The sequence below is a fragment of the Amia ocellicauda genome, chromosome 3, assembly GCF_036373705.1.
Source record: "Amia ocellicauda isolate fAmiCal2 chromosome 3, fAmiCal2.hap1, whole genome shotgun sequence".
In the NCBI taxonomy this organism is placed as follows: domain Eukaryota; kingdom Metazoa; phylum Chordata; class Actinopteri; order Amiiformes; family Amiidae; genus Amia; species Amia ocellicauda.
In genome coordinates, this window is record NC_089852.1 from 48,100,388 (window position 1) to 48,170,976 (window position 70,589).

At 39.2% G+C, this 70,589-nt stretch overlaps 1 protein-coding gene across 5 annotated transcripts; it reads right to left on the reverse strand.

The window, feature by feature from the left end:
* Window positions 1–34,912: 34,912 nt before the first annotated feature.
* Window positions 34,913–59,516, reverse strand: postnb (periostin, osteoblast specific factor b). Of its 5 annotated transcripts, XM_066699790.1 has the most exons (24): window positions 59,350–59,516; window positions 58,455–58,553; window positions 52,987–53,051; window positions 51,702–51,859; window positions 51,127–51,291; window positions 50,669–50,815; window positions 50,403–50,544; window positions 48,939–49,151; window positions 48,468–48,602; window positions 47,354–47,502; window positions 46,871–47,007; window positions 46,321–46,451; window positions 46,014–46,144; window positions 44,716–44,818; window positions 44,262–44,329; window positions 43,765–43,810; window positions 43,355–43,429; window positions 40,315–40,596; window positions 39,832–39,912; window positions 39,051–39,131; window positions 37,305–37,364; window positions 36,408–36,494; window positions 36,253–36,291; window positions 34,913–35,875 (listed from the first exon to the last, which is right to left on the reverse strand). In XM_066699790.1, the coding sequence occupies exons 1-24, from the start codon at window positions 59,466–59,468 to the stop codon at window positions 35,817–35,819; spliced, it is 2,772 nt and encodes a 923-aa protein (XP_066555887.1). In that variant the 5' UTR covers window positions 59,469–59,516; the 3' UTR covers window positions 34,913–35,816. The 5 variants fall into 5 exon arrangements, with proteins under 5 accessions (XP_066555887.1, XP_066555890.1, XP_066555889.1 ...); XM_066699793.1 differs by lacking the exon at window positions 39,832–39,912; XM_066699792.1 differs by lacking the exon at window positions 39,051–39,131.
* Window positions 59,517–70,589: the final 11,073 nt, after the last annotated feature.

Sequence of the window (70,589 nt, forward strand, 5' to 3'; positions counted from 1 at the left end):
TTAACAGAGGGCAAATGAAGAGTATTTTGGGAAGTGGAGAGAGACGTATGTGCTTGTATTAACAAGAATAGTGATTGTGTTGAAGAGGCAAATGTGTTGCAGGGACATGATTATACTGGAAAACTGGTGTAAATTAAAGATTTTTATTAAACAAAATATATATGTTTCTACACTGCTGGGTCTGACTCTACCACAATATACATCCATCTATCTATCTGTCTATCTATCTATCTATCTATTGACTATCGACTATTGCTGTCTGCCGCTGTGATTGTTGGGAGTGAGTGTGGAGGTGCAGGTATGCATGTTTGCTGCTGCCAGGTTTGTTTGTGGTTTTTCTCCTTTACTTTTTCCTTTCTTTCTTTCTGAATGTGTTTTTGACAATTTTGTAAAAGGTTTTTCTGAAGAGTTTCCCCATGCTGAGCTGACTCCTGCAGTCAGCGAAGCGATCGGGATGTCTGGGGCTGGGTCGGGGAGGGGGGGAATCTGAGTTTTTCATTCGAGACTTTAACACGTCGGCATGGCGTTAAAGTAACCTCCGATGAGTTTTTGCCACTGGAGGAGTGTGTTCTGGCGATCGGGCAAGTTGTCGGTTGTGAAAATATAAAGTCGGCAGCTCGTATGAGCGGGTCTGTTGTGCTGTTTCTGAGCAGCATTGAGTTAGTCTCGCGTATCATTGAGACCGGTATAGTGATCGGTGGTGTTTTGATCAATGTTACCCCCCTAGCAGCTCCGGCCAGGAGAGTTACTTTGTCTAATGTTCCTCCTTTTCTGTCAAACGACCTATTAGAGAGGGAACTGGCGAGACATGGGCAGATAATGTCGGCCTTGAGACGTATACCGCTTGGGTGTAAGTCACAGCAGTTGAAACATGTTGTTTCGTTCAGAAGGCAGGTATTTATGATTTTGAATGACATAAATGGGGATCTGAACATTGTGCTTAAGTTCAAGGTTGATGGCAATGATTATGTTGTCTTTGTCACATCTGATTCTATGAAGTGCTTCAACTGCGGTAATGAAGGCCACACTGTTAGGCATTGCCCTGAGAAGGATCAGGATGAGGGTGCTGGTCCCAGTCGACGGGGAAACTCGGGGGCGGGGAACCGGGGAGGTCAGCCCAAGCAGGCCAGGTCGGGGAGTGGTGAGCAGCCCGACCGCCCTACTAGCGGAACAGCCGAGGAGGCAGAGGTGGCGAGAAGAGGAGCTGCGGGGGGGACTGTTGAAGAGGGTGAGGGTCTGGAGGTCCAGGTACAGGAGAGTGTGGGCGGTGAGAGTACTTCTGACCGCGGCGGTACCGTGCCGACTGTGGAGGTCCCAGGTATTAGCGGTGTGTCAGCTAATGTTTGTGGAGCATCAGACAATACGGATGACAGCCGTTTAACTGGACTGGATGGCAGTATACAGCAGCAGGACGGGGCATCAGGTAGTGGAGTGGGGGTGAGCAGCGAGAGGGCTGGTGACCAGACCGATAAGATGGAGACTGTGAAGACAACACTGAGCAGTGTATGGGACACGGGCATGGAAGTGGGGACGGATCCTGGTCAGGACGGCAGGGTTTTTAAAGTGCCTGGGAAGAAACGCACTCGCAAATCTGTGGACGGTGCTTCTGCTTAAAAACGGAGTCAAGCTCCTGAGCCGGATGAGGCAGTGTGTTCCCAGCCGGGCTCAGATCCCCGTACGCCGTGGAGTGTGCAGGCTGTGGCGGCAGTGGGTGACGGCTCGGAGTCTGACAGTGAGGGGGAGGGCAGTCTCACCGACTCCTCCATCGCCTACGTACAGAGAGTCCGAGGCGGTTACAGCGCGCAGCTTATTAAGGAATTTCTTGATGAAACAAAGGGTAGGAGACGGATTAGTGTTGAAGGCTATTTCCCTGATGTAAGTCTGTTTCTGAGCTCGGTGCGGTCTCTGAAAAGCACTGCTGTTGGGCAAGAGCTGTTCTGTATGCAAGAGTTTGTTCGTTTAAAGAATATCTCCAGCAAACTGCGTAAAGGGTTGAAAACGAAAAAAGACTCCAATGTATAGTAACACTGGTGTTTGCTTTCTTATTGCGGTCACCTGTTTTTTTGCTTCTCTGTTTTTGTTTTCTTCTTCCTCTTTCTTATCAATGTATCATAATTTACATATTGGGAGCTTAAATATTAACGGTGGTAGGAATGCTGTAAAGAGAGCCACGGTTCTCTCTTATATCATTTAGAAAGGCCTGGGTGTTACTTTCTTACAGGAGACCCACATAGACAGTGTGAATCAAGTAGATTGGGAGAAGGAGTGGGCAGGAGACTTCATCTTTAGTAATGGGACTAATGTCAGTGCAGGGGTGGCGGTTTTGTTTAGTAGAGGGTTTTTGCCCTCTACTGTCATTCTGAACGAGGTGGTCAAAGGACGTTTGATGAGCGTTCGGGCAGTGGTGGAAAAACACGCTTTTCATTTTATAAACATTTATGCACCCACTGAGGGAAGAGAGAGAGTGTGTTTCCTCCAAGTGTTGGAAACACTGCTTTTGGAGTGCACACCTGAGGAGACGGTGGTTATAGGGGGGGATTTTAATTGTACAGTTGATCCTCTGAAGGATAGGAATCATTTAGAACCTCATCCTCAGTCCAGCAAAGAGCTTTAAAGGATTATTAAACGTTTTCAATTGGCTGATGTTTGGAAAGTTTTTAAAAACACCAGACAGTATACTTGGACGAAGATCACAGAGAAGGATGTCTCTCTGGCTAGATTGGATCGCTTTTATACCTTTCAGTACAATGTAAATATCTTAAAAGCTGGTTTTATCACCCCTAGTGGTTTTTCAGATCACAGTTTGGTAACAGCAACTGTGATGTTTCCATCAGTAAAGCCACGTAGCTCCCATTGTCATTTCAATGCAGTTCTGGGTGCTGACATGCACTTTAGGAGAGTATTTACCTTTTTTTGGGAGAGGTGGAGGGCACAGAAATCCGGTTTCTCTTCTGTATGGCAATGGTGGGATGTGGGGAAAGTACAGATTCAGGCTTTTTGTCAGCAGTACACCATGAATGTCACCAAAGGCTTAACTGAAGCCATGAAAGTTTTAGAGGTGGAGATTCTGGAGCTCCAGAGAGCCGTAGACTCCTGCCCAACGGCTGGACTGATTGAGAGTCTGCAGAAGAAAAGGAGGGGATTGTCAGATCTGTTGGGAATGAAAGTACAGGGAGCCCTGGTGAGGGCACGTTTTCAGAGTTGTGCGGAGATGGATGCTCCCACTCATTATTTTTTCTTGCTAGAGAAAAAGAGGGCACAGAGTAAGCTGATACACTGCTTGACGACCTCAGCAGGACAGGAGCTGTGCGAGCCTGGGGACATTCGCAGGCTGGCTGTGGAGTTCTACAAGGACTTGTTCATGGTGGAGGCCATGGAGGAGACGTCGGATTCCCAGCGCTTCCTTGAGGACCTCCCGCAGGTTTCAGAGGAGGGAGCCAGGCGACTTGAGCAGCATCTGAGTGAGGAGGAGCTCACTGACGCTTTGCAGGGCCTGAACACTGGCAAGGCTCCTGGGATTGATGGCTTGTCAGTGGAGTTCTACAAACTGTTCTGGTCCTTGTTGAAGGCAGATCTGTGTGAGGTGTTGGAGGAGAGTCTGCAAAGGAAAGAACTGCCTCTGAGTTGCCGAAGGGCTGTGATCTCGCTGCTCCCCAAGAAAGGGGACCTCTGCAGCATAAGGAACTGGAGACCTGTGTCGCTACTCTGTACCGATTATAAGATCATCTTGAAAGCCCTAGCCAATCGCTTAAAGACTGTCATGAGTGTGGTGGTGCATCCAGATCAGACGTACTGTATACCTAACAGGTCAATTTTTGACAATGTTTTTTTGATTCAGGACATTATGGCAGCCTCTAAACTTTTTGGTTTTAAAGCTGGTATCGTGTCGTTGGATCAAGAGAAAGCTTTTGATAGAGTAGATCACTTGTATTTGTGGAAGGTCCTGGATGCCTTTGGGTTTAGTGTCGGCTTTATTGAGAAAATCCAGCTGCTTTATGGTGATATTTTTGGTGTACTGAAGATAAATGGCATTTTAAGTGCCCCATTTTCGGTACGGCGGGACATTCGGCAAGGCTGCCCTCTCTCTGGCATGCTGTACTCCTTGGCTATAGAGCCCCTGGTGAATGAGTTACGGAGAGTACTGACAGGGGTGACTTTTCCTCAGTGTCCAGATATGTCCTTCAAAGTCACTGCATATGCTGATGACATAGCAGTGCTTGTGGTTGGAGACGGGGATGTGGAGCAGCTTGAGGCATGCCAGAGAAAGTATGAGAGGCTCTCCAGTGCAAAAATCAACTGGGCGAAAAGCAATGCAGTGCTAGTGGGTGACTGGAATGGCTGTGCTACGCCATACCTGCCAGCAGGACTGCGGTGGGACAGGGGGGGTTTCCAGTACTTGGGAGTGTTTTTGGGTGATGACGCCACCACTCAGAAGAATTGGGAAGGGCTGGTGGAGAAATTTAAAGCCAGGTTGCAGCGATGGCGGTGGTTACTTCCTCAACTGTCTTATAGGGGCAGGGCACTTGTAGTTAATAACCTGGTTGCCTCAAGTGTATGGCACAGGTTTATTGTTTTAGAACCTCCTGAGGTTTTGATTAAGCAGCTTCAGTCCATTTTGTTGGATTTTTTTTGGGATAGGCTGCACTGGATCAGACAATCTGTGCTGTATCTGCCTTTGGCAGAGGGGGGGCAGGGTCTGATCGATATTGCCAGTAGGACTGTGGCCTTTCGTCTGAAGGCACTTCAGAGGCTGCTGTACTCTTCAGAGGACCTGCCCTGGGCACAGCTTGCTCTGGGTTTCCTGCGACAGGTGGGGGAGTTAGGTTTTGGAAAGAGTTTTTTTCTCATAGAAATGCGTTGCCTTAAGGTGACCCAGTTGCCCCGGTACTACTGCAGTCTCCTGAAGACCTGGAGCTTGTTCAGAATTGTCGGCAGAGATACTGAGAGGTTCAGTTTCTATGGTGTACTGGAGGAGCCCCTGATTCTGAATCCCTTTTTCCAAACACAGCTAGTGGAGAGGTCGCATTTCACTAGTGTGTTAGTCAGGGCTGGAGTGGTGAAAGTCGGGCACTTGTTGGACTTGAGTCATTTTAGGTGGAAGGAGCCTGAGCTTTTGGCTGCAGAGCTGGGCGTTAACTCTGTGCGTGTAGTGGAGCGGTTTCTAAATCAGGTCCGTAATGCTCTGCCAACAGAGGGGCTGGTTTTGGTGGAGAGAATGCTTAGGCAAAGGAGGGCCCCACAGCCTGACTCTGAGTTCCCCTTGTTAACAGTGTCCCCAGCATTCAGTCAGCACACTGAGGTGCCGGGTCATTTACTGAAGGTTGAGAATGTTACTGAGCTTTCTCTATTTACTGTGGAGGGGAAGCAGGTGTACAAGGCCTGCATGAAGGTTCGTCACCAGCAGCAGCTCCAGCAGTTACCTGATACGCACTGGCGAGAGCAGTTAGGGGTGGGGGAGGAGTTTGAACCGGCTTGGCGTACTTTGTACAAACCTCCACTGCAAAAAAGGTCGGGGGATCTGCAGTGGAGGATCCTGCATTCCATCATTGCCATTAACTCTTTTCTGACCATCATTAAGCCTGGGGTTACGGACAATTGTCCTTTCTGTTCTCAGAGGGAGACTTTTCACTGCTTTTTTTTTCTGTGCCAGACTGAGGCCACTGTTTATGCTAATGAAGACACTGATTGAGGGTCTGGGTTTGCCGTTTACTGAAGCAAGTTTTATTTTTGGTTTTAAATACCGAAAGACGAGGCAAAGCATTTTTCAGCTGAGCAATTTTATTTTTGGACAGGACAAGTTTGCCATTTTAAAAAGCAGGAAGAACAAAGTCAATGGTTTTATCGCTCAGGATCCTGTGCATATTTTCAAACATCTAGTGGTGTCTAAAATCAGGGTAGATTTTCAGTTCTACAGCGCTATGCAGGATTTGGACAGCTTTGGGCTACTGTGGTGTGTAAACAAAGTGTTGTGTGAAGTGGAGGGGGGTGTTTTAGTGTTGTTTATATTATGATTTCATGGTTGGTTTGCTGTTTTATGTGCTTTTAAGGTATAAGACTGCTGTTTTTATACGTTTGCTTGTAGTAGTTGGTGGAATGTGGGTGGGGTGGGGTGGGGTGGGGGATGGGAGGGTTTGGGGTTGTTGCAGTGCTAATGATTTAGTGGATAGGTCTACAATGTTATTGTTATGCTGAAATTATGAATGAAGTTCTTATTTAACCAAAACCTATATCTCTATCAACCTGAGGGGGGGGGCATTATTATTCTTGAAAATGTTGTGTTGGTTGCTGTGATATGTGCTTTTATGTATAAGATTGCAGGTTTTATACTTTTGCTTGTAGAAGTTGGTGGAATGTGGGTGGGGTGGGGATGGGAGGGTTTGGGGTGGTTGCTGTGTTAATGATTTAGTGGATTGCTGTACAGTGTTTTTGTTTATTTCAACTTGTAAATAAAGTGCTTATTAAAACCTAAACCTATCTATCTGTCTATTTATCTATCTATTTATCTAAACCTATGTCTCTATAACTATCTCTAAATCTATATATCTAACTCGCTATCTGTACGTCTGTCTAAGTATCTCTCTCTCTCTCTGGCTTTCTCTCAATAAATGTATTCTGTAGTGTCCGCAAATCTGTCTCCTCTTTTTAACCCTCGGATTTGAGGTGGTTCACACCTCTTTTAAGCATTATGGGGCTTTGATACACCGACACGTATTCCAAACCAATTTGACACTGTCAGCTGCTGGTGTGACGTAATGAAGCTTTGTTTGCAGTGATCACGTGGTTTCTGGCAAGGTGTCGTGGGGCTTCAAACCATTGTATCGATACATTGTGCTTCGAAAGTGTCGATACTGCTTTGTGAAGCCTGCTTTGAGCGTAACATCACTAGTGATTAGGATACATCAGTTATTTTGTCCTATTTTTGGTTTCTGTATTTTTGTTTGTTTTTTCCTTCCACGGAGTGAACCTTTTGGCACGCCTCAGTAAAACTGCACCTGTGTTGCACTATATCTTGGTATTGGTCTGCCTCCTTATACAGCAAATAATAAAAACATATTTTAATTCTGGTCATATGTGTAAGGCGCCAAATACAAGCTAAAGAAAATAAACACATACACATTGTAAACGTGACAACATAACCAGGAACAGAACTGTGTGTGCCGACTCTTCAATAACCTGGACACCTCTAAGGTGGAATGAGGGGATTTTTTTTTTTTTTTGGGAAGGCATTTCATTTCAGTTTCTGAACGCTGAGGTACACAGCTGCTACATTAATCCTGAAAAGGCTTCAATGTGATGGTTTTAAATGAAGACAGTCATAGGACAGATTAAAAGAAGGCCTCTGGTCTGTGTTGATCACCTATAAGAATGCGTTTACTGAATTATGAACAACCCCTGGTAATGCCACTAGAGGACCATTCTGCTTGGAGAGGGATCTCAGACGCAGATTAATAATTGTGTTGAATGTCTCAGTACTGTGCACTGTCATGTGTTCATTGATCTGAAGTGTATTGTGCTAGGTGTGTCTCAGCACTGTGCTGTAATCCCTGGAGTGTCCAGACAGTCCTGGAGAGTTGATCAGCCTTTTATTGATGAGGCAATAAAAACAATCACAAGACAGGGTGAGGGGTAAAACTTTTTAATATGTGGTTTCCACCAGCTCTGGGTTTGCCTTTTCTGCAAAGTTTCACTGATGCAGGAAGACCTCATTCAGTGTCATCTCCCACAAGGCCAACGGTGGGCCAAAGAAATATAGGAAGGCCACCTCCAGCTCATCCTCCTCGTCAGATTCTTGCTGGTCCTCGTCATCCTCCTCCATTATAGTAGGGAGGAAAGGCTTGCACTGCTTCCGCCAAGCCTGGCTGTAGGCAGCAGGGGGATACTGGAGACCCTGGCAGTAACGGGTGAAGAGGTTGAGCAGGGGAGCCACAATGAGACAGTCGCTACCTTTTAGATGATGACGATCTATTTCATCTTTAAATGATACCTGGTTACATTGTACAGGAGAACCCTATGACATTGTCCTTATAATTATCCTAAGCAATGTAATGCGCTCAGTGACTCACGGTGCTGCTGTCATCCCCATGCTTCTCCAGGGCCCTGCAGCTCACGCTGTCCACCAAGGTCTTACGGGCCGGGCGACAGGTCTGAGGCTGGACGGGCTCCTGAATACTCTCCTCAACATTGCTGCTACTGCATCCTGGAATCACAGAGCATTTTCATTTACAAATCGTTATTGTTAGTGTCGTACATTACAATAAACAATACAATCTGATTGTGAAATGGCAGGTTATTATACCTCTTAAGAATTGTAATATATGTATGGACACATTCATAACTAGAGAAACTCACTCACCGGTGAAGGAAGGAGAATTTCTCTTACCTGGATTTCTGCCAGTGCAGCCAGAGAAGAGGTTTATGAAGGCCAGTAGGCCTGCTGCCCTGCTCTTCCTCTCCTTCTCTCCCATCATGACCGCATAATCACCAAAACCCAGCTGGGTGTTCTTTGCTGGCGGCGGCTTCTCATCCAGAGCTTTCTGGGTGTTTGATTTAAACTAGGCACTGGTTTTCTGACCCATTGCAGATGTCGATGAACAGAAATTGTTCAATAAAAGATTAATAGTAAGATAATTAGTAAGTAATAATTCAGTAAATAGTCAATTTAATCCGTAAATAATTAGTAAGTAAATAATTAGTAAGTAAATAATTCAGTAAGCAGGAAATTCAGTAAATAGTTAAGAAGTAAATGATTCAATAAGTAGTAAATTCTATCAGCAAATAATTAGGAATTAAATGATTCAATAAGTAGTAAATAATTAGGAAGTAAATGATTCAACAAGTTGTAAATTCTATGAGTAAATAATTAGGAAGTAAATGATTCAAGAAGTAGTAAATTCTATCAGTAAATAATTAGGAAGTAAATGATTCAAGAAGTAGTAAATTCTATCAGTAAATAATTAGGAAGTAAATTATTCAATAAGTAGTAAATAATTAAGAAGTAAATTATTCAATAAGTAGTAAATAATTAAGAAGTAAATTATTCAATAAGTAGTAAATTCTATCAGTAAATAATTAGGAAGTAAATTATTAACTAAGTAGTAAATAATTAGGAAGTAAATAATTATGTAAATAGTAAATAATTAGTTTGTAAATAATTCAGTAAGTAGTAAATTCTGTCTGTAAATTGCTGTAGTAGTAGTAAGTGCGTAAGTCGATAGCTGATGCCAGTGCAACTGTGGGCTTCTTACAGGCTGCACACAGTGACATCATAACACCTCAGTATTTTATTCTGACATCACAGCACATCATGTAATGTACATACACACATACATTTGAGTTTCATATGAGAAGTCAATTTAGTCAATATTATTATGTTCATTTGACCTTTCTCTGCAGGAATAGCAACAATATATGTGTAAAACTACAGCAATATCTGACATGAACATTTAAACAATTATTTTCGAAGCGATTGGGGGGAAAAATGCATTTTTAAATTGCACACATACTTTTTTTCCTGTTTCTCTGCCTGCCCTAGAGAATGGTAGTGGAAATTGCTGATTTGCGTTTTGCAAACATGGCAAAAATAATATGCTTGTGCACGTTATAGCATCAAATCTCGATTTTGCGATTCAGGCATTTTGCACATCGTGCAAGAACATACATTTGTATTAATCAAATCAATTAAATGAATCGCCCAGCCCTAGCACAAACCAACGAGTATTTTGATAATCAATGAATAGGATAAAAAAGGTTTATAAACAAAATCTAAAGTTTTGAGTTTTTCCTCATTTTGTATAATGCTCTCTTTAAAACAACTTGAGATGGCAGTTACTAAACCATTAGAGAACATATGTGCAAAAACTGAAGGGGTTTTATTGTATATCATGCATATAGCAGCAGGTGTTTTTACATTGTTCTCAAACCACAAAGCTTTTTACTCCAGTTTGAAAAGTGCTAAATAGTTTTGATAAATTAAAAATAATATTACATTCAGTTTTTCTAGGCATTTCTACATCAAATAGCTTCAATGGCTATGGAGGTAGATTATTTTTGCAACAACAAATAGTTTGATTTTAATATTACTGCAGCACACATAGGTCTCAGAGACTGAACACACACACACACACACACACAATATTAACCTACTACTCTGCTAAGAACTGCATAACAGACTCTGTATGATGTGAATGATTTAAACTGGAGACACACTCTAATAAGCGAGGTGAGCGTTGTGATTTGGAAATCCCAGCATAGGTATTTTGTGTCTGTAGATGGATATCTTATTTGCATTTTAAAATTAAGTATAGCAGGAGTAAATTGGCAGACAAATCAAAAGCAGTTATCTGAAACTGTCAATAGAACAGATGCAGAGGGAAATTACTACTCCCCAGAACACGTACACCTTCAATCAGAGGATCAAGTTTTCAAGTTGTGTCTGATGCATTTTTCTGCAGGGATTTCGATAATGACTGTTGTTTTATTGATGTCGGCTAGCAAATTCATTATGCACACCCAGCTCCATTTTGAAACAATATTTATATAGCAATGTACAGAATGGAGCTTCATTTTTTAGACACATCACACAACCCAAAGCAATGGATGTCTGCTGCAATCAAAATAGCACTATTAGTGAGCAAAGGCCAGGCAGGTTTAATTTCATGGGTGTTACTGCACGTTTCACAAAATGTATTTATTCAAATGTGTTTCATCAAAGCTCAACAGAAAGGACTCGACTCTGTTTAGCGATGATCGCTCTGTGCCAAAGCTAACTGGATGCTACCCTACACCACAGTTCGAGAATATCTAACCAGGCAGGAGTAACGTGCAGTACAATTTACAGGAGCTAAATGTATGTATTTGTAGGCAGAGCAATATTACACCCTGCTCCTCATACAAGCTTGGGACATAATTCAGGTAGAAGAGAAATAAGTAGAGGTTATGATTCAGTTGGAAGTCCCAGTAGATCTTCACATGGAAAGACTGCTATGCTTCAGGATAACAGGCAAGCAAAGCTGAGTAAGACATTTGTCAGAGAAAAAGAGGAGTCATTTTGACTTTGTGTTGTTGGGTGGTTTATTGCTATTTAGGTAAAGTGAATGGAATGCAGTTGATTTTTTTTTCCACCCAAACCTTAGATGAAGGAATGAAAATACGACAGGCATACCATCGCTATCAGTTCTGTACAACTTACTTTGATGTGAAACTCAAATGTAGGCATTTTTTCACTCTCTCTCTCTTCACTCACAGTCTGAAATGCCTATTAAATGACCATCAATTATATGTTAGCGTAGTATGGCAGAGAAAACATTTTTTGCTCCTTCCACAAGATATCGAAAAAAAGTTGAAGGTATTTTGGAGCCGAGATGCAATCACAAGATTGTAATCAAAAGGTAGAATTACTGGGGATGCTGCTTTTCAAAGCACAAGCTTTTACTTGAAGAGCTCAAGGACTTTGATGTCTGCATGAAAGAATGCATTACACAGTGTCTCAGGAGGGAGACACATATGGCTTGACAACTGTAGTGTTTAGTGCTTGTATGCCATCTGCCCACTAAAACATCCTCCAGGATTTCCTACCTCTGCAGTCTGTCCATGTCTAAACATAACCCTGGGTCTTATTTGATTGAATCCATAAGCCCATCTGGATCCCTAAACTGACCTAAATACAATTAGTGTGAACACAAATATTTGTATGTGCCTGAAGACATCTTAAGAGTGTGTATCAGTCACCTGCAGATTTGTTGTTCCATGGCCACTTAGTCTAATAATAATAATAATAATAATAATAATAATAATACTGTGTTTACATGGTAGAACTACTGAGCATAAACAGTACATAAACAAATACAACATTTTCACAAAATTAGCTTATCTCTTGTCTTCATGTCTCTGTTTTGAAGCCATGCAAAATGTGCACCCTTGGGATTTTAATGTCAGATTTTGGGCTAGACCAAACTTCGACCTACCTGTGAAACAGGCCTTATTGTTTTTTTATTTATAAGTAGTAGAGTGTAAGTGGCTTCTGACAATAAATTAAACCACAATTTTCATATTAATATATTTAGCAATTTGAGGGTTTATCCCTCTAACTTGAATAGTTTTCTTCAACTTTTTCTACATCTCTAAAACTGTTAAAAACGTTGATCCAGAAATGCCAATCACAACCAAGGCAATATTATGAGTCCATTATACAGTAAGCTTTTTTTCAAACCTTTTAATGTAATTCCTTCAATTCTTTAGAAAAGTAAAAACAGGAAAATCAATGTGTGAGTTAAACTTTCCATTAGATTTGTTTTTAAATCAGAGTGATTTGGTTTTCTTGATACAGTGCCAATTACAGCTGTAAAATTGATATTTTCCTAAACTACATTTTGCATCTAAGTGAAAAAAACACCAGTGTTATACAACAGCAATCAGTATATGTGTATGAGAAGTACAAATATATTAATTTTCATGGTTAAGCAGCAATGTTATAAGGGCTATTATGAGCTATTATGTAGCATCGATGGTAGTGGTAGCCTTCATAGGAATATTTGTGGTAGATGTACTATGTGTATTACAACTGTACCAGTTTGTATTCTTTAAACCGTCTATGAAATAGAAAGCAAGCATCCTTAATCATGCTGTCTGTCAGTGAAGTAATTTGGCTTTAATTGTAAAGCAAAAACAAATGAAGATCTCAGAAGATGGCAGTAATCAGGGAAAAGGTTTCAGGTTGTGCAACTTTATCCTTCCTTTGGCTCCAAGCATGTTAAAAAAGGAAGCTTGTATTTTTTAAAACCTAATCTCTTTTATTCAATAGGGAAACCTAATATGTGTGCAATAAGCGATGTTCCTTTTCGACTAAAAGCTGAAAACATAAAAGATCCTTTTCAAAGACAGGTGCTTTTTTTCTATATCATACCCATATTAGAGAAGGAAATGCATTAACTAGGTTATAAAAAAGCAAACAAAGCACTAAACCATGTACAGATGTTCCTTTCCTGGTTTCTTGTTCATTTGTCAGAAAGCATGTAAAGGAACCCTAAAACAACTTTTATAAAAGTACATATTTAAATAAACCATTGGAAATTGATTTAACTTGCACAGCTTTCATTTTAAATAAATCAATAAACATAAAGGAAGAATTCAAGTATTCAAAAGTTCATGATCGCAATCTGTTGCACAGGGAAGGCAAAAATACTAAGGTACAGCAACGACAGTAATAATGAAAATTGAAAATACATTTAACTTAAATGGGGAACATGTACTAAGACTAAGAAGTACATTAAAGTTGGTCTGATGGTAGCAGTTTAAAATCTGTCCAAGCTAAGAGATGGACCAGAACATTGGAAAAATTGAATACAAAAAATTAATAATACATTTTTAAATGAGAATTGTCCAATTTTCTAAACTGTCAGTAACTTTGCTTGACCCCTAAACAATAAGAGAAGGAGCAACTTATGCACACAAGTCAAGTTAGCACAAAAACAAGTCTTCTCATACATCTTCAGGTATATGTTCAGGCTGATACACAAGGCATGACTCTTCTATACTCTGCCAATTTATTTCTGATACTTTTTACTTGAGACACAATCTCTTTTTGCCATTCAAGTTTACCATTTTATCCACAAAGACAAATCTGGAGTTCACAACAAGCCCCAGTGGTTTCCCAACTTTTAGGGTTATTCCTTGCCATTCTGTTCTGAGGTAATAAAAGAAGACAAAACCAAACCAACCTCTGACACAAAGAATAAGCCATTCATATAGATAATGCTAGTGTGACACTTACATAAAAGGTTATTTTAATCTGCCCCCGAAAAATCCAACCCCACCATCCACTTTACTACTGAGAGAACTACTCTTCTTTAAAGAAAGACAAAAATTATGCGAATGCAACCCTGGTTATCTGAAAAAAGAAGCACTGCTCAAGGGGGAGGGGTTTCTGTGCACTTCCGTAGGAACCCGATCGAAAATGTCACTCTATCAAAGCTGCCATTGGCCCCTGCACACGTCACTCAGAACAGGTCCCTTCCCACTTCCTGTTCTATAAAACGTGATGTCTGCACAGTCTTTTCCCGGGAGCTAGGACTCCCACATGACCTTGTGACCCTTGGGCAGTGCTTCCTTTTTCAGATAGCCAGGGTTGCAATCGCAACCTATTGTTATCTTTCAAGTCGGAAGCACTGCCCAAGGGGGAGGGGTTACTGTATAACAAAACCGTCGCAAGGGCAGTGAGCTGATGAGGGGGCACTGTTCTGTCATAACAACTATACACATCGCAGGGTGCAGGAAGCAGATCATGCACCCACCACGTAACATGAGAGCAGTTGTCACCTATTAGCGCAGCTAATGCAGTACAACAGCAGGCTCCGTCATGACCATCAAACCATAAATGTTGCGGTGTGCAGGAAAACCATTCATGCACTCTTCACATAACATGGGAGCATCGGCCGCTTGCTCCACTAGCCCAGTTAGGAGCGAGGCCACACTAGCTCTACAATGTTGTACAAAATAACTATATAGACCACAGGGAGCAGGAACCAACTCATGCGCCACCCGCGGAACATAGGAGCAGTTGAAACCTGCTGATTAGACCAGCTAACGCAGGGCAATATTAGCTCTACTGTGCTGACAAATTAACTATATACACAGCGGAACACAAGAGCCTGCTCATGTGCTTACCGCTGAGGACAGCAGCAGCAGTCTCCTGCTCTATAGCACACAGCCAGAGAAGGCCACAGACCTGCTGACCAAGGAACTATATACACAGTGAGGCAGCGAGAACAACTCGAGTGCCATCAGCTGGGAACAGTGCCAGTGAGCTCCAGTCTATACAAGCTAGAACGGAGCCACAGTCCTGCTGTTTACACGTTATATATACATAGCGGGGTACAAGCCAGACACATGCACCACCGCAACAAAATGCAATAACGAATTAACTATATACACGATGGCCTCATAAGGCAACGTAGCTGTAGTCCGCATGACAGACCCTGGGAACACATTGACAGGCTGTCAGCAAAACCAGGAGCAGCTTGCGTGTATAACCGAATTTGTGTTTATTTACAGCTCCACATAAAATAGACACAAAAATGGCATTTATTATTTTAGTTATTTAGTATTACCTTGTTGATATGGTTCTAGTTTAATTAATAAAATAAGGGGGGAAAACAAAGATTTGAGGAGTTCAGACATACGTTTGATGTGTCTAACTGTGTGACAGGGTAAGGTGTGCGCCTACAAGGTGCCGTGGCACACACGCTGTGCTGAAAACGTTGTATAATGACATTTGAGAGAGAGAGAGAGAGAGAGAGAGGCACAATCGTTTAGAGTGAGCTTAGTGTTTTTTATTTATTTCATTTTGTTTCCATATTGATAATTTTTTCCATTTTTATGCCTATTAAATAATTTGGCTTCAAGCCCGGGTGCCCAAAAACCCAGGCCTGGAATTTTCTCCCGGTTTTGGAAACCCTACCTGGAACCATCTCCCAAAAAAAAGGACACACAATGGGTGCACGGACAGGGCATGTAACTCGCTCACACATTTTGCAGAGGTGATCACCTGCAAAAACGCAGTCTTAAGTGAAACGAGCTTCAGCTCAGCTGAGTTCAGTGGCTCAAATGGCACTTGAGAAAGTGCATCCAGTACTACATCAAGGCGCCATGCGGGCAGTGAAGGGGTGCGAGGAGGCCGTAGCCATCAAGCTCCCTTCAGAAACTGCTCAGCCAGGAAATGAGACCCAGGGGGCTCACCATCAATCCGGACATGACATGCAGAGATGGCCGCCAGACACACTTTGAGCATGGACGGGGACTTGACCTGGTCCAATAGCTCTTGTAAAAATTGTAATATGGGGTCTTGACTGCCGTCTTGGCACCAGGTGCTAAACGTCCACCAGCGTTAGGAATACTGCGATCTCAGAGAGGGAACTCTCGCCGACTGAATAGTGGCTACTACTGCGTCTGACAGACCCCAGGCAATCAATCACTCCCGCTCAGGGGCCAGGCCCAGAGCTGGAGGAGGCCCGGATTGGGGTGCCAAAGCATGCCCTGCACCTGGGACAACAAGTCCGCTCTCACTGGGAGCTGCCAAGGCTCTCCATGGAGGAGGGCCATCAGGTCTGCAAACCTGAATCTGCGAGGCCACCGTGGGGCTATCACCAGAACTGTCACTCATTCTCTCCTGACCTTCTCCAGGACCACCGGGACAAGGGGGAACAGTGGGAATTCGTATAGGAGACAGCTCGGCCACGCTTGGGCTAGTGCGTCGATCCCTAGGGTTCCTGAGAGGTCTAGGACAGAGAACCATAGTTGGCAGTGTGTGGACTCTGCCGAGGTAAGAGATCCACTTCTGCTCTGCCGAACCGGCTGAACAGTTCCAAAACTGGGGGAGCTCCCCAAGAGAGGACGTCCGCCGCCGTGTTGGATAGATTGGGGGGGTGAACTGCTCTGATGGAGCTGAGCCCTAGCTGCATCCACAGAAGCCGACAGCTTGCTAGATAGTACAGTCTGTGGGAGCAGAGACCTCCTTGCCTGTTAATATAAGCAACCACCGCTGTGTTGTCCGTCCGTTTTTTTCCCGTAGGACTGGCAGGAAATGACACAGTCTGAGGAGCACTGCTTTAACTCCAGGACATTGATATGGAGGGCCCATGCAGGCTCCATCCACCTGCCTCAGACACCCCGTCCATCGCAGACTGCTCCCCAACCTTGTTTGGAGGTGTCTGTCATCATCACCACTCGGTGGCAGTAAGGTGGTGTAAGGTCTCGTCCATCAACGGAGCACCTTCCAGCACGCCGGAGTGACTGTGACTCTGCGTGTTTGATCGTGGCGAGGATGCATCTGTAAAGACCCGAACCACCACTGCAGCATCCTCAATCTCATCGCTGAGCACACACGCGCTTGACCAGGGAAATGTGCACTGGGGCGCTGATCAGTGTTTGCACCAGGCGGCACACAACAACTGAAACACCACCGCAACAAGTGTAGCACGTAGCGGCAGTTGAGTGCATCTCCACTCAACGTTTATGGACACGGGGGCACTGCAACACCAACCAGACGCAACCTTGTTGTTGCTGGACAGAAAACTGTATATTCAAAACACTAGGTGTAGGATACAAGTGCCACATAGGCACTTAGGCTTAACCACACCGTGCGGGGTCCGGAGTCCGGGGGGGGTGAGGGTAGTAGGCCACCAGTCGAAGCGGGGCTTATATCTGAGTCCACAGCCATGGACGGTAGAGCGCAGCAGAGCTCGATCCCAACAAGCTGAGAGAACGAGATCTCCTACAGCCTCAGCCGCGGGCTGTAGTGTGGGCACAAGCTGGCAGAGGAGCACCTAGGAGATCTCTTATGACACACCGAGGCATAGGCTGGGTGGCTAGGCCTCGGATTTTACTTCTGCTGCTAGCGCTCCTGCTGTGGAGGAAAAAGCCCTGTGGACAAAAAACCAACACAGCAAGCATTTGGATAATATATGGCACTATAGTAACACTATTATTTTGAAATGCTGTATTTGTGAACCGAAACTGAAACCAAAAGCTCAGCCAGAGCTCCGGTACACAGACAGACAGGATCGAAATTAACTATAAATATAACTAATAAGACACGCAATAGAGACAGATGTAGCGAAACAGTGGTGAACAACACTATTAGTGAATGAAGACAGCCAAAATACACAGTTTTTAAGGTCTAATGCAAGACACAGATACAAGAAAGCTCATGTTCTCGGGTCCAGCAAAATGGCAAGAGAGGACGAACCTGTGCAGATGTCATGTTTTATAGAACAGGAAGTGGGAAGGGACCTGTTCTGAGTGACGTGCGCAGGGGCCAATGGCAGCTTTGATAGAGTGACGTTTTCGATCAGGTTCCTACAGAAGTGCGCAGAAACCGCTCCCCCTTGGGCAGTGCTTCAGACTTGAAAGATAAATCTTGGACGGCATTCTGCAATACTGCTACAGAAATACCAAACCAAAACAAGAGCAAAATGAAACACAGATATAAATCAGGAAAACAGTAAACCCTGGAGAGTCTTCACTGAGCTTTAGGGAACATTTGTCCTGATGAGTAGTACAAGACATGTTTTCATTTTTTATTTTCTTATGTTTCTTTGGATTAGGCGATGCTTTCAAATGAAATCTTCCATTTCAAATGTACTTTCCCATTAAATGAAGCAATAAAAACATTCTGTTTTATTGGGTCACGAGCCTACCCACAAAGTTTTATGCCAGTATTAAGGCAAGGAATCATTAACATCAAAACTAAGAGTCTGATTTATGGCAGCTCTGCAGATGTGCAAAATGTGTTTGATCATAGATTACGTCATCATTATGGTGGGAACAGAGGAGCAGTCCAACACGTGATACATATTGTATATATCTCAAGTAAGAAGATCTGCAAGCATGAGAGTTTTAAAATTGAAGTATGTGAATTGAATCTAGGGGGAAATTGTTTTATTTCACTGTCTTTTTATCTATTGCAATGGAAGACACCTGTTTGTTAATAAAAAACAGAAATAACAATAAGTGAAAATCATGTAGGCTAAGTAGTGATTCCACTTCTTTTTCATTTCAATTTATATTGTAAGTAAAATTAACATTTTAATAGCACTTCCAAAGTGTGCCATTATAAATCAAATTAAATTGTATATATACTCTGTGAAATCAAACCAAAAGATAAGTCTTCTAATTTTTTAATTGTAATTTTATTTTAGTTCAATCATTTTTAAACGGTTTGCATTAGTAATTTAAAGTGCCTTGATCTGAAAAGCTTGCAATGGGTTGAAATATCTATTCAGGAACTCTTTGTTTTTATATCCAATCAGATGTATTAAAAATTATACACTACAATTTCATGAGTAAGGGCCCTGGAGAAATATCCTGATTGACTTTTTGTCTCAAGTGAATAACTGCATTGTGATCTGAATGGCCTGTTCAAACAATCGCACAGTTCACAACAGCAGCTTCCTTGACATGTTTCTCCTGTCAAGTGTGATAAACAAAGCAGAAACCCCAAATTAATACATAAAGCTTCAGCCAAACCACACTGCACAAAGTCATTACTTTTTGCCTTTTCATCACAAATCCTGTATGGATTTCCAACAACCCTGAAACAACTTTTTTCCCTTTTCTTTTTCATAACTTTCTGCTCGTCAAAACCGCAGTCTAAACTGAGCCCTCCATAGAATGCGCTTCAATTACTCAATAGACCTACAACAAACAGTGAATATATTGGTTTTTAAATTAAAGTAGATCTCAAGATAATGAATCCACTTTCTCAAAGCCTTCTTTGCACAAATATGGATACATTCAATAAAAGTATATCTGATAAGTGTAGAAAGTAATAACAGAGAAAAGGCGAGTTAAAAGTGATAACCTGGCGTAAAATGTTAACACTTAAACATAACTTTGATATATGTGCCTTATAATTAGTTTCTAACATAATATGGCGGTCAGGAATTGAATTAAGTGGCCTTAACATGATTTGAAAACTCTTAATTGAAGCTGAAAATCAGATTTCCAATCAATGATGTGAACAGAAAGCTGGTTTGGCAACATAAAGGCTTAAATCTAATCAAACCTTTAATTCACTGTTGGCAAAGAACACATGTCTATTTTTCATCTCAATTAGCAGGCCTAAAAAGCTACACTGTGATGAGAGCAAAGGAACCCAGCCAATGCCTATTTTAAAATGTTCATCAGATTAAATCTCTTACTTGGTTGTTTTCTTTGTTGCATGTCTTCCATTTACTGCTTGTTATTTTATTCAATAGCTACCTTTGCTCTTAGAGTTGCCAACTGTGTCATTGCATTTTGACTCATCAAGGTAGCAAAAACCCATCAAAAGATTGACATGTAAAATTAACAAATTGACAAAAACCCTTAGGAACAGATGCCAAGCATATCAAATACCAGAGTGTAACATGGCGTTAATGTCTATGCAAGATTATATGGTAAAACGTGTTTGAATGTCAGCCAACACTCAGCAGGAACCAACAGTTGTGGTAAGAGCACCCTTACACTAATGACTGCATTCTCAAGTCTGCTACTAAACAATGCACTGTTGAAAAACATTAACGAGTCATTCATATGTTTTATGACTGGTTTGTTAGAGTACTGATAGATTATGGGGTCTGTACATGTTGGTACTTGGAAACTCCAGAAAGGTTAATTTTTTTGTTGATTACATTCCAAATCAAAAGTGATTTAAACAAATATAAATCCTACTTTCCAAATCTGGCACAGATCAGTTGTTACCACTGGGCTATTTTACTTCAGTTATTTACAAGATATAAACTTCATAAAAGCCCTTTTTCCAGCTGCGCATTTAATCCAATTGTTATTATAGAGACTTGTGAGTTCCAATCTTTTAAGCATTGAGAAACAAAATGTGTACCTGGTAACATTTCGCTTGCTTGTTTTGGAATATCTAGATTTAATGCAACTATTTGTATGTTTTCTGTTGTTTTCCATTGATGAAGTTTAAATAAAAAAATCTAAATAAAAGTGACTTTGCTTCTAAAACATGAAACATTAGTCTGTATTGAAGTTAATGACAGGATTTGGTCCACAGACAGACACTAATGTTGCAGGCTTAGCAGTATATCATTTTGATAATATTCCTCATTTAGAATGATCAAACATGTATTAATTACAGTGCAATCTTCATCTATCAACACAGCTTGTATCAGATATAGAAGTGGATAGCCAGGTCTATATGACTGTATACTCGTCAAGCATCTCATTTACTCTTGTGGGTTTCCCTAACAAAGAAACTCCCAAAAAGTTGAAGTTGTACTTTATCTCAACTGGCTTGACGTTTCAATGCATTTCTGTTTGATTCAGAGCTGATTACCAGGTATTTCAGCAATTCACATTCCAAACGGCCCCCACAGACACAGAACATGAGACTTCCACCCTGAATGACTGGGGAATCCACCAATTAGAAAAGGGGAACCATGAAATTGACCTCTGTAACCATATTCCATTAACATCCAGTTGCATTACATACATAGGAACATTGGCCTGCTTTAACTTAAACCTAGGATGTCAGTATGGCAATGCTCTTCAATTACTCAATTCAAACCATCTGTATAGGCTGGGAGAAGCTTTAAATTGATTTATTTGGGGGATTTCTGGAAGAAGCACATCATTCTGATGAAAAAGCACCTAGTTTCTTGCAACAAATGTCCTTGGATTGGAGTAATGGAGTACTTATCCAATCGGCAGTGAGATAAGGGTTTGTGTTGAATAATTTAAACTTGAGAGAGAGAGAGTGAGAGAGAGACAGAGTTCCACTTTATGGATGTTCTGTTTTTCATCCTTTTTGTATGGTCTTGAACGACGCACTGAAACCCTATCTGGAATTGATTTGTCAAGAGATTTGATGACTGTAACGTTTTTATAAATGTGGGCTCTAATGTTGTTATTGTCAGCACAGAAGTCAATATTTTGTATATTATAGTTAAGTGTAAAAATGTTTGGGTTAGGATTAGAAAACTACATGAAATGGGCCCATTTCAACTCCATGAGCTGTGCGATCAGTGCATTCAAAATGCATTATAAGTGATTGAACAATACATCTACTTAAGATCAAAAAGGAAAAGCACTGAATGGCATGTGTTGCTCTAGGAAGGGTTAGAGACACCCTTTAATTCACTTTGATCACTATAATTTTGCATTGGAGCATACAGTATGTTATTTTTCTAGACAAATTAAAAGACATGTTGACTTTATTATCCACAGAGAGATGTTGTGTAGGTAGGACCATCCCAGTTTGGGAATGTGGCAAACAACATTGACTTACGTAGTCATGCACTGAACAAAAATATAAACGCAACATCAGACTGAAATAAATTAATTATGCCCTGATCTATGGATTCCAGGTCTCGTGTTTTGAGGGAGCATGCGATTGGCCTGCTGACTGCAGGAATGTCCACCAGACCCTGGTGAGGATGATGAGCCGCAGATGAGATTCCCTGGTTTCAAAATTAATCTCTATAAAACTGTGAGCAAGAACATTCATCCTAAATCAATGGCTTTAGAAAGCATAAGTCCACTATCTGATTATGATACTGTGTAAAATAAACATCCAGAGAAACACACTCTTTACAAGCGCTCACATTATAGCTCAGCTTATGGTCCACATTGTTTTCTTGCTCAAATTCAATCATGTAGGAGGGAGCCATTCTCCTGCCAGAATTAAATGAGAAACTCCTGATCTCCCTGCCATTCCAACAATTTTTTTACTGGGATCAGCTGTTTGTGGTTAAATGTGGAAAACAACGACCATCCTTAACCCTGTGTAGTGCATTGCCTCTATATATTCTGCATCAATAAAAGCTCTGTTGGAGTGTCTTCACCTCCCAAGCAGATGCCACACAATGCAAGTTCTCCCACCTTTTTAATTTTTAAATGAAGCCTCACCTAACTTTAAGTATCATGTGTGCACAGGTATACAAAGCTAGTAAGCCATTTTAAACTAAAATCATGCAAGAAGAAAAAGCGGCTGAAGCAACTGGCACCGAGGAGGTTAAAATCACTTTCAAGGTTATGTATTGTTTGCAATTTAAATTTCCTTATTCATGATGCGTATTTTGACGTTCTTTATGCACCTTGTGATGAAAATAAAGGATGGTAAATTTACTTTATATAAAAAAATATATAATGATGGACCAAGTAGCATACAAATGTTATGAGAGCCTTTAAATTCATATGCTACAAAACAAAGGAATATCGTACGCAAAATTCAAAGCAAAACATTTGCCAACAAATTCAACAAAACGCTTCTTAAGCTGATACACAGCTAGGAATGCAACCACTTTAAAAACAAATCAACAACAAATATGGCTAACCATATGTTGATTCTCAGAGGAGACAGACACATGGTGCATTTGGGGGAAAAAGACCCGAGCATAACTAGCATAATGGTAGAAAACACAGAAAAACTCTTCAGATGTGTCAATATGGATCAATGTTGGCAGCGTTAGTTCTTTCTAAATAAAGGGCAGATGTCTTTGGATGTTTGCCCAGTGTTCCCATAAGAATTTATTCCTGGGCTCATTATTGACAGAACATCTTGTCTTTTCAATGCATTTCTCATCTTTCCACCTCGGATTTGCTGCTTGAGTAATGCAATTTGTATGGCCATAATATTTTTGTATGCAATCATTCCTCTGGTGAGAGAGTCTGCAACCCAACTTGGACAGAGGTCAACGACAATTCATCCCCAGCAATTCATGGCAACACATTATTTTCCCTGGCCATAAAAACTCCCCACAGACTTTTGTTTTGTATTATATGATGAACAACAAAAGAGATGATAAACATTTTGTGCAAATAATTGACTAAACTCTATATACTATATAATGTCATCTGTCTGAGGCAGAATGATAACAGGGATACTACAAGTTATTTTGCACTGAAAAGAAACAATCATTGCATAGAAGATATTTCTTTGCAGTTTAAGATTTTCATGATCATTACTTGATTTTGTTGGACATGTCTCTCTGGAGACCTAAAAGCTATGCGAGATTGAGGGGAGAGTGCATGCCTATGGGGTTAAGAAATAAAATTCTGACACGAAAGGGTCAGAGGTAGCGCAACTATAGTAAGGATGGTCAAAGTCATTTGTATGAAGTGGGAAGAGCTTCAGGATTTTTATACATAATTGTCATGCCCAGTCAAAGAGGGAAAGAATAATCAATTAATGATGATGTTGACACTGGGAACTGGTACTGTTTGAAAGACAAGCAGAACTTACATAATAGGAACAGAAGATTAATTCACAGTAAACTGATTAATGAGTCCTCAGCGGATACTGGTAAGAACGCGTGCTCTAAGGCAAATTCAACATTTGTGAGAAAATAAGGGGACATCTGTCTTCCTTCAGAGAGTAAAGTGTTTAAAATAATGTGCTCCTGGGAAGAGTAATGGGTTATGGCTGAGTGCAATGTGGTGCGTGGAGTTACTGGGATCCTGCAGGATGCCCATCTGCATTCGAACACCGGGGTCCTGTCAACACACCTGCAGAACATCCAGGCAGAATCAGACGCATTGTCTTGCCCAATGGGATGATCTCCATTTCCTTTCCTGTAAGCGCATGTTCCTTGCTTATCTGCCCAACTCCATATAATACACATGTTAGAGTTAATTAGAGGGGATGTTTCTAACCTCAGGCCTAGCTGTTCATCACCGCATCGCAGAAACATGGCATCCCCCAGTGCCCATGGCCTTCTTGCATGTATGTATCTGAAATGTAACAGGGAAATTTTAGTACAGGTCATAAACCAAGTTTAATGTATCTGACATAATTAAATATATGACTTCTGTCAGTCCTTAGCAGGTTGAAAATACCTGGCATATCTTTCCTGGTCTTAAAACTTGAGGCATTCAAATTAATTGGCACAGCAGGAACAATGAGCTGTGGGGTTCGCTTTGTTTTTACACATTACAAATGCTTTTAACTCCTTGGCTTTTTAAGTGAAGTAATTGAAGATGATGTAAGATTTTACCACACTAAAATTAGAAGTAGATTTTAAACTCTCAGCAGCTACTGTAACATATAGGGTCACGATTAGCCAGATTAATTCCATTCAATAATTCCATTCAATGATTAAAGAAAGATTCTAGGAGACCATTTGAAAGGTCCAAATAAATTGCACTAAGAATATAATGAAAATATAACCTTTCTTAATCAGTGCTAAATATATTTTAAAGTAAGGTGTGGGCAAAAATGACTAGAACAAGAGAAAAAGCTGAAAATGTGTCACAAGATATGCAACATTTAAGAAATGAAATTAGAGGGAACCAAGACAATCACGACTACTCATTTAGAAAGCCAAGTGTAGAGTACAGTTTAACCACTGAAAACTGAGAAATTAAAAGAGCCAAGAGTAAGAGAAAGCTTATTAGACACTTACAAAATAAAGATATGTATATAAGTTTTACACACACACACACACACACACACACACACACACACACATATATATATATATATATATATATGCATACCAAGAATGCTATAACCATACTAATAACACATTGCATCAGATTATTTCACATTGTGGTACATAGCTAATGCTTCAACAAATGTTGTTTGTCAAGAACACTTAAGAGGATATTCATTCCATATGTTCCACTGTATATCTAAAAAACTTTGGAGGAATTCCATTTTATTCTGCAAACAATAAAAAAGGCATATGAGACATATTATGGCAGTGAGAGACCTAATGTTGCATGCCTATGTTTTATCAAGAGAAATCTCCACTGTATTACAAGGAAATTAAAGTTAGGATCAGATATAAATATAGAGAAATAGATAAGAAATATACTTTAAATGGTTTTGCTTTAACTTGACTGCAGTCAAGAACAGTGGGTGGCATAAAACAATTATACTTCCATTGGAAAAAAAAAAGACATTATCTTAGACTTTAGAGAAAGAGAAGGAGACAGATTTTGGGGGAGAGTCAAGTAAATTCATTCTCCTGCAAGGCCAAGGTGCATTTTTATATCTGTGAATGCAATAATTTAACATGACTGTTGTCATCCCTAAGAACTCCTCTATTTAAGAATATCAATTAAAACGTAAACAAATATGCATTTCCCCTTCCACCTGTCTCATAGCTGCACAGTGTTATATACTGCAGTATGTGTACTGTGGTTTGTTTTTGTTATTTTAATGATTTGTAAACATTTTTGTTTGGCTTATATACTTATTTTACCAGAAAAACGGACACCAATAACAGTATAATTCTGCAGAAAGCCATTTGAGTTCAACAGTTCTAGGGAATACTATTAATATAACTGGAGTCCACTGGGTTTTATTAACACTGGAGGCGTCTGAGCACTGTTGAGTCTATCAAATCTATCTATCTATTTTTTGTTTTGCTATACTACATTAACTGTTTCCAATACTATTTAGTGCTACACATTTAAGGTATGCCAACAAAAATGCCTCCAGTAAATATTAGAATGGATGTTTTTGTGTTGTTTCTCATGGATATGGTCTACAGTAGAAAGTATCATGGCTAATTATTTTTGCCCAGCCACCCTCAAAAAACACATTGGAGAAGGTGTCTTGGGAAGAAATACTCTCTCTTTTAGATGTTACACCAATTTTTTCATCTGTCACTCCATTTCTAGACTTCTGAGCAGATATTTTTCAAGTTACTCAGGAAGAAAAAAAAAATTTGCTTCTTAATACTATTTGCACTAAGATAAGCTCTTTAATTGAACTGAATTTAAACTGCTCAGTGGTGTTGAACCTGGGTTTGAGCTGCCATCTCAGTGTGTGTGTGCATTTCAACAATGTTAATCTGTATTGTAGCTGTAAATTCCCATATTGGACTTGCAAATGTGCTCCATTGTTCCACTTAGTACGGTACTAAAATTAGTCCTTAGTCTATTGAAAGAGTTAGACTAAGGGACAGACCAAACCATTATTTTGACCTACCCACAAACCTGCATGAAGTACAAACCTACATCCTATTGTCAGAAGTTATTGCCAGAAGCCACTTTATGCTTCTTATAAATGAAAACAGGATACACGTTTACAATGTGTGATTCGCGTGTAGCCTCAAAGTTAGCCCTAAGTTAGTAACATGCTTTATTCTCTAGATGGCAGCAGCTGTTGCTTTGGGTTCAATTGAGGAATTTATTATGAAGCTGGGGTCCAAGTTCATTGCAACTGGTACATAGATAGTGTACTAGTTAACTATGGAGCTCCATACTTATTATGGACACAAGTGTGGAAACTGGTTTCTTAGGGAGCATGTCAATTTGTCATTGGGATGAATTGTCGCCGGGGCAAATTGTTCGGGGATGTCAGGGACCCGGTTTCTTATATTGTTCTTGTTTTATATGCTTCAATGTTTTTCATTATCCACTTGTGTTCCATAGCATGACTTTCAGACATAGTTCCGAAGAAGGCGATAGCCAAGCTATGAATCATGTGCAGTTATAGAAAATATTATGAAAGCAGATTACCTACAGAATGCTTTTGATTTTGCAATTAGGGCCTGAAATAAATGGCTTTGAAAATGGCTGAAAAAAAAAATGGAATTCAAATAATCACATTATACATTAAGATTACAACGAATGCCTTAACTCAATCAATTAATTGGATCACAACCATTTATTATTAGGCAGAACATTTAAAGGAAAATGTGCATGATAACCAATACATATACTTATTCTGGAAGAGTGATCTGGAAGAGTGCTATGCATATTACCTATACACTATAACAAAACATGAAAATGCATAAAACCATGTGTGGTGGGGTGGCCAGGAATGGAGGCTCAGAGAGTCTGCAGGTAACGAAAACAATAGGTTGCGTATGCAACCCTGGTTATCTGAAAAAGGAAGCACTGCCCAAGGGGGAGGGGTTTCTGCACACTGCTGTAGGAACATGATCGAAACGTCACTCTATCAAAGCTGCCATTGGCCCCTGCACACGTCACTCAGAACAGGTCCCTTCCCACATCCTGTTCCATAAAACGTGACATCAGCGCAGGTTCGTCCTCTTTTGCCGGGAGCCAGGACTCCCACGCGACCTTGCAGTGCTTCCTTTTTCAGATAACCGGGTTTGCATACGCAACCTATCGTTATCTTTCAAGTTGGAAGCACTGCCCAAGGGGGAGGGGTTACTGTATAACCAAGCCGTCGCAAGGGAGGAGGCAGTGAGCTGATAAGGGAGCCTGCCCCGAGGTATACCGCTAGGGGCCTCAGCAGCACAACTATAGACAGTAACCTCATAGGCCTTGTAGGGCCGCACCTGAGCCACCCAGGAGAGAGGACCGTAGTCACACTCTTACCGGGAACTGTCTAGAATCAGCATATAGATGGTGGGGCTACAGAGGTCAACTCTTATGCCGTCTGTTCACAATAGCAAGGCCGGCTGCTCTACTAGTGTGGCTAGTAGCGAGGCCGAATCTATATGCACAATATCTGGCGCGTGCAATCAAGCAACTTTTGCAGCCTCTGCGCATTATCATGGCAATGGGCCCCTGATCCAATAGGAGCGGGGCCACAGACCCAATGAAAAAACAGCAGAATACATAGCTGGTTAGTCAACAGAGTAGCCGAGCTGAACAAGAATATACAATATGTACATATCGCGTGACAGCAAGACCTTCATGCTGTCAGCATGCAACACCGGAGCATCCAACTCAACATGTGGATGGAGTGGAAGAGCTCTATTGTGCTGACAATTAGATTTCGTACAAACGAACTATATACACCACGGGGTGCAGGAGCCTGCTCATGTGCCACATGTGGGACACAGGAGCAGTTGACACCTGCCGAATAGTGCAGCTAGCGCAGGGCAACTACAGTTTTTAACGTATGAATTAATGAACTATGTACACAGAAACTCAAGTGCCCTCCACTGGAGGACAAAAGCAGTGGTCCCCTCACTCCATGGCATACATAGCCAGAGTGGGCCACAGACCTGCTGACCAAGGAACTATACACACAGCGAGGCAGTGAAACACGGGCGCCATCAGCTGGGAACAGCGGCAGTGAGCTCTGTGCTGCACAGGTCAGGCGAGCCCCGTAGGCTACTGGGGCTCAACTGCAGCCAACAGCAGGTTCCCAATGTAAGGGACCAGTCTCATCACGTCCAACCTGTAGAACCAGGCAAATGTAAGCGGCGAGGCCCAAGCTGCAGCCGCACAAATGTCTGCCAAGGGGGCGCCTTGAAAAAGGGCCCAAGATGTGGCAACCCTCGAGTTGAGTGGGCCACCAGGTGTTCAGGCACCGGGGTCCCGGTGGACTCGTAGGCCATGGTAATGGTGTCCACAATCCAATACGAGAGGCGGTGCTTTGAAAGCACCTGGCCCTGTGTCCGCACTCCATAAGACACAAACAGTTGGTCTGAGCGCCGAATGTCCTTAGTGCATTCCAAATAGCACCTGAGGGCCTGCACAGGGCAGAGCAGGTGAAGCCGACTCTCTTGCTCTGGAGCGAAGGGAGGAGGATGAAAAACCATCAACTCAAAAGGCCTGTTGACATGGAAGACAGGGAGTAAAGCAGGGTTAGGCCGTAGCATGACCCTGGAGCCATCTCCTACAAGACAGACACTCGAGGTGATTGCTAGCAAAAATGCAGTCTTAAGTGACACCAGCTTCAGCTCAGCTGAGTTCAGTGGCTCAAATGGGGCTTGGGAAAGTGCGTCCAGCACTACATCAAGGCGCCATGTGGGCAGTGAAGGGGTGTGAGGAGCTGCAGCCATTGAGCTCCCTTTAGAAACTGCACAGCCAGGAAATGAGACCCATGGGGCTCGCCATTAATCCGGACATGACATGCAGAGATGGCCGCCAGATACACTTTGAGCATGGACAGGGACATGCCCTGGTCCAACAGCTCCTGTAGAAATTGCAATATGACCCCGATAGGGCAATTAATTGGGTCTTGACCGCTGTCTTAGCACCATGTGCTAAACGTCCGCCAGTGGTAGGAATACTGCGACCTCGTAGAGGGAGCTCTCGCTAGCTGAATAGTGGCTACTACCGCATCTGACAGACCCCAGGCAATCAATCACTCCCGCTCAGGGGCCAGGCCCAGAGCTGGAGGAGGCCTGGATTGGGGTGCCAAAGCGTGCCCTGCACCGGGGACAACAAGTCCACTCTCACTGGGAGCTGCCAAGGCTCTCCGTGGAGGCGGGCAATCAGGTCTGCGAACCAGAATCTGTGAGGACACCGAGGGGCTATCAGCAGAACTGTTGCTTGTTCTCTCCTGACCTTCTCCAGGAACGATGGGAACGTATAAATGAGCAATCTTGGATGGTGAACCATAATGGACAGTGTGTGGACTCTGCCGAGGCAAAGAGATCCACATCCACCCTGCCGAACCGCCGTGTTGGCCAGGCCTGGGAGGTGAATTGCTCTGATAGAGTGGAACCGTGGCTGTGCCCACAGAAGCAGATGGCACGCTAGACAGACCTCCTTGCCTGTTGATATAGGTGACCACTGCTCGTCATAACTGCTCGGTGGTAGATTGGCCCCAGGGGCACACCGAGAGTCATATTGTGAGGGCTCCGCCACCAACGGAGCGCCTTCCAGCAGTAACTGTGACTCGGCGTGCACGATCGCGGTGAGGATGTATCCTCAGAGACCTGAACCACCACTGTAGCGGCCTCAGTTGGAGGAGGCCAAGGGGGAGGGTCTGTGATGCAGCCGCTAGGAGGCCCAGCAGCCTCTGGCAAAGGGACACCCTGACACGAGCTCTCAGTCGGAAGAGGGAGAGACACGTGCGTATGGAGGCAACTCTCTCTGACACCAGCGTGGCGAGCATGGCAACGGAGTTGAGGCGCAGTCTGAGGAACTGTGCCTGCTGAATTGGCATCAGGCGGCTCTTCTCTCGTTTGACCCGAAGGCCCAATTCAGAGATGCGGCCTAAAATCTGGTTTGTGTGTTCCTGAACCTGCTCCCTCGAGTGAGAACAAACCAGCCAGTCTAATAACTAAACATTACAAATAGACACAGAAGTAAACTGTGGTGACAGCATAGCCATGAACCCAACCGAACTGAATAAAGCTCACGTTCTCAGGTCCAGGTGAAGTGGCAAAGGAGGACGAACCTGCGCTGACGTCACATTTTATGGAACAGGATGTGGGAAGGGACCTGTTCTGAGTGACGAGAGCAGGGGCCAATGGCAGCTTTGATAGAGTGACGTTTCGATCATGTTCCTACAGCAGTGTGCAGAAACCCCCCTCCCCCTTGGGCAATGCTTCTGACTTGAAAGATAACAATACTTGTATTTAATAAATACACAAATTAAATGGGCACGAGGGCCAACCAAAAAGATACAAAAAAAAAAAAAAAAAAAGACTTCACTGTGTTCTAACTCTCTAACTCTCTCGGGAGGCTGAGGCCTCCTTATATAGCAGGTGGCTGGGGTTGATTGATCAATTGAAGTCAATCACCCCAACCGCCTGCAGTTCAGGGATAATTAACCCCCTCCCTGGCGCACCGTGATTTTAGCAACCGTATGTTTTGCACATTAATGGCAATATAAAAATTACTACATTTGATGTGGTGCAGCACAGTTGCATATTCAATGTCATAGTTTCCAGATTATCTGTTTTTTGCTTTTCCAAGTCACTGTAACAAACTGTCACTTCAGATGTATATGAAGTGGTTTAAAATAGTGGCTCATAGTACAAAACAATGCTGACTGATCAAATTCACTCTGGGTCTGGACACATAACAAGAAGATGGACAAGGAGAAGACCACCAAGAAGAATGCAAGAGGAAGTAGCCATGTTTATAGGAGCAAATTGGATGAGTACAACTATACATGTTAGAGAGTGCATTGAAAATCACTGAATATGGTGATGAGGATGTGCAACATGTATGTTTTTAATTGTACAAACTAAGCCTACAAATGCCCAGAAACCCCTAAATAGGTCACCTGTATTGTTAGATTGGAGCTTGGAGTGTTTCCGTATTCGTGTTTCTGAAGACAATAGTTGGACCCAAGAATAATAAAAACTTTTTAAAATCACTCTGCATTTATAAGCGTGCACATTTTTTTAATAATAAGTGCTCCAGCAAACAATAAATTAATCTTTATTACTCCAAATCTGAAGCAGCGGTCCTGTTGCAGAATTAATCTTTTGGAAACATTTTTGGAATATTATGTAATTAATTGTGAGCATATGGCTTGCAGGGTAAGGAGTACCTCTTTCACGTTCAGTTGGTGTGAACCTAAAATGAATATTTACACAGAGAGGTTGTACACAGATATGCAAATCACATGCATTCATAAACATATTATGCGTATTACACACAAACCTAAATTTCTGTTCTGCACAGTAACATCGTAAAGTAAATAATTGCTTGCAAAGTAAAGCAATTTCACTGGCATTGTAATAAAGACAGTGGCTGGGAACTGAGGCGATTTGGCAATAAATTGGACATGCCATTAATATATCCTATAATTTAGGGGTTATAAGGGGTTCCAAAAAAGTAAATGAAGCAGTATCACAGTCAGCACTATACATGTATATGTATCAAGTAAATGCTGGCTGGGTAAATATTAAATGGCTTTTCTTTAAATCAAGATCACTTTTGCCATGATATAACTAATAAGGGAAGACACTTGGAAAGACAAATGATAGGGTATTTGGGTTGGATAGGACTCGCGATTCCTGTTCTCTGATCTTTGTGGGAAGTTTCCACACTTCACATTGATAATGGCACATAAACATCACGCAGACAAAGAACAACCACTTAGATAAGTGCTAAGATATTCAGCTGCATACTTTTGAGGCAGTGGTCTTCTATTCCATTCCTTGAGGGCTGCAATCCAACAAGTTAAATAGGTCTCTATTAACCATCACCTGCATTCGACCCAAGAAAGATTGGTTCAATGAAGATTAAGTAACCAATTAAATGGAATGAAAATCAAAAATATTCCAGCTCTTAGGGCCCGGGTTTGAGAAACACTACAGTTGGGACATTATACACAGAAGTCTGTCCTGAAGATCCAGTTTTGTGGTTTTCCCTGCATCCATTCAAAACGGAATGGTCAGAGTTTTTTTGTAATTTGTTTTTTAAGGTTAAAAAAATAACAGGCCATTAAGGTGGTTTATAAGTAGAACTCATACTTCAAAAATTGAATTTCAACATCAACATTAAATCTACATAAATGTAATCCAACCGTGACACTTTCTGGAGAATGAAAAAAATCCCATAAAAATATATATAAACTAAAGTAATTTTGCTCACAAAATGTATTACAAAATGTGGAAACATGTATCACATGTTTAAAGGTTATAAGCTAAACAAGAGATATCCCTTGGTTGCATTAAACCTACATCTGTTTTAGCCTGGAGTTGCCTGTAAAATCTGCACCCACCAGAGATGATTTCTGTCATTTGTTCAAATAACATCCAGTGGTATCTTACCTCAGACTAATTAAATCAAGCCCTAAAATATATGATAATGTATTGGCTTCAAACTGGGTGGTTTGGGCTCTTCCTGTTGCAGGGAAAGCTTTCCACAAATAGAACAACTTAGTTTTCCAATGCCATGTGCTCCATCTCCTTCATTGTTATTGAAATCAAAAATAAATCTATTCCGGACTCCTCACTTGCCATATATGAGCACACATTTAGACATTAACTGGGACCTGCTGTGAACAATTTGGCCAATTACAACACTCACTTGTGCCAGCCATTCTAGGATACACACATTTGTTATCAAATTATTGAAACACTGAGGCAAACATTTGAATGGTGATTATTATATCTACATATAAAATGTACAACATATTATGTAAATTGCAGTGCCTTGAGGTCCCTTGCCTCTAGGATTGAATTCCATTAAAATCCTGGGGCTCACTATCAATCTCCCCATTCATAGACAAATGTGAGGTAGTCAGAACTAGAGACAGATTTTTTTTTTTTACAAAGCCACATTCCCACCTGGAGTCTTTCAGTCAACTGCTAATGCTCCTAATTATCTGAATGACCTTTAATAACAGATCAGTTTCTAATAATCCTTAACATTTGTGCCTGAATTCATCAAACATCTCATGACAAGATATTATAAGCATTTCCCCCTTATTCCTTCATTACTAGGACATTAGATACCTGGAATTAAAAGGCTAGATTAATTTCTCATTCATAATCACAATCATAAAATATACATACAACATCTTAAAATTGTACACTATTTATCCTTCTGTTGTACATAGGAAATTGTCCACAGGTGGAAACACTGGGGTATATTCATCAAGGGTTTTATTATTAATACAATTTGCTATTTCCAACACTATTAAATATTTCTGTATTGAATAAAATATAACAAACTAAGAACACCTGTTAGTTTATTTTGCTTCTTTTCCTTGTCATCTCACACTTGGGTACCAGAACATCTGTCAATTTGTTTTAATATCTTAAGCAGTCCCAGGTTGAATTTGACTAAATGTTACAAAATAGACTTACAAGTTTTTTCAGACATTTTGTATTTATTTAACAAAACATTATCAGCACCAACGGGTAAAGGATTGTATTAATGTATTCAATAATCTATTCAGGTTGCCTCTAATCCTAAATCACACTGGGATAAGATGCATTTCTAAAGTTGGCCCCTAACTCAAACATGAATGCTTAGAGTGAGTGTTCATAGTTGCTCATTACCACAATGCAGTGTACAGATATAATCTCATTATATTTATTAATAAGTTCCTTAACCACAGCTAATTCAAAAGATATGTTAAGACCTAGCCAAAAAAGGAGTTGGGATCTTAATCTTGTGGGAGAGAGATGGTCCAAAAAAACAACAAAACAAAAAACAGTGACTTATCAATTGAATTTTCCAAAAGATGATTACGTTATAATTCTGCCTCAGACTAAACAAGCAACAGTATCAGTTTTGAAATATGTTAATGCTTGGTCTTTACATTCATTTGTTTAAGTTTAGAGGCAGTTTTTACTGTCCTGTCTCTACTTGTCCTATGGGTGTGGGGCCACTCATAATAGAATAATGCAAGGACCTGCAGACTGTGGTCCTGGAGAGTCAGAGTCCTGCAATTGAGCACGTAATTGGTCAAAGAGCTAAATAACACCAGAAGAAGACACTACAGCTCTCCAGGAGAAGAGTTACAGAATGACAAAATATACTGGACAGTTCATTCACTTCAATTGTGGGTTCTGCTGTAATTAACTTCAATGCAACTACAGGAAGAATCCTGGAAGAATAAGATAAATTAATGTGTTGGTTAAGTTCCAGGTCATTTCCAACAGTAATTTTGGAAGCACTGATTTCCCATATTAGCTAATTTCCTTTCAGATAGTCCCTTCTATTCATTGCCTGTTGCTTCTCAGATAAAATATCCTTGTGCTCAATAGATCATTCTTCTATGAGACAAAAAGTGGTAGCCTTATTCATAAATCCACATTCACAACAAAATAGAAAGAAAGTGTTGACATTCAATAAAGTCCTTTATTGAATACTTTTTTCCTAAAACAGAAGTAAAAAAAAACAAAAGGCACAGGAAACATTTTAAGCTTTGTGTACATAAATGTTCATAACACAACTGAAAATAGTGTTCAGAAAATAAACATTTTTAAAAAGTTGTATTTAAGAAGATGTACTATGAAAAAAAAAAACATACAAAAACAAAAAATAAAAGAAAATGCATATAGTAAGAATGAACCACTGGGAGAATACAAAACTAGATTGAAAAAAAATCGGGCCAACTGTCAAGTTACATAATTTACAGAGTGACATCCATTAGAACCTGACAATAGCAAAGCGTTACTTTATTTCTTAAAAAAAAAAAAAAAAAAAAAAAAAAAACATTCTTAAATTCGAATGCAAGCACCATTTTGATCATACAGAGGTGGCCCTTTTTTGTTATGTGTTCCCCCCCAAATCACCAGCTTAATGGCCTGACAAGAAAAGTGTTCAAATTATTTTCTATGACTTGCCGGAAGTTTCTTTAACACATTTAAATACTTGTCCTATATTCTGAAATCTGCTACCTCCCCACTCCCACACCACATTTTGCCATAGTTCATAGTTCCCACATATATATGTACAATTATTTATATATGAGGCACACTAAATATCTCTTTGGAATGGAAGGTTTTCCTATAGCTAGAAAGGTGATTATTTGGTGTAGGGATCACAGAACCAATTTACATTTTTCACAGGTTTCAGGTTGAGTTATTCTAGAACCGTTTTCCTGTCTCGTGTGGTGACTGGTCTTTTGACATTGGTCCTGTTTGTTTTTGATTTTGTAGTTTTGTGTGTTTTGTTGCTGTCGTTCACTTGTTGTTCACAAACTCTCGTCGTATTAGTTTCGAGTAATTCGGATCACGGATTCACTGCTGACGTCTGACGTGGTGACGGACCAGCCTCGTCCTTCTCCTGCCTGCTGCTCCTGAAAGAAATCATCAGCGACTTCAACAAGACGTATCTCACCACTTCACTTCACAGCACAAAAAATAAGTCATCACTCCATTAAACTGCCTCATAAAACACCGCTACCACACCTGATCTATAGGCCACAAAAGTGCGCACAAACTTTCGCAAATGAAAAATGGTTGTTTGTCAGATACACTATGACTATGATACATTGTGTTTTTTTGCTGGTTTTAACAGTGTGTAATCTGAAAAAATCACCTAATGTTTCATGGCCCGAAGAAGTGGTATCGGGCACCAGAGGAACAAAACCAACAATAAAGTTGCTTCTCACAATATGTCACTTCCCACCTATAGATTCCCCACCCCCTTCTGTAGATTAAATTAATTTTCTACCTGGAATTCTTTTAAGTGGAGTCTTTCTCACTTGTCCTTCTGCAAAAGAAGACGAAAAAAAAGCAAAATGTTTACGAGAAAGTTTCAATTTGAAAATGACCTCAAAATACAATTGCAAAATATGTAGAAAAGACTTAAAACTGGGCTCGTCAAACCTTGAATGACTTTCGTGACTCTCTCAGACTCGGAACCAATGAGCTGAGGTTCCCCTTCAATGCTCGCAAACTGCGAATAGCTGGGTCCTTCGGGGGGGGAAATGACACAGCTGTTAAACTGTTCTTATCACCTAGGGAGGTTAGTACATCGCTTGCCAAATTTAGGCCATGGAGAACAACACTAGCAATTCTATCTGACCATGGCAACCCCATCGTTGTGTTTCTCGAAAGATCTCATATGGTAGAGGTATGGCACTGTTTTAATTGATAACCGTTGCTGCCATTATTCCACTCTCTTAGTGTTGTTTCTAGTACAGTGAGAGGGGTCATTCCTGGTTTCCTTCATATTCTAATTCTTATTCATCCCAGGGGATTTGTATGGGATTGAACATGTTCTCAGAAGTATTCCACCTGAATCAGTGTGCTAAAACCCTTGTCTGGGACATGGTGTATGCTCACCATTTAATCTATAACCAGTGGTGACAGAATACTGTTTTCCAAAGTAAAAATATTTCAAATGGTTACAGTCATAAAAAAATATTACAATTATTTACTATCAATGAGAGGTTTCTGTTAGTACTTTTGGTAATATGTCGTACATCAGCTACACAGTCTACACAACATGAATAACACTCAAAACTTATTGGCGGCCATGTTTCAACTAGAGAAAAGTTAAAACATGGCAAAGAATGGTGGGAATTGGTTGGCATGAAACAGATAATAGATCCACCACATCGGTTAGTTAGCATTCAAAAAAGAAAAGAAAAACATACCATGGAATGTAATTGTTGAAGGCATTAGTTTATACAGTTGTGTTCATCTAACCTTTCACAGTTCAAAGAAAACAAAAAAATACCACTGAGACACCATGTTTACACCAGAAGAGAATACAAATACCTTCAATGATTTGTGGCTCGCCCTGAATCACTTTGGTGACTTTGGTGTACCCTGTTCCTGCTTTAGTTTCCAAAAAAGAAAAACATATTTCACTTTTATCATATTAGCTGCACAGGGTTGATAGACTATCCCTTGGTGAATAAAAATGTAAACATATTGTTTTATATATATATTATTATTATTATTTTTTTTTTTTTTAAATAACATGATTAATACCAAAATTGTTGCTGCCAGTTGACAGTGAGAATATATTTTTCTAAATTATGAAGGGACCAGTAATCTCTCATGATTAACATGACAGATGATACATTAAATATATATTTTTTCACCAGACAGGTATATACTGTTTATTGACCAAATTGGCTTCATGAAGATTTGAATTTAAAAAAAAACATCTCCCACAAGGAAGCTATATTGTTAAACAAAATATCTTATCACATTTGTATACTTTCAAGATTTAAGTAGTAAAATACATGTTTTCTGAAAACATTACAATTATTTTCAAAATCTACTGAGAAAAAACTTTTTTTTTAAAGAATGTTAAAACAATATCCAACAACCATTAGTTTTCCTACAACTCCTTGCATGATTGATTGGCGCTTTCATCCCCCTGTGCTAGTGAAGTCACTGTGCCATATACTGAGCCATGTGTCTTACACAAGCAAGCCAAGTACAATTATATTGGATTAACATGACAATGTCATATTTGTGTGTGCATTGTTTTTTTATTGTTGGAGTACAACATTCATGTCTAGTTGAGGTAATTTAGTTGGTTAAGAAGCAATTCAATATGTTTATATAATGTATTTGTCTAGGCAATTTATTGTATTAACAGTTGCAAGATCAGATTATTTATTCATTCTTGTTTCAATTAAGTATATTTAATTGAAATTGACCACTAAATTGCACAGATCCATCAAGGAAACATCAATGAGATTGAAACATTGATGAGACAAATGAAAAGGCACAGGCTTTCTTCTCCTGTTACTTAGAAATTTTCCTAGGTTTTTGCAGATCTTGCCTTAAAAACTCTCCATTGATTATGAAACTCTTCTTACATTTGGCACACACATATTGTTCTGTAGATACATTTTTTTTTGTGGTTAAATAGTTTTACACCAGATACACCCCTACTTCTGATCAATCCGTGTTCATTCTGATTAAATTGGCATGCAAAATGTCAATTTGAAAGGAGCATGATATTGGTATCAGCAATGTAGTTTGCAATCAATGACCCCGGCATCAGGACAGGGGTGAATCTGGAAAGTTATCATTCTATTATGCATGCACAGTGTATCAGAACCGATCGTGCAATAAATATCATTTCCAGAAACATATTTCATTCACTTTAACTGATTTCAAAAGTCACCATTTCATTATCTTTAATCTGTGATTTTGTTTCAAAATTCAATCCCAAGCTTATAAATGATATTTAGTGCACTTCTGCATTTTGAGGGCTGAAATATAACCTTTCTATTACAGGAGCCTTATTTGCTTCATTTATTTGATTTGTTCAGTTTGTAAATTTAAACAAGGCTATGATTAACAGCCCTCAAAGTAACATGGAAACAATATATTGTTAATACATCAGACAAAGATTGGATGCTTGTTAAAAAATAAAATAACTACAAAACTAAAAAGTTATATTTCTAAGTTCTAATTTAGTATTTCAGTGGTCATTCTAAGTTCTAATTTAGTATTTCAGTGGTCAAGCCCATAGGGATTAGTCTTCCTGGACCAACTAACCTCCCTGAAGGAGTCTTTTGATATCTTCATCTTCAAGTAAGTGTGCATCACTTTCAAGAAGCTTCGTAACCTTGGAAATGTCTGACAGGATACATGGCAAAAACACCTATTTCACAAATCTGTCCCTTATCATAATAAAGCATGACTCATAGACTTTGGACAACATCAAAACATGTCTCAAGAAAAAAAAAAATACACTATATTAATTAATGAATTGATTAATTAAAAAAGTAATCTAGAATGTTTTTTTTTTCCAATTTAACACTAGCTCTGTGGAAATACTGAATATAATAAATATATATATATATTTTCTTTTACACACAAAATAGATTCCATCAAACCAATTCAAGATGAAAAGGTGTTGGATTAGGTATCAACAATACAGTACCTTTTACTGTAAGGCAGTGGTTCCAATCGTGGTCCTTGGGACTCAATTTCCTGTTAGTATTTGTTCTCTCAATTCCTTAATTGAACTAATAATTGGCCTAATTACAGTGTGTTAATAATTTTAACCCATCGGAGACATCAGGTTGAATATTAAAGTATATAAGGCACCCAAGTTAGGTTTCAGTTAATTAATTCAGGGTGCAATTGGATACAAAAAGGAACTGGATATTGGGTGCCCAGGACCAGGACCGGAAAACCCTGCTTTAAATACATTGGAAGGAAAGCTGTTTTGCTCCCAATAACTTCAATATTGACAGACTTGTTCTCCCAATGGGAAGTCACTTGCTATGAAATCACCAAGGAAACCGCCACCAGGTTGAAACTCCTCACTGACCTTCTTCAAGAAGCTTCTTAATCTCGGCATCCGCGTCGAAGTGCCCATCAGAGGAGACACGTGTCACTGTGTACTGAGGACCTGGATTGTTAAACAACAGCTAACTGAGTATTTTGAGATGCTGAAGTTTTCAAGGGCTCCAAAACAGAAGTGCTGCTGCCATTTCAGCACTGAGACTCAGGGCACATTTGAGGTGGAATCTCATAAAGTAAGGTTTGTCCAATGCTGGTCCTGGAGAGCATCAATCCAGGAATTGGTAGGGGTTAAATCAATTCTAAATTAATTCAGAGTGGACCCTGAAGGGTATCCAAGTGTATGTTCCAGAAGAAAATGTGTGACTTTACCCAAACACCTGATTAACTGATCCTAAAGTTTATAGACTGGCAAGTTAAAGGTTGGGCTCTCCAAGACCAGAGCTAGACATCCCTGTAACAAAGCATGTTAATACACAGTATGTGGTCTGCTCTGTGACTCAGGACAAACCTTCAATGACTCTTGTGACCTTGGTCAGGCTGGGCTCTCCCTCGATGACGCGGGTCACTTTAGTCAGGCTGGGCTCTCCCTCGATGACGCGGGTCACTTTAGTCAGGCTGGGCTCTCCCTCGATGACACGGGTCACTTTAGTCAGGCTGGGCTCTCCCTCGATGACGCGGGTCACTTTAGTCAGGCTGGGCTCTCCCTCAATGACGCGGGTCACTTTGGTAATAGTGGGTTCTCCTTGGATGATGCGGGTCACTTTGGTAATAGTGGAACTGGAATCTGGAACTGCAATGTCAGAAGGTAAGATTTCCAAAAATCAAGTCATGACATAACAGTGTTACAATACAGTCTGACCAGTGTATTGATGAGAATAGGTAAAGTTCAATTTGACAATGTCTTACAAAGGTACTCTGGAGCTCAGGGTGCCTATAAAAAAAGATATTGCTAATACGGAGAAGGTGACAAAAATATAAAAGTAAGTAAATGTATGTTTCTATAAAGTTATTGAATTTATAGTTTGGTAGGAATGCAACAGTATGTCAGGTTTAGAAATGATATTTAAAAACTGCAGAAAGTACTGCTACGTAACAATCAAACAAACAAGCAGGACGTTTATCACATGTTAATGAATTGTGGTAAAAAATGTCAAAATACCCCCAAAATATTTGTTTTAATAAAAATATATAATTATTAAATACATGCATACACACACAAAATTAATATTGTCTATTCTTCCTGCCATTACTGTAATTTTTTTGTTTGTCTCTTCAACCAAGTCTCGGCTACAGTATACATTTTTTTTTTTAATTACTTTGGTGAGAAATAGTATTGCCAGAACATCTAAATGGTTCTCCTCAGAGGATTGTAATACACTGGGCAGGTTGTACAGTATCAATCTCCAAAAAATGTCTTCCATATCCATGCACATGCGACCTGAGGGTTTTGTCACAAAACAGTGATCGTGCACAAGTCTTCCTGCGGTGGCTGTTCTTCCAAACAAGCTACCGGGTTTTCAAAAGGCTGAAAACTCGGATGAAACTGAGACACTGTTTTTAGGATCCGTGAGGGCCTGTGTTTGATCTGTGCCTGCTGCTCAGTTTCTGTCACTCACCAGCTAGGAATAGTGGGAGTAAGAATCCAGCATCTCGTGGCAAACTAAATATTATGAAACCACACTCAGAGCCTGATTTGCAAATCTCATCCAAGTTCCTTTTGGTTAATGTTCATCTTAAATGGCTGACCTTTGCTGATGAAAGACATGCCATTTTCTGACTATAATTCTATACTTCCAAATATGCTTTGATATGATTAAGAACAGATATACCTTATAAATGCAGACATTGTTGTCTGGCGTCTGAAGTTTCTCTGCATGCTAGATGGGAATGTTATTCAAGACCTCTATCAGTTCACTTTCTTTTACTTTTTATGTGATTTAATATTTTATTAAATTAAATATATATTTTTAAATTTAAAATCCCAATTTTTTATTTTTTTGTAACTATCCATCATGGGACTGTATGATTTGGAAAAACAGGCTCTTGGTTTGTTTAGTATTACTGAAATGGTGAAACTGGTGTACAGATCAAAGCAGGAGCCAGTGGGAGCCTGTTGATGAGTCTTTTCTTTGCAGGAGTTGACCCAAGACAGGCCTTTGCATTGAGTGTCTTCCGTAATAGTGAGCATAAACCTTATTAGCCAATGGAAGGAGTGTAGCTCAGGACATGCTCAACTGTTGACTTGTTCCTTGATACCTTTCAAGGCATGGGAACTGGTGTTCCCTGTTGCTGCTTGATACCTGTATTCTTGATCGTTGAGCATGGAATCTGAATATACAAAGTCATGTACAGCAGAACAGCTTTAGCATGCAAACACAGTAATCATGAAATGGAAACAAACTGAAAAGTTATACAGCTTTGAGTGGGGAAAGCTCTTGTCAAAAACATCAATGGCAGCATTACTTTTAGTAGTCCTGTGGATTTCATGTATTTTACTGCCTTTTGTCTTTTACTGAATGTCTCAAAAAAGGCAAAAGTTTCAAAGAGCCTTCTCTATCTACAATGTGATTTTAACTGGTCAGTTATCTTTACATACAAAAAAGCAAAAGTTTATGGTTTCTTATTTTAACTTCTCATTAGGCCTGCAGAGTATAAAGAGAACTGTACTGTTTGTTTAGACTTAGATCTTCTCCTGAGGAAGAAATAAACATATTATAATTCACAAGTGTAGTGGAAAGGCAAATCTGGGTAGCACGGACAATAAAAAAAAACACGTTTTTAGAAATGTGAAAATGAAAGGCATTTACTTAATCAGCAACATATGTCAGAGGACCAATTGTTTAAAATTTTCAATAAATACAGTATATAATTATCTATAATGATGGACATTTATTTTCTTTATAATTAGAGGCCTAACAATGAGCAGATTACCCTACTTTGAACAAAAACAGACATTGTATGCATCACGTGAGAGAGCTACCAAATTAACATGACAGAAAACCGCATTTACCAATTTTCCAAATGTCAATGTATTACATAATATCTATGAATAATAGTCTTCTAATTATGAAGGTAATATAAAATGTAATATTTCTAAAAGCCTAGTGTTAAGTATTAATTAATCAAGATTGCTTTCACAAGAAAACAAAAAAAGGAATTCTGGAATGTTCCAGACACATACACTTCTGACATAAATATGTAAATTTCAGTTTCTTTCATAGTCTGACATTTGCATTGCATGAAAGCACTATACTGGGAATATATCTTTTAAGGCTTTAAATGTAGGCAACATTCCTGTAATATCCTCTAGTGTAACCTGTAGTGTTGTATATAAATTGCTCATCATTTAACTATGGGTCTATTGTATTTCAGGGCCAGCTCTTCTATTGTGATTTGGTATAAACTCAATTGATTGATTGATTGATTGGATTGTACTTGCCATTTTACCATGCAAACCAAAGTTTTTACTCAACCTTGTATCATTACACTTGATGAACCCCCCACCAACCCACATAAACAAACATGAAAAAGTGCCTTTTATAAGTTACCTCCTTGGATTACTTTGGTGGACCCTGATCCAATTATTGTAATCTCTGGTTTTGTCTCTGTGATAATCGTCCGTCCTAGACATTAGAAAAACAGTGGTAAAATGCAGTTAATTGCCTGGAAGAAAGTCAAGAAAATGTACTTAGGAAAAAAAAAACATATTTGGTCAAAACAAGACTGAAGGCTATTCGATAGTTGGCTTTCTAGTTTTGGACAGGTTCCTGAAATTTGCAATTAATAAGGTGTGTCAAAACTATTTAGCCTGTTTCTGAAATGATCAAATTAAAACACCAACATACTATTCACACCCAATTCTTTAGTTCTCAAATGTGAAATCTCTGTAACTTATTAGTGAAATAGAAGATGATCTAGTAAAATATTTCGTAAAATGGAGCAATATTGATGTACATACTCAGGAAGGTGAGAGGAATCTCCTTGTATCTGAATCCTTGAATGTACTGAAAGAAACAATACATCAAATATTAGAGATATTCACATACAGAGCTATGGTACACCAAGGGTTGTTTAAAATGAGGGGTGAGTGTTGGGCATTCTTAGATTTCTATACTCTACTACACTATACTCTTCTGTTCAATACATTCAATACAATACTACCACTATCTTCTGATATTTTAATCTGGGCTCCTGGCACTTTTGACATTATGCTGGATTTGACTATGCAATAATTATCTTTCTATTCTGCACACAAAACTATATAAATATATTATTTAGATTTTTGAAGTACAAGCAGATACTATCACACACTCAAACCTTGAACACATACTGTAACCTCTAATCAGTTTTAATGCCATACTCTACTATAACAGCAATTTAATTTTAGCCCATGTCTGATCAACAACAATAATACAAACACTGATAAGAGTTTCCACACAGAGAGATCAGTCATACCTTGATCTGGATGTATTTGATCAGTCTCTTCAGGATGGTAAGGAGCTGTTGGTCTCCAACAGGAACATCTGCAAAATTAAATACCAAGTATACATTATATGTCCTTATAAAATCTGCTTTGTTCGCCTTACAAGTTATTGCTCGAATGTTGTTATTTTGGTAGGTCAAATTATCATCTTGGTCAGTAGAGTCTGTTATTACTCTCACGACTCCTGCTGCTATTAATGTCACATTCTTGAATGTTGAACTTTTAAACTGTTAAAAACATGCAGAAAAGTCAAGAAAATGTTTTTAGGGGTTTCATGTTATTGAAAATTTAGAGTGCCGGTCCATTAATCAAAAGACACTGTTAATCTGAATTAATTTTCCTATAGGTTAGCGTTACAATACTGCTTGTTAATCCCACTACCGCCACCACTACTACAGCATTTAATAACAATATCATAACTGTTACCTCCTGGATACAGCAGAGATTTGACAACGTGAACCACACCATTGGTCGCCATGACATCACTATCAGCTGCTTTCACTTCATTCACCAGAATAGAGTCGTTAACCTGGATTTGAGTATAAAAAAATTATCTTATTTTTACAATAACCCATTTATTTTATTGTTATTCTTCTTCTTCTTCTTCTTCTTCTTCTTCTTCTTCTTCTTATTATTATTATTATTATTTAGGTGCCGTACATTGTGATGAGATCAGTTATGCCACCAGCTGCAGTGAGCGTGTCCCTAGGTCTGTTACTGTAAATCAGTTGTCGAGACTCCGTCACAGTAAGAAAATATTCTGCAACTCAGCTGCTACAAATGTTTCAATGGGCCTTGTACAAGGACATTGGTAGACAACGTAATTCATCAATTTTTCTGTAGTTCTGAATAAATCCTCTGGCAATTTGTTTAGAAACAATTTCAACAAATTTTAGGCAGTTTCACAGTTATTTCCCCATCTGTAATCCACAAAATTAAACATGGTAGTCTGATCCTGAACTGGAAAAGGAAAAGATGGTAATCTGAAAGATGTTTTTTTGGGGGGATAAGTCAGATAATATCAGTTTTCTAAATTCCACAGTCCATTGCCTCTAAGCCTAGAATTAGCAACATTTTTAATGAGAGTGAAAAGAACTTTCAGACAGATAAATAAGTGGAGAGTGACAAGACAAAACTAAAATATTAACAGTAGAAAAGTGAAAGTGAAAACATTTTACATTCAAATAAATTGGAGGCATGAAATTGTTTGTTTCTACATGCATGGCAATGTTAAAAATATGCCTTTGAATTATTCACCATCTCCAAAAAAATTAAACAAACAAAAACTAAACAAAGACATAAAACGCAGGAGGGAGCAGGGTGGAAAGGACTCCCTTTTTTGAAAACCCAGAAAACTGTTATGCTGTCATTTAGTCAATTGAAGTATATCTGTACACCTTATTATATAGATAGAACGGAAGAAGGATTAACAGTCCCAAGTTCACTGGATTGTCTGGAAGTAAACTGGAAGTCTGGAAGTCAACTCAAGCAAGATAAATCAGAATGACCTATTGACAGAATGTGGTTTGTAGTTAATGTAAGGGTAAAATAAGGGACCTAATTTACCCTTTCAAAATAATCAATTCCATATGGAATATCCTATTGTAAAAGCAGTACTCTCTTTGTAACAAAAATCAAAACACAAAAATCTTAAGTCTTAACAGGTGACGTCCTTTCACAATGATTTCAGGGATTGTTGTCATATCACATGACTGGACACTCACAGCTTTCACCCTGAGGTTGTAGCCTGGAATGGATTTCAGAAGGTTGGTGACACCACCCTCCATTCCGCCAGCGATGAAGACTCCATTGCTGAAGTGGTACAGGAGAATGGTCCTGAGAGCATTGGGGTCACCTGTCCAACAGGAAAGGAAAACACCTCAGACATCCTTGCCCAACTCTCACTCTTCACATACATACAAATATAAATACATACATTCAGGGATGTAAGCTTAAGCATTTACATAAAAATGTGTAAATAAACCTCACACTTGCTCACATTACTATCCCTCAACAGTGCTGGACACTTACTTGAAAGAAGACGAATGTCCTGCTCACTCAGACCTTGGAAGGCATCATCAGTCGGCGCAAAGAGAGTCCAGTCTCCTTCCTGACGGAGCAGATCAGTCAGGCCAGCCACCTCCAAAAGCTGCAAGAACACGCTGCAATGGAGAATTGCCACAAGGACTCATCTTACTGGTGCTACACAATGTCAGCCAAATGGCGTCAAATGGCACTGCTGTCAGCACGTGATGGCTGTGTTGTAATTGAACTATTTATGTTTGAAACAGTTTCATGGCTATGAGAACCCATTAAACAAAGAAACAACAAACAAAAACAAAACTACAAAACATATTCATATACATTAGGTTAAAACCTGTTTGTTTCATATAAATATATTAATGTCTATTTGCAAAGATTGTGGACAATTCCTTGTGATCTTCAAATGTACCCTACACTTCGAAATCTCAGCTTCTCCTTTCCTATGCACTATAGGCAGCAAATCTTGTTTTGTTTTCTTGGCCTTAACAGAAGCATTTGCCCTATTCCTACTTGCAATGAATCTGTGCGTATTAGTTACCTGAATCGGCCATCCTTTGTCAGGATTTCAAACATTGAATTCTCGGCTGGTTTGATGATGTTTCTGAAGAGGTGGAGGGCGCCGTTTCTTCCTTCCTTGCTCCCTCTCACCATACAGGAATTCTCAATGCAGACAGCCTGTAAGGCACAACCCCACTGATTAGCACAGAGATGCTCAATAACCAAGTAATTCCCTAAATATCAAGTGTAATGACTTTTTAAAATTGATAAAATAACTTTAGTAAGTTTAGTAAGTTTTTTTTACTTGGAATAAAAATGTACATACAATAATAAAGAAACAACTGTAATATACTGTCACCAGTATAAATAAATTAACAAACAAACAAATAAATAAATAGTTAGTTATATGATTCTGGGAGAAAGACACAGGAAAAATGTTTCCATTCTTGTTTTCCATCAAGTTACTGTGTGCATGACTGAAACATCTAAACCTCGGGGAAGCAGGGTGAGGTAGCGGACTTACTGTGCGGTAGATGAAGACTCTGAGGAACTTCCCTCCCAGTGTCTCCAGGCGCTGGCCGTTGTACAGCTGGCTAAGGACAACTTTCAGCTTCAGGATGTGATTCTCTATAATGAACCTCAGGCGGCGCTGGTCCATGCGCATGACTTCATCTGTTGATTAAAAGACAAACTCTTAAATTGGGTGCTTATGATACCCTTATATTTTTTTCCAAGATGCTAAAACCTACAGATAAAGTCACTATGAACATTTTAGTCTGTGAAGCAACAGCCCAGGACAGAAATGCTTACAAATGGCAGATAATATGTTTGATTTAGTTACATATTTGTTTGACAGCCATAGGAATGTTTTACCAAAGCCATCACTGGTTCTCCTCTACATAATTTCCCCCAAAACCACTGATCTGTTTGAAAGGAATATTATTCAGCTCCTGTGGGGGAATACTTAAAAACCAATTGCTGATTTCAAGTATCTTGAATATTACAGATATTAGAACATGACTTATGAAGTCATGAGGTCTATAGACATCACACTGTGCAGTGATAAAGACATAAAAGGCTGGTTCCAATTAAGGTTTGTATAACAATACTGAACAACTCCTGCTGATTTTAGAAATGGCTGGTCTGTTATGTCTTTACCTACTTGTCAACATCAAATACATAGACACTTGTTAGTGCATTATATGTCAATGATTTATTAATGGAATGCAATTATTTGATTTGTTATCTGAAGATCCTGTTTACATGGATGCACGTGCATATAGGAAGAAAGACATAAAGAAAGAAAGAAAGAAAGACGTAAAACAGATCATTGCTGTTGACTTCTGGTCCATTTTGAATATTTCCAAGCGTACAAGTCTGAAACATCTATATTGCCTTTGTAGACAGATCATACTGTGATACAAGAGAATGTGTTAAATTTAATGAAAAATGATGATCGTTCTGGTGATGTTTTCTCCACCAGACTCAGAACATTTCCAAGCCCACTCCAATGTTTTCAAAGACCATTTGAAGGGATGACAATTTGGAGTTTTGAGGTTGAGCATCCTGATATATAGGTCTCCCTTCCAAATGGCTATAGTAAGTATCTGTACAAGTTTTTAAGGAGAAATACGCACCAGTGAAAGCTGCATTCAGTGGGGCCAACAAGGTGTACTCCCCATCTGCTCTAAACTCAGATGCCAGGCCCAGCTGAGCCACCATGTCAGTGAAGGAGGACTGAGAAGGTCCAGCCAGCTCCATAACCTGCTTAGCTTAATGATAAAAACAAACACCAATTTGATTATTACAATTCTGTATGCATTTAATTTCTGTCACACAATCATTCAAAGCTGTCTATCATTGCTTATCTTACACATCAGGTGAGCAGATACCGGTGTCAGTTTTTTTTTTTTTTTTGTTCAAATATAAAGAGATGAGCCTTATCATAGATTCTCACTTTTTAATACCCTGGGGTAAAAACTTCTACTTTTCAACATTTACATTTTAACTGGAGAGAATCCTCTGTTACAGAACTAAAAGATTAAAATTAGCAAACAACATGGTAAGACATTTACCACAGAGCCACCTAAAAGTACAGACAAACTCACCTGAATCGGGGATAAGAACCTGGTCGATTAAGTGGATGACACCGTTGGAGGTGACGATATCCTTGCGCTTCACCATCTTGATCCCGTTCACTGTTAGGCTGTCACCATCACAGCCAATCTCAATATTGTTGCCCTCCAGGGTCTCATAGGAGCTGCCAGCCATGATGGCCTCAGAGCACTGCACAGAGTCCAGGATATGGAATTTCAGCAGCGCTGGAGAAGAGTATTAGAGTATTCTAAGGGAACAACCCATAGCATAGATAGCACTCCTGTTTTTCTGCCCTGAATGGGTCAGAAATACAACAGTTTATTGCTAATGGACATATAAAGAGGCTTAACATAACAAGTTCAATCTCATTAGCTCATATGCAGTGTCATTGAGTAGCCCTACAATTGGATACTCCCTTGAGATCCTATGAGGCCAAACCAAATCTCTGTGTACTCAAGCAAAGCACCTTCTTGGCAATGTTTCTTGTAGAGAGATTGGGGGGCGGCGATTAAATTACTGCCAGACCCTGCAGGTTTAAATAGATTTTTGGATAAGTTGCCTCTAAATGCCCCCCTTAGGTGTTGGCACTACAGGAAATATACTGTAAAATAATGTTATGATCTTGGATCTGGTATAGATTACACAGACCATATATAATCCACTTCAAGACCAGCATATACTATTTTTGGTGGTTAATTTGACAGCTCTTATTATTGTCACCTCTTGTAAGGATGTGTTAAATACTTTTCTGGCACTGGGAAACATTAGAATGTATTAGGTATGATTTTGTCTTGCATATCCTGGGCTTTGTTTCCAAAGCAGTCCAATTATATTGCGCAGATTAAAAATTGTGCCATTGCTCATATGGCATATTTAGAAAGTTTTGTAAATATTTAAGTATCTTATTACAAGAATGTCTGTACAGCCAACACAATATAATATATTTCACCATGGGCTATGAAGAAGCCTAAGTAGATTAAATAAACATGGATTAAGTTATTGTTTGTGGTCTTTCATTCTCTAAGCTTTCACTTTAGAAACATTAACAAAATGTAATTTTCCTTAAACAGTGGATAGTCTCATAACTGTGGTTTGAAATGCATTGGTCGGCTGTCTGAGACTGTGAAGTACACACAGCAGACTTAAACAACTCTGATGGCTTAAAATAGAAGAGTAGTCAACAAACAGTTATGACTAAGCATTGGCTCAGGTTGATGAGTTAGGTAAAAAAGAGAAAGTAGACCACCAGCAGAAAGACACGGCTCAGCATTTTGTTTAAACTCATTAAAAGAGATATAGTTCTAAAATATGAACTTTGAGTCATAGGTCAAGAAACAATAATGGATAATACATAATGAAAGAGAAGTATATATAAACATGTACTATAGTTATTGATTGATAATTTTCCAAATAGTTAAATTACAGTACATAAATCTTCCAGACCACTAAACCCAAGGACAAGGTTAATCGTGTACCTTTGAGGGCCACCTTGTCTCTCATGATCCTTTCCAGCACAGATCTGGGGAGCTTCTCGAAGGCCTCATTAGTGGGAGCGAAGACAGTGTAGTGTCCAGGTTGGCCCAGTTGCTCCAGCAGCCCTGACTCCATAGCAGCAGCCTAGAATAAAAGTAACATTTTTCTGTAAAAAAAATATTCTGTTTCTATCGTTCAAAATGTTGTTTCTATTTTACCTAAACAGGCACTCAAGGATTATTATGAATTATGAATTATGAATCATTACACTCAGGGAAGTCAGGTCATCTTCAACATCAATCACGTCCTGAATGGTGTTTCCGACTCCAGTGATGACTCTGTCAATCATGTGAACAACCCCATTAGTGGCTATCTGATTTCCATGGATGATCCTAGCGCAGTTGACAGTCACAACCTGGGCACAAAAAAGAAAACAAATGGTATTTATATTCATTTTAAACTCTACAAGAGTAGCTTCAGCCTAAATTCTATTTTGAATCTGAGCAGTTGCAGCTGTTTTATAAATGACTTTGACTCAGTCCCTGAGGATTAATCTAACCTTGTTACAACTACAAGAAATTCTAAACATGCTCTCCAGATACAGTACACAAACTACCATTTATCTGCTTGTGCAGAGATTAAATGAATATACATAAAACAAAGATTTCCCATCTTCTGCTAGGTATGCAAGCAAGAAAACAACATGACCTATTTGAAGAAACTTACCCCATTGGAGTAATGGTTGATTAACAGACCCATGTCATTGTACATGGACTGCACGTTCATGCCGTTCTTCAGATCTTTGGTCAGAAGACGTTTGTTGACCATGTGATAATGCAGAGCGTTGTACAGTTCAATGTTCACGTTGCTCACCAGCCCAGCCCTCACCTCCTGTGAGTCAGAGAAACAAAGTGTTTAGCTTCAAACCCTACAAGTAGATTGTTTGACTCACTTTATAAATTAACCTGGTCACAGAAATCAGAAACACGCCAGCATACACACACAGTCTTTTACAGTTTTGAGTTTGTCACCAAACCAAATTAAGAAGTCATAATGAATCTATGACTATCTCCACATGTAGTTGGAGGAAGTCAATTTTCTGATCAAGCATTAGGTTGATAAGTGCTCTGGATTGTCTGGTATTTTTGTCAGAGATGATCTTTCTAAAGCACTGTCATCTGGAATGTGGTTTGAGCCATTTCCTTCTGATCTCATGGAACTGTTATTTTTTGTGCTGGGCTCATTGTGTGCATTGGGCAATTATTTAATGTTAATATGGTATGGATGGAACAGTGACTCACAGGGTCTAGCATGTCCCAAGCCTCATTGCTGGGAGCAAAGAAGGTGTAGGATCCCTGTCCTTCAATCTCCTCCCTCAGCTTTGAGATATCAGAGTAATCTTGAGTTGTACTGGCCTGAATAATCCCAAGAGTTCCATATACATTGTCAATAGGAGCCACTTAAAAGGTGGAAAAAATCAAACATACAATTAATTAATTGGGTACATTCATCTGCAATTACAAAAACAACACAAGAACATAAATAGCCATACTATTTACTTTGACCTTCTTTCCACTGTAGCCAAGATAGATTTAAGGAGGGAAAGTCAAAAGCAAGGTGTCATTATCTGACTGGTGAAATGTTTCTTGGCATTCAATTATAATTGGCTAATTTAACTGTATCATCAGCAGTCATTTCCTATGGCAAGCCAAATTATAATTTAGAGATATCTGTAATTCATTTAAAGATATCTTCAAATATTTAGAGATATCTCTAAATCATTTCAAGATATCTTCAAATAATTCCAGATATCTTCAAATATTTCAAGATCTTTAAATCATTTAAAGATATCTCATTTAAAAGTACATTTAGACATATCTTTAAATCATTTAAAGATATCTCTAAATGATTTGCAGATATCTCTAAATGACTTGAAGATATCTCTAAAAGATTTATGTGTAATTTTAAGTCATTTATGTTTGGCATACAGTTTGGCAGATTAGGTTTGCCAAATTAACATTTAGAGATATCTTTAAATGATTTAGAGATATCTGCAAATCATTTAGAGGTATCTTTAAAAAGCACCTTATTAAGATCTCTAGATGGTTTGCAGATATCTTTAAATGATTTAAATATATCTTTAAATGATTTAAAGATATCTTGAAATGATTTAAAGATATCTTGAAATGATTTAAAGATATCTTGAAATGATTTAAAGATATCTTGAAATGATTTAAAGATATCTAAATGATCATTTGGTTTGCCATAATTTCCATCATAACGTGATTACTAAGTATCTACAGGTAAGATAAAATACATAACACATGTACTAGATAAATAAAATCAAACCTAGTCATCTTTATGAAAGACATATTACAATAGGAAAACACTAACATATACTTCATGAAAGGTATATACTGGTTACAATGAGTAGTTTTAACTTATTTGCTTAATTGTGCTTAATTAAGATCCATCTTGGGAAGTTATATCACAGTAGGCAATATGCACATATCACATGATCTCTCATGATGCAAGCTTATTGGCTGTCCTGAAGTCAATTAAAACCTGTATCTGGTGTGCACTCACCTGCAGGGCAGCCTCTTATCCCATCCAATTTCATGTATCCTGGGCAGCATTCGTACAGCACTGTGCTGTTGGGGGAAAATAAACGCTACATATGAAAACGCATCAACAATATAATTCTGGTTCCTTGCACAACTGCATGCCTCCTATCTTAAGACCTTTATCTATCTATTTACTAATTCATTTCCAAGGCTGATGTACTGATGCCCATTTTTAATATTCATATCAAAAGTGATATATGACTTTTCTCCGGTTTGGATCACATGTCTTATAAATGAGGTTTATTGGTCAGAAAGTGTGGCAAGTAAATGGATTTACCGCATGTCCATTACACATGCAGTTGGATCACTGGGATTTAGTCCAGAAGTATGAAAACCGATTTGGACAAATTAAGGAGCTAATCATGATTGCCAGCCATAGCAGGATTATAAAACCTGGATTCATTTTCCCAATATTTAGAACAAACACCTGACATAGTGGCTTTAATGCTGTGAATAATAAACAGGCTCAAAAACATGTTTAAGCCCATAACTGCTTAAGATGAAAATTAGTGGAGTAAGGGAAGAGCTACCTTTTTACTCATTACAGAACCAAGTCCAATGTTTTCCTCTTTTAACTGCCACAGTTCTAAATTGTTTTTCATGAACAAATAAAACAGATCCTTGATGTTTCTAACTCTCCACACCCCCCTGATACTTTTCACACAAAAAAACAAAGGATGGAGGCACTCCTTTTGATGGTGTCAAAAGCTTTGTGCTCAATGCATATAATTTTCTCCCACCAATCCAGGACCCCAAGAGAGCTTAACACACAGAAGCAGCGATTCTCAGATATGTATATTTAGAGGGAATGTTGGCCAAAAGAGAACTGATAATGTATGTATTCCATTCTTAATTATTTTACTAAATGGAAAGGGAGGGAATGTGATCCTTAGCCTCAAAGAACAGACTGGAAAGATAAGATCACCTAGTAATATGATGAAATCAAACATATATAAAGAAGTACAGCAGGTGAGTGACTAAAGCAAAAACAGACTGTGGCAGTTAACTCTTTCCATCATGCTTCTCCTTTTGTTTCTCTCTCCAGAGGCACATACTTGCTTTGATCTAATCGTCAGAAGGAAGTGTGACTCACTTTTATCTCTGTCTATCTGGCTGTGCCCTGATCTTCAAAGTGTTTGGCTAGCCAAGGTGCTCCTGGGAGTCCCTGCTCATGACAGGGAAAAGATGAATGTCTGTACTTCGGCAGCAGCGCAGGGGAAAGACATTTGATGCTGGCATACATTGAGCAAACAGGCATTAGCCTTTGCCATTCAAGAATCCTCCCAAACTAATGAAAACCCATGCTGAATTGAGAGGAGAAATCCTTTGCATTTTCCATAGGTCACTAGTGGCAAATTACAAAGAAGAGCTTATTTCCAGATGCCCCTATGGAACCAATTCAGCTTCGTACTGAAATAGCTTTTGGAGTTTTACTTGACAGCACAGACAGATTAAAGAGCATACACTTTTTGTAGGCCTGATATCATAGTTAGATCAGGACAAATGCAATGCAAAGGCAGCATATTCCAATTATCTTGGAAAAAAATCTTGGTCACCTTAAACAAGGTGTTTACATCATCTGCTATTACCTAATTAAGTAATCATCTTCTCCTGCAGAGAGGGCTCTTGGTTGTTTGATTTTGTTGGCTCTGCTGGGAATGTTATTTCCAAGACAAACTATTTGAAAACAGTGATTACATCAGTCTGAATGTGGTGAGATGAACTGAGGAGGTTGCATAGGGCGTAGAGTAGAGGAACTGGCAAACTTCAGAGACTTCCTTTGAAGTATGCACTCAGAGAATACGAAAGCATTTGCTGGGATAGACTTTACTGGTGAATATTCTCTGCATAAAAGGACAGCAAAAGAGAAGTGTGTAGATCTTAAAGTTGTGGGCTAATCAACAAGGAATGGAATAGCTGAAAAATTGTCAACTTCAGTCTAAGTAATGCCAGAAAGGACTTTCGTACTCTTCCTTCAGCTGTCATCAGCATTTATTTTCAAAATATGCAAATAAAGAATGCATATTACAGGCAAAAGTTGTAATTGACAGTTTTGTTATTCACTCCAACAAGTGAATTGGATCACAGCAGCCTGTAGAGAATTTCTCATTTAGCACTGGGCAGAGAAAATCAGCTTAGCCACACAAAAGTACAGAAGTCTCTGATTATGAAATTAAGTCTAACATGATTAATTCTCCAGGCAAGTCCCCTGGGAAGAAGAGGAACATAACCTTTCACGCTTTTTACATTATTGGATACCAAACAAGACGCACACATGGTTTCCTCACACTATCAATCACGGAAGCAATGTGAAACAGGATTATGGAGGGGCACTTCAGGGTAATGCATGCACAACATGCTCCCAGCACCTTCGAGGCACCAAGAAAACAGAGACGCAGCAGAGGACAGCAAACTTCCAACACCCCAGCCAGCTAATTTCCAAAATTTCCTTGGAAAAAAAACGTGTCTCAGCTCAGACCCAGGGGATGTCATACTCAGTTTTGAACAGTGCAGCGGGTTTCCTCATACAGAGACCTTTGGGAACGTATCCTGGCCCAGCTTCCATGTGAGCAACCAATTCCATATGTTCCCCTTTGGTGATTTTCAACTGAAGTGGCCTGGTGCCAGAGAGAGAGCGCAAGGGAGGCTATTATAGAGAAAAGCGGCAGACCTGTCTCCCAGAAGGACGGGCTGGAAGGCATCCAAGAACTGTCAGTTCCAGCTCTGCTTTCAAAAGGCAGCACAACTGAGTGGAAAAGCTGGGGGCTTGCCCTCAGTGATGAGGCTAAGGAGACCTGGCTGTGTGCCATGCTTTCTCATTACAATGTATTTTCTTTTAATCTCCTTTAAAATAAAAAATCATGCTATATAGTATCAGAGGTCAAGAGTAGTGCTTTGAAATCCAAGAGGTGAGCGATAATAAAGCAAACATTTTACCTCTTCTATTGCCACAGAGACACTTTTAACACCTTCTGGCACAAAGCTGATAGTAAAGCTTTTCAATTTTTTTACATTTTCACTTGGAAGATGCTGTACTGCCATACTACCTTTGTTAACTTCCCTCCTTACTGTGATTTCACTCTTCTCCCCCTCACAATTTCCTGAGTTAGAAAAGTTATATGCATTTTTTAATACCCTAAACTATTACGGGTGTCTGTTTGGTAAACCAAACTTCAAGTTATATAAATTCATAAAACTGCTGCCGTACTTTGTGTTTTAACTTTGTAATACAGAAAGCAGAATTTTTGGTACCATTTTTGTACCATTTGCAAGCATAGCATTGTGTTTAGCTAATGCAATCCACAGTGAAGACTTCTGCTTCTCCAATATTTTGTAATATATTAAAGACACACACAAACAGCAGATTAATTGAAGATTACCATCATCAGCTGCATATAATAGAATGCAAAGAGATCTCATTTTCATATATATACATTAATAAAGAAACAGTACATGTTTTATTTGGAAAGAACTCTAAAGTAAAATAAGGAATCCTTCTGGTCAGCAAATCTTTGTTGATATGAGCTGTTTAACCAAGAAACCCAGACACTGTTTCCTTCCACGTCAAAGAGGATACATTCACCTTAGAACCCACATGCTAGTGCTAATGGGAAAATTAAACATGGCTTTACTTAATGTTTGAACAGGGTGCCAAAGAGAAACCAGAGACAATGAAAGACATATGTTCATCTTTGACTTTGCTGTCCAGAAGACAGGGACCCTAAAATTAAAATGGCATTGAAACCTCTTTGTTGTAAATCGTAAAGCTTCACAGACCACGTTAAATGTGCTTGAAGCCCCAGACTTTACGACCACAAAATATTCCAACCGCTGGTTTTGCCACAGCCCCTGTTTAAATTGCATGCACAGCAGACAGTTTTTCCCCCTCAGTAATTATTTCCTGGTTTATTCCTCTAGGGCTTCTGGTCTCTGGTTAATGTTATTGGCTTTCGATTTAACACTTCTAATCTTATATAGAACAGAATTCTCCAAATCCAGGTGCAAAACTATATAAAAAAAACCTTCACCTAGTCTGGGGCCCACTTCCACAAGTTTCACCTTGTTCCTGCCATTGGAAATTCTGAGCCTTGTCTGAAGCAAGTCATACATATATTTACTTTACGTGCTAGATTTTCAAATAACTGTGTGCTTAACACTTTTTTGTAAGCATTTTTTTTTTTGAATGGAAAATGTCTTGACAGGCAGTGAAGGGTGTGTCCATCAATGTCTATTCTGAATGGTCTTGTGATTATATATTTGATCCTGTATAAACTTGAATATTTGAAGATCTGGCATGTTACGCCTTTATGTTCAGTTGCAGTGGCTTTCACCTCAATCTCAAGGCAGAAATTACTCTCAGATTTGGAAAACTAAAAAAAAAAATTTAAGCCATGCACGTTAATATGCAAAGCCCTTATTTACTAAGACATCACTGCCTATTAAATAATAATAATAATAATAATAATAATAATAATAATAATAATAATAATACCAGCAAACATGTTGTATGAATAAAATGTATTCGATTTATGGATGTAGGCTCGCCACAAAGCAATGTGACTATTGCAAATTGCACCCTTGTAGACAATCAAGTTTTCCTTTATTTTCACTACTTTTACTAATAACAAAAATGGAATAGGGTATAGGTTTGCAATTTGCACACGTTTCTTTAGTGTGAAGACAAGCACAAAACATGATCCTTTCTCAAAGATATTTAAGACCTAATTTTTGACAATTAACATACCATACATATAAACCCTGCTGATTGCCTTTCAAACTGCACAGGGCTCCAACTGTGATGAAATACAATAGCTCAAAACCACAATAGACAGCATTAACAATTGGATGGCTCACTGCAAAAATATCTACTCGATAACGCTACTTGATTAAGAAGCAGCCAAAAAAAACAAAAACACCAAAAAACCTGTTTTAGTAGCAAAACGTATCTCTCTATACAACAGATGCGTATTTTCTTACACAGAAATCAATACGTGTTGTGATTGCTGTTGATTCAATTAATTCATTAACCCCCACAGTTTGAAGCTCAGAGAAACACATTTCTGTGTGAGGATGGGAATTAAGACAGAAATCTAGATGGAAGGATACAATACAATTCAAATCGAAATCCAGCTAAAAAAGCTAATATAAGGTATGCTACTGGGCAGTCTGAAACAGACCCTTGGGCAGTTAACGTGCCATACACACTCCTATTCATCTGGATGAGGTCATCCATGTGGATCAGAAACATGCTAGAGGCAGAGGTAAGGCAATCTACTGAAACAAAGCTGGCTGTGGAGCTCTTTCCTGGCGGCTACAAAATAGACTTCCCCTCTCAGCTACAATACAGTACCAGCCTGGCTCTTTCAGTGACCTCAGAGGAAGACTAGCACCATGCACTCAGACAAATGTCTTGCCAACACAAACACTTACGCCTTTTTGCCACAGATTGTTCCCTGGTACCAGTTCCTGCAGGTGCTGAAGTATTTCTTTTTGGTTCCCATAACTTGTTGAAGGGCGCACACATTCGGACTGTTGGGGGAGAAGAATAAGTTAGTTTAAAGGGAAAAATGTTCATTTCAAAAAGGAAAAGAAAAAAAGATATGCTATTCATATGTGAAAGATTTTAGAGAAGTGTAAATGTAGATATTATTAACCCCCCACCAAGCCCTTCAGTAGTTTAGCATCCAGACAGTGTATCAAATTCCGTGACAGGCCGGGGGCAAATATTTTTATAAACACATCTGTCCTTTAATTCTCTCTAAAACATGTGCAGATGTAATGCAGATTTTCCATTATTCACTTAACCACCTGGATACATTTCATGAACATTGTACACCCAAAAGTATGTAGAAGAAGACAAATGCTATGTTGAAGACAAATGTTACATTTCCTTTAGGTTTACAAATTAAACACTTATGGTAAACTATTTTAAGGTGGTCACAAAGTTAAATATACCTACCAAAACAAAGTGTCATATTATATTGTTTAAATTAATTACATTTATTGTGTTTTATTCAAAATGTACTGTCCAGTTTGTCCATACTTTAAATTTGAATTTAACTTTAAAAAGACCACAACAGAGAAAACAATACCAGCAATAGAACTAGTTAGTATTTACAACTGTTAACAATTGAATTGATAAAAAGATACAATCTATTAAAAAAAATGCTTTTTTGCCATTATTGATACAGAATGCTAACTTCAGAGATACTTGGCAGGGAAAAGCTCCCCAATTTTTTGCTTTTTTCTTTTGATTTTATTATTATTATTTTTTTAATGATTATTTATTTGTTTGGAAGAATGTTCTTATTGCATTTTCTCTTACCCTTCATTCTTGGCCCTAATTCGACTGTGGGTTACAATCTTGTCATAAGCAGAAGAATCTGCCTGGTCAAAGGCAGAGAGGACAAAAACAGTGAAGGCGGCCACAAAGAGGAGCTTCATCCTTATTCACCCTGCAGGCTGGACAAAAAAGGAGAAATGGTACATGGACTGTGAGAGGGAGTTTATATACTAGGACTTTACACAGTGGGAGGAGGGCAGAATGTCGACCTGACATAGTGCACCACCCTCCCCAGAACCCCACCAGCCCTCACCTCCTCAGCGCTCAACTCATTAGGACAGAGAAGGGGAGGGTTGTCTTCTTCCACCCCACAACCTTGACTGACACAATGGGTCTCATGCCTGTGCTGAAAACCACCCTCAAAATGTGACAATATCTTTATAGCCATTGGACAACAACAACAACAACAACAACAACCACACTCATACAATTATTATATTAATGCTACTAATAGTGTAATTGTACTTTCAAATATTTTTGGGACCTTTCATATTTGTCATACTTTTTTATTCAATTCATTTATTAATGCATTATCACAGATTTACCTTTGTCAATGTGCTGCTGCCTATACCAGTAAATAATATATTTTTTGAATAGTATAGTAGTATTTATAAGAAATAAATAACCAAAAATAGTAATAACAATTTTTTAGCTAAAGGTTATTTGTCATTATTATTATGATTATTATTATTTTACTTTGATTAATTCTGATTTGAAAGCATATGCATACATCTGTGTTGCTTGTAAGTTGGAAAATTAAAAGTTCTTGTGCAAAAATTTGATAAAACAAATAAGGTCTCATGTCTCTCTACATCACAGGGTGCTTTATTCTGTTTTTTGTAGATAATAATAATAATAATTTATATATATATATATATATATATATATATATGCATAACAGTATTTCAAGAGAAATAGCAGTGCACACAATACTACGTAAGGTGCTCCCTCTGGTGGTAGAAAAAGCATAATTTAATAAATGTGAGATGCAACAATATGTAGGGCAGGCAGTTGCATGCAAATATTCTGTTACATACTGGTACTATTCTTTGAATTACACTTTAATATTGGAAAACAACCATGGATTTTAATATAAATAATGCAATCACAGAAATGATTACAATGCTAAACCACATTGTAACATACTGTTAGATAATTTTCTCAACCAACTGGGATATATATGCAAGGCTGATGTATTTAAAATGTTAATACAAGTTTTGGGAGATTACAGGAGAGACAGCGAGATCTCTGAAATAATGTTTTTATTCTTTAGATTGTTTTTCTCCAGAAACTGAAAAAGGATAATTAACAAGATGTTAGACCTAGAAGCCACAGTGCTGGTGTGTGACTATGATGTTGTAGGAGTGACAGAAACATGACTTACAGAAAATGATGGGGATGAATACAAGTTGAGAGGATACACACAGTTAAGGAGAGACATGCAAAATCGAAGAGGGGGTTGGGTAGCATTAAATGTCAAAAATGACACTGAGGCAGAAGAACTCAAATTAGATCCTAGTAAGGAAACATAATCATTGTGAATTCAACTTTTGAATAAAAGATCCGGAGGATTAGTGGTAGGAGTGTTACAGACCACCCAACTCAGATATTCAGAAAGATGTTGCATTGTACAGTGTAATCAGGACTGCATGTAGCAAGGATGTGGATGTTATAATGGGGGATTTAAATTTCCCAAACATAGACTAGGAAAGCCCAGTTGGGACTACAGAAGCAGAAATAAAAATGGTTGAGATGGTAAATGACTGTTTTCTAACTTAATTTGTCAGGGAACCAACCAGAGAGAGCGCATGCATTAACTTGATATTTTCAAATGACCAAGATAGTCAGAGGGACACTAGTTAGAGAACCAATGGCAAATTGTGGTCACAATATGGTTAGCTGTGAGGCATTCTTTCAAAAAACAAGGTCCAAGTCTAAAACAATGTTCTAGAATGTTCTAGAAAAGCAAACCTTTTTAAGAATAATGAACCTGAGGCTGAGGAGAACTTTGTACCAAAACTTAGCAAACCGAGGACCAAAAAACATTGGCCAAAATGGTTTAATAGAAGTATGCAAAAAAATATCAAGAGAAAGAAAGTGTTTTACAGCACATACAAAAGGGATATAGACTAAACAAAATACACATAATATTTTGAACTGCAATGAGATCTTAAGAAAGGGATCAGGAAAGCAAGGAGGGAAATAGAAAGAAACATAGGTGTTGGAGCTAAAACTAATGCAAAGACCTTTTTTCAATACTAAAACAGCAAGAGGTCAATAAAGGAGGAAGTGAAACAGATAAAGGGCAAAAATGGAAGTATCTTGGAAAACAAACAAGATGTGGCAAGTGTTCTAAATGAGTATTTCACAGAGGTTTTTACAAAAGAAAAAACATATAACATGCCACAGGTTAACAACCTGTCCAGTCAATCCCTAAGAGAGATCAGGATAAATGAGGAGGAGGTACTAAAGGGACTAGCAGAATTAAAAACAAACAAATCACCTGGGCCAGATGGGATATTTCCAACAGTACTTAAAGAAATGAGGGAAATTTATGGGCGGCTAACTGAAATATTCCAATTGACACTTAGAACAGGGGATGTGCCAACTGACTGAAAGACAGCAAATGACATACCAATCCACAAGAAAGGGGACAAAACTGAGCCAGGAAATTACAGACCAATCAGTCTCACCTGCATTACTTATAAAATGTTTATTAGAATTTTTTGAACATGCAACTGCAGCTGTAGATCATGTGAAAGCATATGATATGATATACTTAGATTTTAAAAAGCTTTTGATAAGGTTCCACACCAAAGACTGATCCTCAAATTGGAAGCTGTAGGCATTCAGGGTAATGTAAGTAGATGGATTATGAACTGGTTGATGTATAGGAAACAGAGGGTGTCGATTAGAGGAGTTGCTTCTAACTGGAGTGAGGTTGTTAGTGGAGTTCCACAGGGATCAGTACTAGGGCCTTTGCTTTTTCTAATCTATATTAATGATCTGGACTCTGGGATAGTTAGCAAATTTGTCAAATTTGCAGATGATACTAAAATAGGTGGCTTAGCAGATACAATCTCAGCAGCACAGGCTATTCTAAGGGACTTAGATAATATTCAGTTGTGGGCCGACACCTGGCAGATGAAATTCAATGTGGACAAGTGCAAGGTATTACATGCAGGTAACAAAAATGTCCACTATGATTACACTATGGGAGGAATAGAACTAGAAGAAGTAAAGCTTAAGAAAGACCTAGGAGTCTACGTGGACTCCTCACTTTCTCCATCCAAACAATGTGGGGAAGCAATTAAAAAGGCAAACAAAATGCTATGGTATATTGTCAAAAGTGTAGAATTGAGAACAAGGGCAGTGATGTTCAGAATGTACAATGCACTAGTTAGAGCTCATCTGGATACTGTGTACAGTTCTGGGCTCCACACTTCAAGAAAGATATCGCTGCTCTAGAGGCAGTTCAGAGGAGAGCAACCAGACTTATTCCAGGTCTGAAGGGAATGTCCTACTGAGAGACTGAGGGAACTGAACCTTTTCACCCTGGAACAGAGGAGACTACGTGGGGACTTGATTCAAGTCTTCAAAATCATGAAAGGCATCGACCACATCAAACCAGAGGAGCTTTTCCAGATCAGCAGGGACACACGCACCCGAGGACACAAATAGAAATTGGGCTTCAAGGCATTCAAGTTGGAAAACAGGAGACACTTCTTCACACAGAGAGTTGTCACAATCTGGAACAAACTCCCCAGCGATGTGGTTGAAGCTGAACATTTGGGAACATTTAAAAATAGAGTGGATAGTATCCTTGGATCACTTAGTTATTAATGGACACCAGACGAGCATGATGGGTTGAATGGCCTCCTCTCGTTTGTAAACTTTCTTATGTTCTTATCTGTGAAGCATGTTATGGCATGGGCATGTATGGCTGCCAAGGGAACTGGTTCCCTTGTATTTATTGATGATGAATTCTGAAGTGTTCAGGGCTATATTATCTGCTCAGATTCAGCCAAATGCTTAAAAACTCATTGGATGGTGCTTCACAGTGCAGATGGACAATGACCCGAAGGATACTGCGAAAGCAACCCAAGACTTTTTTAGGGCAAAGAAGTGGAATGTTATGCAATGGCCAAGTCAATCACCTGACCTGAATCCAATTGAGCAGCATATCACTTGCTGAAGGCAAAACTGAAGGCAAAACACCCAGAGAACAAGCAAGAACTAAAGACAGCTGCAGTACAGGCCTGGCAGAGCATCACCAGGGAAGAAACCCAGCATCTGGTGATGTCTATGGGTTCCAAACTTCAGGCAGTCATTGACTGCAAAGGATTTGCAACCAAATATTGAATCTCACAATTTAATTAATGATTATGTTAGTATGTCCCAAATACTTTTGAGACCCTAAAATTGGGCGGACCACATATAAAAATGGGTGTAATTCCTACACCATTCACCCAATTTGGATGTAACTACCCTCCAATTTAAGATGGAAGTCTTAAATCTTGATTGTTTCCTTTGTGGTGGCATACAGAGCCAAAATGATGACAATTGTGTAACTGTCCAAATATTTATGGACCTAACTATATATGGGAAACAATTCAATTACATGGAGGCAGAATTTAATGTAACTGGAAGCTAACTAATGAAAGAGGGAAACACAAGAGACATGTAATTTAGCTAAATGAATATCAAGGTAGGCTCAAATGTTACAATCATAGCATTGCTGGTCTACAGCTGGAGATAAATGTTGGTTGAAATCAACTTGCAAACATTTCAGAGGTGTTTATTTTGTTCAGTTTTTCTTTCTGTGTAAATACAACTTTGTATTTGTGTGTATCAGTTTTGTAGATGTATTCATTTATTAGACTTTTATTAAACTCCCTAACAATTAAGTTAGGGATTCTATAATTCTATAACTGGAAAACTTGGCAGCTGAGCTGTGAGAGATATACCTTGAAAACATAATATCTGTAAAGTAAAAATTAATGGATTTTAGATTAATCTTATACACGCACACATAAATATTAGAAGATGACCATATAAAAGATGGGAAGATGAGATCATAAACTTTGCAGGCATGACACAGAACAGAGAAGCTTTATCGAACCAAGTGGAAACATTCTGGGGAACCTTCATCCAGCAGTGGATTGATAAGGGCTGATGGTGATGATATATTAGGAAAACAAAACTAAACCAAAGGCAATTCAAATCTTAACACTTCCAAAAAGGGAAATAACTCTGTGAAATTCTAACAGTACCATTTAAATGACTCATAAATGAATAATGCTTTATTTATTATATCGCACACAAGGCTTGAGAAGTGCACGGTATTTCTTAATTTGGGATTCAATTGCTTGCTTTTCTTTGAAGCTCAAGCAAAACCACTTGCTTCCAACATACATCATTTTATTACTCAGAGTCTATCATTTCAACACATGTTGCACATATGAAAACAGGAACAATTCAGTGACAGTGACATCGCCATATAAATGGGTCACCCTGAAAACAAATGTCCATGCTCTTACTCTTTGTCGGACTGTAAAATCTCCTTTAATAATATCCTGATATATTCTGGGAATCCATCCCTCCCTTTCATTCTTTTTGTTTAACTTTTGCATCAAATATACCACTGTTCTAAAAGTGTACAAGAGGTTAAATTTGATTTAATCCAATCAGTTCCTCTGTAAAGTCCTTTGTATGTTTCTGGGCAAATTCAGGCCTCTGCTGTTATGCACACAGACCAGTGGTATAAATTGGCACACAAACTTGACATGATTATGTCATGAAGAATGTCAAACACACTGCGACGCAGAGAGATGTTTGCTTTGGCGCAGTTTTACATCTTCTGGTCCTGGTGCCCTTGTTGGAGTCAAGAGAAGGATGGGATTCCAAACCATACCAGAATATTACTGTGACATTCACCTCATAAACACTTCTGAGTTCTGCCTCCCGATGTCTCCCTTGCCATTCTGAAGCCATGTCCAGATCCCCGCTGCTCATCATTCACTCCTTCTGTCTTAATTGATTAATTATCTCCACCTGTTCCTTATTGCCCTAGTTCACCCACCACAGTATATATAGCCCTTTGATCCATTCCCTCCTTGCGAAGTATTGTCTGCCGTTTAGCTGCATTACCAAGCCATAGTCTTTATTGTATCCTTCCTACTCGTGTTTTCACCTAAGCCTGCCTCCATCCTCTGGTTTTGTTTACCTGGATCCACCTCCTAGAGTCTCCTTTCAAGGATCCCGTGTCCGCATCTGAATCCCCATCCCAGCTGTAATCCCCGGTACACCTCAGTTACAATTACAGCCTGTCAAGGGGCTCACATTTAGTCACAAATTGACTTTTCCAGTGCAATAGCTATACACCGATCAGCCATAACATTATGACCACTGACAGGTGAAGTGAATAAGTGACCTGTCAGTGGGTGGGATATATTAGACAGCAAGTGAACATTTTGTCCTCAAAGTTGATGTGTTAGAAGCAGGAAAAATGGGCAAGTTGTAAGGATCTGAATGACTTTGACAAGGGCCACATCGTGATGGCTAGATGACTGGGTCAGAGCATCTCCAAAACTGCAGCTCTTGTGGGGTGTTCCCGGTCTGCAGTGATCAGTACCTATCAAAAGTGGTCCAAGGAAGGAAAAGCGGTGAACCGGTGACAGGGTCATGGGCAGCCAAGGCTCACTGATGCACGTGGGGAGCGAAGGCTGGCCCGAGTGGTGCGATCCAACAGATTAGCTACTGTAGCTCAAATTGCTGAAAAAGTTAATGCTGGTTCTGATAGAAAGGTGTCAGAACACACAGTGCATCGCAGTTTGTTGCGTATGGGGCTGCGTAGCCGCAGACCAGTCAGGGTGCCCATGCTGACCCCTGTCCACTGCCGAAAGCGCCTACAATGGGCACGTGAGCATCAGAACTGGACCACGGAGCAATGGAAGAAGGTGGCCTGGTCTGATGAATCACTTGGCCTCCAAATTCCCCAGATCTCAATCCAATCGAGCATCTGTGGGATGTGCTGGACAAACAAGTCCGATCCATGGAGGCCCCACCTCGCAACTTACAGGACTTACAGATACCACAGCACACCTTCAGAGGTCTAGTGGAGTCCATGCCTCAATGGGTCAGGGCTGTTTTGGCGGCAAAAGGCGGACCTACACAATATTAGGCAGGTGGTCATAATGTTATGGCTGATCTGTGTATATTTTAGTTAGAGGGTGCTCCAAGTTTTTTTTTTTTTAAGTGTAATTAAAGCATCTTAATTCTTTATGGCAGCAGTCAAGGTCAGTAGGCAGTTCACTGAGCAATATCTTCCTGTTGCCCTTTGGGGATTTGTTGCCCTAGTCTCAATGAGATTTTATAGTCTGTTTTGGATGGAATGTCAGGGTCTGTATTCTATTGCAGCCGTCTCTCAAGGGGTTGGAACAATAACTCCAGGAGCTGCACTAATAAATACCAGAAACAGTAAAGTACATCCAATTTATATATACAATATGTTTTGAAGGTCCATTTTGGCTTCAGGCAGTTAAAAGCAGGTAATGTACAGCACATACAGTAGTGAGGCACACTCTCTAGATCTTAAATTACTGGATTCTGCCAAGTGTGAACCAAATTTTTTTTACACACAAGCCCATTTACAGGCTTGTACAGTACAAGCATAATTTCAGCCCTGTTTGAATCAACACCCACCGCTGGCTTTTGGCCAACTCTTTCCATCTTGGAAGTAGATTCATTGGAATCTTAGGTTTATCTGCTTGAAACTGATACTGTTTAGCAGGATACTTCATACGCATATCAACTGCAATGTCAAAAGGCTGTAAGCTTAGAATGCTAGTGTTACGTCAGTTTGAGGTTTGGCTTTGAGTGAAAGCAGGGCTTGTTTCAGACTTCACCTTGTATGGTTTAAGTTCTGTCAAAACACTGTTCTACTCCACAGGTCCTGGGAACTAAATATTCACATTCTCACCCTCGGGTAAGGCATGGTTGAGTCATGGCTGTTCAATGGCCTGGCAATCTGTTGGGAGATGTAGAGATCACATTACAACCCTGTCGAACAAAGGCTGCTCCGAAACACAGATAATCATCACAGATTTTAAACAAATTGTCCAGGGGTGTAAAACTAGGTCGAGCAATGGTTAAGGTGAAGGGTTTGTTATCAGAAGGTTCCTGGTTTATACCTTGGTCTTTTCATTGAGTTTGACATTGACTTGACCTTAGAGTGCTTTACAGTGAGGGCTGAAAATCAGATGGTGGGGAAGAGAGCGGTCATCACCTCTGAGTGGAATGATATGGATTGTGTTCAAGTGAAGTAGAAAGGAAAATGCCACTCAACACATGAAGGTTGTACCTCAAAAGCTTCACTACAAGTAGTTATAGACCAGTAAAGGACTTCAGCCACTTGACAGAATGTTCTTTCACAGCAAAAACAAAAATGGAAAGATCAAACATGATTATTGGAGCAACTTTTCTAAATAGCTACACTGCATTAAAATGATTAAACATACATCCACAAAAAAAAAAACATCTGGAAATATTTGGCATTTTCATTCCTCAGCCTTCTCCCATCCACTAACACATGTATCCCCATATTTCAAATCTTCTGCCATCCTGTCTCCTGCCTTACACTCCATCTGCATTCAGAAGGCAAACATTACTCCCTCTTGGAGATGGTTACCACACAATACAAAAATCAATAGGATGGAAACCTCATTCATTATCCCCATGTGACTGAACCATAACCTTTGAATTACGTGGTAGCATGATCTTATTATTATAGATTTATTTGGTTTACATGCTCCAAGATAAGTCTTTATTTAATAGGGAAGCCACAGTCTCATTGCATGTATTACAGAACAATCTTACAGTTTACATTTCACATTGGAGAAAACCTTATTTGTATCGTAAACTGTGATAATTAATCGAGAGCTAATGATCACTGCTATAAATCAAAACTATGATTTCCATGAGAATAACTGCACATCTTGAATCCAGAAGAACAATTTAGGAACGTGATTTTCATACTAGATAAATCAACCTTGTGTAATTTATTGCCTGCTTCCTTCAGTTAAGATACAAGTCAAGAAAATATCAAGTCCAAATTTACTGTACTGGAGAAGGAAATAAGGGAGCTACTTACTGCATAATCTCAAGAGGGGTCAGTTATCTGTATAGGGAACACAGATATATTTGTATAATCTGAGTAGATAACCACATTTTAGCTTCCAAACCTTAGCCTGAAATGTGTGTACATACGTGTTATATATTTTATATATATATATATATATATATATATATATATATATATATATATATATATATATATATATATATATATATATATATATATATATAATATCTTTGTTTTACTATGTAATGTATTTGGAATTATATCAACTCAAGGGCATTTATATGGATTTTAATTTAAGGATTACTCCCATACTTTCTTGCTCCCACTTGACAAGACAAGTTGTTTAACATTGACCCAAAACTAAAACTAGAAAATGAATGGAATGCACGAAATAGGAGTGACAAAATCACAGAATCAGTTCAACTAGAATATATTTCAGACAAGGATAGACTGGAATAATCACAGAATCAACTAAACTCTGGTTAACAAAGTTGACAGCGTAGAGGGCCGACAGGCTCTGGATTTAGGTGGCATACTTCATTTGAGCCTAATGGACATTTTCAAGGCCCTCTCTCACACAACCTGCTAAACTAAACTGTTACCCGAACATATAATAAACAAGACAAACACTAAACATATAAGCCAAAGCATAATACACAATCAGTCCCAGTTCATATTCAATGGTTACTTACCATATTTATTGACTCCTATTCGCCATCAGATCTCAATCTTTCGTCTCACTCCATCTCTTATACCAAACTCAACCAGGAAGGTCCTGCTTCCTGCTTTTATGCAGTAACTTGACCAATGAGCAATGTTGTACAGGTCAGGTGACAGAACATAATATAAGAACATAAGAAAGTTTACAAATGAGAGGAGGCCATTCAACCCATTGTGCACATTTGGTGTCCATTAATAATTTAGTGATCCAAGGATCACGTCCAGTCTATTTGTGAATGTTCCCAAATTGTCGGCTTCAACCATATCGCTGGGGAGTTTGTTCCAGATTGATGGAAGTGTAACACCTCCCTAGGGCTTCTGGAAGATGTAGTGGCCATTATGTCCACCCACCCTGCACCACCACACTATGAAAAAACACTATTTTGGTGGCAGTTCATTAAGAATAGTTATTAATGTTGTACTGAAAACTGACACTGGCCTGTTGGATTTAAAAACCACAACATAATGCAATCAAGCTGTGAATTTCAATTGTGGCATCAGGGGGGAAAAAGCAGAAAATCCATTAGTCTTTTAAAAACACAAATACATTTAGTTGACAAGCTCCTTATGGACTTAAGCACTCTAGCCATTTTGTATTTCTTTGTTTGGGTACAATCTTTTGTGTTTGTTTAAATAATTCTAAATATGTTTCACATGCCTATTTTATATATCTGTTTCCGAATGTAAAAAAGGTAGATTAGACAAGATAAATCTTGGATGTGATTAGATTAAGGACATACATTTATAGTATTCTACACTAAAACCAAAACACTTGCTTTAAAGGAGTATCTACTGTGGAGAAAATCCTTGTATAAATGGATGCAATACAATTAATTTAAAACCTGTTACTAACTGCTGTAAATATAAAGACATACATTAATATCTATGTATTCAAGGTCCTGAAGCAACTGTGAACTGGATCAGCACTTATTTAACATGGAATCTTTAATTGGACCCCCCTATCTGCAAGCCCCATCCCTCACGCTTGCCTGAATACAGTTTGACATTTTTGCAAGTAATGCTTTTCTCTTTGATTCATTCAATTTAACGGAACAGCATGTCCCACACCAGTGCCAATGAAAAACAAAAACAGTATGGAGAGGGCCAAGGCAGTAATCAGCCACAGAGTAACTTTCCAGTTCAAAAACCAAGAAAGCGACTGCCAAGTCTGATCAAGGCTGGGAAAGTGAAAGAGAGAGAGTCCTGTCCTTTTAGAAGACTCAATGCTAATGTGGCCTAAATCACTGCCAGAGCAAGAATACTCAGCTCGTGGAGGGCCACAATGTCTTCTGTTTTTTGTTAACACAGTTACTTGATACATTAATTCAGTCACATATGCATAGTGTTTTAAGGTCTTTTA

Coding starts and splice junctions, on each gene's coding strand:
- postnb (XM_066699790.1), bottom strand. CDS start 59,468: ATGAAGCTCCTCTTTGTGGCCGCCTTCACTGTTTTTGTCCTCTCTGCC. Junction 50,816..51,126: donor TCAACCATTACTCCAATGGG/GTAAGTTTCTTC, acceptor TTTTGTGCCCAG/GTTGTGACTGTCAACTGCGC. Junction 43,811..44,261: donor TCAAATACATCCAGATCAAG/GTATGACTGATC, acceptor TGTTTCTTTCAG/TACATTCAAGGATTCAGATA.